Raw genomic sequence first — 72,089 nt, 5'->3', positions numbered from 1 at the left:
TATCAGGTAGGCAGTAACAATGTTTAGATGCGTGATTGCCTGTCAAGAGTCACTATAAGGCTTCATAATGCAGTAGTATTGGAATGACTCATAATAGTAAGGACTTATCTGAAGTGCAAGCCCGAATTCTCTTTCTGGAGAGGGGGCGCCCCTTCGCCTATTCAGTTGGGGCGGGCACGCGCGTGTTCTCTTGCGTCATCTTATGCTAGCTGTCCTATGGAGAGAAGATTTAAAGAAGTGGGGGCCGCCCGGTATGCCCCACCTTGGCTACGCCTCTGTCTAAGTAGCTATGCCGCTGTAACTATGCACGCCAGTGTTGTCGCTTTCAACAGTGGCGAGCACAAGTGCATTTACTGCCGCGTTCTCTAAGCAACGGCTCTGGCCCTGCCTTCCACGGTTAGCCGAAAGTGCACGAGGCCGATGTGCCACTGCGTCCCTTCGCAGATAACACGCGTCCACCGTTTGACTGCCTCTGTGGCCACTGAATATCTGCCTAAGATAGGCAATGATTCACCGTGCCGCAACGACTAAAGCACCAAGAAAAAAATTCGGCAGATCCCGCGTACCGTGGAAGTCGATGTTATGCGAAGCATGCGGCGGGAAGGTGACTGTGGCGTAATTTTTTGTACTAAGCGAAACGTTATAAAATGACGCTAAAGATTTGTATAAATCTTATACGCACACATATATGTTGAAGAGCCGCATATGTGTTATACAACCACTTGTTTACAGTTGGGGGGTAACGCTGCAAGGGCAACATAATATTACTGAAGAAATTTTTGAGAGTTCTTGAACAAGGTCATCATCACCGTGCTGAGTGCGTACCAACATCTGGTCATGACTTGTTATCGGATCCGGTCATGATCACAGTGACGAGGGGTCCATGTGTAGTGAAGTATGAGGTATTGTACAGCTGTTCGGATTGGCCGTTGCCTCGGTCATTTCGTTGACAAATTGTCTGTCGATAGAGCCGGCGACATGTCGGAAGGTCAGAACCTGAAGTCACCCTTCGCGTTGGTGACGTATAGGCAGTCGCGGCTGGTACGTAGGCCTGGATAATGCTGCGTAGACAAACATCAAGGTATGGCGCTTGTCATATTCGTAGACAGCGTGGGCGTATATGCCCTACGTAGCCTAGTCTACAATGCGGTTGTCAATCAATCTGGCATCATCCTTGGTCAGCATGAGGCCATCGCCCAGCCTCGTATGAAATGAAGAGCACAGTGCGTCGTTCTGGCGGACAAAGTGCACTTTACGGTGCGGTAATGTGAATATCATAAGTAACTTTCCTTAATGTAGTCCTCCGGGATCGAGCAATGCTTTCAATATAGCTTGCTGAATCAAAGGAACGCAAATGTAATGTTTATTAGACTGCTATAAAAGCGGTGCCATCACTGGAACCACAGACGTTAATCTGATATGACGCCTGTATGGTAGGAGTACACATCGTATGAGTATCATGAGGTGTTTATTGCTTTCGTGTAAAATTAGATAGCAAGCACCACGACCACAAGTGAGGTTGCATCCGTATTACGCCTGCATAGGCCGTTTTCCAAACCTGTTTCTTGACCTGGCGTGGTTCTGTGGTAGAATACCTGATTCCCACGCAGAATGCTTGGGTTCGATTCCTGCTGGGATTCTAATTTTCATTATTTCCATTCGTCGGGTCAACGCTGCCGATGTATGTTTTTCTTAACGCTCTCACATTTACGCTAGCAATGTCCGATTTCGCCGTTCCTGGGTAGATATAAACTGTCAGTCACCTGTGGCGCATATCCGTACACCGCGGCCCGTGGTAAATGAGTATGTGCCACACGTGTCTAGCGGAAAGGGTTTGACGACGTACGCGACAGGATTTTCTCGTTATTCATGTCATGACCCGACAGTAATATTCGTCAAATCCTCTTACCCTCCCATGCCAATTTTGGTCAACACCAAGCTAAGGAGGCGATCATGAGAGCACCCAGACGTAGACGGCTAGATAGATAGATAGATAGATAGATAGATAGATACGTAGATAGAAACGCTCAAAGTGCCAAAGGTTCGCTAAGAAATGCTTCGCATTTATTAACCGTTGTTCGGCCAGAAATAATCGTAAGTACCTGCGACCGCATTTCGCAAAAATTGATACCGTGAAGTACTAGTTCTTTTTCCCAGATGCGAGGACAGCTCGAACGACCTACCAGGCAACATTCTAAAGCGCGATTCAGTGTGCGTGCTTGCCGACAAATTAGACCGTTCTGCGTTTGTGTGCTAGGAAAGGTGTAGTACTTCAGCCCATGCTTCGAGGATTCAGCGTATGTTGCCCGGTGTGCTTTTAATTTACTCGTCAGTGCCACACGTTACTGTTCCCTCTATTCATGCCTCTATTTTTCTGTTTGTGCCTCGCACATGAACCCATCACGGCCGCAGTATGATTAAACGAAATAAAAAACAAAAATTATTTCCCCGCGCGACGCCACGCTCAAGCCATCCCCGCAATGCTGGCAAGTCCTCACAGGTGACGTTTGGAGGGATTTTTAACTTGAGCATGAGTGACAAAATCTAGTGTGTGTCCAAACAACACTAAAACCGCAATGTTCCCATTTATCACCTAAAGTTTTCCTGTTGCGATATCTCCGGTTTCTGAAGTATCCTTCTAATACTTATAACTCTAACAACATATAACTTATGTCAAGCGCTGACGTGAAATGATCACGTTATATTCCGCGACCACACACACCTATCCAGCATGTATTATGTAATCGCTTTCTTTATTCCTACTGCCCCGCACAGCGGCATCGCAATCTCTCAGTAAAAAAAATAGGCGAGCAAACCTAACATGATCAGCTTTTTATATTACCGGTATCATCTCTAATTTATTGCCATATCATAGTTTCTAAGCAAATAGGGAAGATGATTGTGATGACAGTAGTAGTGAGCAGTGCACCTAGCTGTTAAAAGTACAAAACCCGAGCATCTGTTACACAAATCAGCGTTGAAATAAACCCTTAGATTATAGTTGTTCTTGTTGTTGTTTCTTTTTCTCTTACAGACCATGACGAGCAGAAGCTGAAGGAGGTGGTTGCCTGTGTGAAGCAAAAAGCCACCGATGAGGTTCATCTTTTTATGTGATCTCTCTGTAAAACAGCGAAGCGGCTCACAGAGGGTTTTTAAAAAATATATTAAATCTGGAGTTTTACGCTCCAAAACGACGATATGAATTTAGGGCACGCCGTAGTGCTCTAAATATACGTACACAGGTGTAGTTTAATTTCGCCCTTCTGAAAATGAGGCCGCCGTGCTCGGGATTCCAACCAGTGTCCACACGCTTAGCGGACAAAAAAACCTTAGCCGCTAACTTACCACTGCGGGTACACAGATGTTAAAGTATTCATGCGCGTCGCCCCAAAAGAAGTCTTGAAGCATGGCGTTCCCGGAATACGTGGTAGCCGTATCAATATTAGTGTCATAACTATTATTTTAGATTTGAGGCCTGATTTAAATAATCTATAAGCGCCAATCACTAATGTTTTATAATTCACATCATCCTCTACTTCTTTTCAACTAAACATAATATGTTAAAGTTGCTGCAGCACTAGCAAGAACTTTCGTGCTTAGCGCGGTATAATGAGAGTCCAACGTAAAGTTGACGCTTATAACATTGAAACTTGCTTGCAAAGTATCGCACTCTCAACGCCGCAACCTATCATGCCCCACGCATTGCTGTAGCAGTTCTTGTAGGCGTCGTTTTGTTTGACCGCCTAAATTATGACCAGACGCTTAAATCATTCCTCAACAACAGGCGCATTACATTCATGACAAAATAGGACGCCATGTTTGCATGAAACTTTGCAGCTTAAGCAGAAATATTGTTCATTCAGTGAGGCGCACAATAACACTCACCTTTGTGTGATATTGAAGGGCGAAAACTTTACCATAAAACTACATCGACAAAAGCGAGTGCAGACAGGAAAGACGCTCAACTTGCAACCGAGTTGCATGCCTACCAAACTCAGTTGCAAGTTGAGCGTGTTTCATGTCTATACTCGCTTTCGTCGAGGTAGATTCATCGCCAACTTTTCGCTCTTCAATACTACACATGTCTCACTAGCTAGCTTAACAGTTCACGCTTCCACAACAGTAACCTCGTTTCCCCACATCTACTATAACGTCTGCCACTATGACGGAAGTTATTCCATCATAATGGTGAATTTTGGTAATGGCGGATGACCTAATTTTCAATAGGTTAAGCAGTCTCCTCTATAAATAAGTCTTCTTTTTGCTGCGAAAAAAACTTCGTGGCTACCGCTTTTTCGCGTGCCCTGACAACAGTCATTAACAAAGCGGCATTTTTCTCCACAGATTTTTAAGAAACTGGAAGCGGCACGCAAGGCTCTTCAGTGCCCCGACATTGAATGCGGCGTGCGTAAACTCTGCCGCATGCATAATGGAGCAGTGGTAAGTGGCTGAGGCGCGAAATAGATGGTTTGAAGAAGGACCTTGTTTAGTCTTCGATTCATTTGTTCTTCAATGTTCAATTGTTCTGCGCATTATCAAAAAATATGAGTGACGAACGTGCGAATCTTTCGTGTTGGCTGGAATTATATGTCATTCATCGTTGCTTTTGTAAAACTTGCTCGTCCGAAGCGTTGCTTCAGAAACACAGGTTCACGTACTCTGCATCAGAACAGAAGAGACGGCTAACACTCGAAACAAAGCTGGCAGTTTTTGAACACATTCTAGGAACTTGTTGAAACCTTTCAATGAAAATTTAGGTACATACAACGAAGGGCGTCCGGTGCTTTAAAAACTTGAACGCACCTGTATTGCACCTGGATTCAGCATATATCAAATGAACTGAGAGTGGCCACATCTTGAGGAGAAGCAAAATTTTTCGCGCAAATCAGGGCCATAGAAACGATTATTTTATACTTCCTTAAAGACTGCAAGTCGGGATATTTCCTTGGTTAAGTGTGGGTTACAGAGGTTAAATATAACTTCCGGAAGTAATCATTTGAAGATGACCTTCATGACTAATACGGTCAAATTTAAATCGACGGTACGATGCATAGTATTGCCACTATTTAAGCGCGGGCATTTACGATATGGTTGGTATCAATAAATGGACATTTTGTATTGCCCGGAGAAGCGCGCATCCGTAATAACCATCTCATCTACTGTCAGTGGAATGGGTCCAGTGTTTGCAGGATGGATTTCATTGTTGCCCAACTTGATCACTTGTCAGAAGCAACCACCGGATACTTGCTCAGAAAGCAGCCTTCAAGGCGGCTTCACTGGTCGACGGGCTCAGTGTCCTATTCGACGATACTAGCAGACATGGTCCAATGCCTTCATCGACACATAAGGAGACCATGTTCTGTGCATGACTGGCATATCGCTGCATTGCTCTCCGGGCAAAAATCTGAGAATGCCTACATTTATGGAGCAGTTGCAAATAATGCGTAATCAGATGCCATAAAAACGAGGTCGGCGCTTGCGCCAACAAATATATCATCACTTCATTTTTTTTTCTTAAGGCGGCGCGCTACCGTAAATGAGCTACCATATCTATGAGCTTGTTTGGAAGTTTCACTTACATATCTACATATATTTAACTTTCAAATTCTACAATTCGTAGGCCTGACAAAATAAGACGTGTTGGTACAGAAAGGAGCGATAGTTTTTCATTGATGGCCCCGGCTTGGATAAGTTCCGCACAAGGCAGCAGATGCCCCATTGATTTTTATCGTCTCTGTTGAATTTCCAAGCATGCCCTGCCATGGGCGTGGTTTTAGCGCGGTGCCACAAGAAACGAGGAGTGGATCTCGGCGCCGAGTAATCTCGATTTGAAACAAAGAAACGTCATACGTCGTCTGGTGTCACCATAGGAACTCACCACAAACACCAATTTGGCTACACTAACCTGACTGCAAAACAATACACTTATTACCCTATTACACCTCACGCCAACTCCCATGCCTTACCCGGCCCAAAGAGCCATCCATTGTCGAAAACGGTTCTATTCATTGATTCATCTGCAATTGTGTTGACGTATCTTCAGTTATGAGTCTCCAATGGACGCGCACGGCAGCGTTCAGCGTAGGTAATGAATGTATATAGGTCACTAAACATTATGAAAGATATCCAGCGATGGCTTCCTCTCAATAACAGAAGCAAACATCGAATTCAGTGTTTTTGCTTCAGTGCTTTCGCACTCTGAAACTTAACTGAACTTGACATTTTATTCCGCAACAAGAAAAAAAGTTAGCAGGAGTACAGGCAAGAGCTGTGACAACAGCTTACGGGCTTTGACCCCCTATTACACAGGGCAGCGAAACAGCCGAGAGAAACCTACGAGTTAGGGAACGTTGCTATGGAAAGGCGGATTATGCAGCAGGCGTAAAGAGAGAAAAGGGCAGTCTCCATATGAGATTGTTATACAAGCACTAAACGCAGTTCTTTTTGTGATGTGCAAGGTGTGGCAACGGGTTATCTTCGTTTATTATGCGGTGGAGATGTGTAGACAATTGAAATGTAATCGTTGAGGCATCTCATGGGTGCCATGTTTGATGCACATTTATTCTAAGATTGTATATTACGGCCATATGTCGCCACCATAGTCACATGACATGCATAACAATTTATTGTTTTTTTCTCATTGCAGACTGCAGAAGTCACCAGGCGGTTCTACTCCGTAAGTTTCAAAGTCCCTAGTTTGCTAAAAACCCACGTTGAAACAAGGCTGATATCACTGTGTTGTCGTACAATGTAATACATTAACTTCATTACAATATGAAATTATTTGCTCATGCAACAGTAAAACAGAATGCACCAAACCGGCGTACCTTAGTGGGGGAATATGTGGTAGTACTCCTAGATAGGCAGAGTCGTTATCGGTAAGTGAAGCCAAATCTGAAACGAGTTTCACGTGACGAAGATGCATGGGCCTACAGGGTACGTATGAACCCGTTAAATATTTAACTGACCTGTCACACAGTTTACTAAGTAGTAACGGGCATCGCGCGTTCACTGCTTAGACATTTGTACAAGATATTTGCAGTGTTTCAATAAATTCTGCCCCTAAATGCTGCGCCGCTGCCGTTCGTGGCCGTTCAAACCTTTCGTCCAGGCCTGCCAACACGAAGACACTGTTCAAGTAACACTTAGTGCCTGGTTACGCCCACGGCAGCGCCATGGGATCCATCAGTCGTGCTCGCATGGTCAGGTCACATCGACACTTAAGGGCGAAATTACGTGGCATTTACTTCAGGGCGTGCAATAGGGTAAACGGGTTGTCTTGGTTTAAGCTTTATATCTCGGGAACTGTTTCATATATTGTTGTAAAAAATTGCGTCCTCAATAAGAAAGCTTGTGGCCTTCACTCTGTGCATTTTTGAGCCTGTAGCTTTTCTTACTTTTTTCTGGTTGAGTACCTAATTTTAGTCTGGCGTGCCAAATTAAATGTACCTGTTCTCAGAAACGAAAAGCAGCATGACCATAAACTTTCGCAAACTTCATCCACATGTTATTGGTAATAATTTCTACCTATAGGACAGAGGTCGGCAAACTCACTCATGACTCGACACACTCAGACTCATTTAGACTCGGATAGGGCCGTGAGTCTGAGTCTGAGCGAGTCCACGCGAGTAATATTTTGGTGAGTCTGAGTACAAGTTTGTCTGGTTGAGGAATCTTTTGGTGAGTCTGAGTCCGAGTGAGTTCATTTGAAGAAAATAATGGTGAATCTGAGTCCGACTGAGGCCTCAGCTCAAAATGTATCGCTTGAGTGAGTCTGAGTGAGCGCCACTTTTTATTGCCGACCTATCGTCCTATCTATTCATCTCCGCCATTACTATTAGCCTTATATAAGCTTACGTTTATACTCAAGTCTATTCACACATAGCCCTAAGCAGTAGCGTTCATCCGCACCTCAGTATTGATCAGAGACGTGAAATGGGGGTGGGGTGTCATGACCTCAGCCCGCAAACTCTTTCACGAGTTCTTGATCAAGATATCTCGTGTGAGTCATGTATTTCATAAAAATGTCGATTGAAACTACTCATAACTCGCATATAAAGGTGCAACATCAAAAAGCATATCGTAGCGCACCGCTTATGTGAGATATTGGCGTCAAAGAACACTTACACCATGATCGAAAAAGCGGATTTTACACTAACCGACCCATGAGTCCACTCCCTCAGGCTCATTCAGACTCAGGTCAAGCCGGGAGTCTGCGTCTGAGTGAGTCCGGCTCAGCAACAATTTAGTGTGTCTGAGTCGAAGTGAGTCTGGTTGAGGAAATTTTCGTGAGTCTGAGTCCGAGTGATCCCCTCAGCGCAAAATATATTGCTTGAGCGAGTCTGAATGAGCTCCATTTTTTTTCCGACCTATGCTATAGGAACGCGCTCCTACATTTATCTCACAAGAAAAAAATATTGTCGTCACTTGTCACGTGCCGTGAGAGACTTTCAAATTATTCTTTCTTTTTCAAAATCACAATTTAAAAAAAAGTTTTTCAATGCTTTAGGTTCAGACTATTTGAAGGGATTTAGGTATTATCTGAGAAAATCTCAGCGCGATCAGTTGGATAGTTTTCAAAAAAGGTACATCAAATTTGGAAAAGTTTCACAAAATGCATCGTAAGAAAACCACGCTTTTCTATTTAAAAACACGCGCGGAACGTGCTCACAGCGTACAGCAATGACTACGCTACAAAAGCATTTTGGTAAGAAAATTTGAAATTAATACGTACCAAAATTGTATGAAGTGAACATATTTAAAGGGACTGTCTACCGCTCCGAAAAAAATTTTCTGATTGTGTTGCAAAATGAGAAGATCGTTCGTCATATCGGTGGCAACCAGCATGCTTTTATCCCATTAGAAAGGAATTATATTCTTAATTTGATGTTGAAAATCGCGAACGAATGACTGATACGTCACCAAACAGCGATGTGGTTCAATGTACTGCTAGGACAAGAAATCCTCGCAGGTAGACTCATTTTGCTTAAAACCTCGCATGTATAACTTGAAATTGTATTTTACGCACTTGAGGTAGCTTTCGGTTGCGTCAGAGAGTAATCTTATGCTTTTTTTTTTGCTAACGCGTCCAAAAAGGCACCTGGTGGCGCTTCTTAAAGCGCCGCCTCCAATTTCGTCTGCTTCAATTCATGCGCTATGCCATGCGGTCCTCCGTGCTGGTCGTACCCGTGCCGCTGTATTGTTAGGATGTCTCACATGTGCTGTGCCATGAAGGCGTGCACTTATCGTCTCTTTTTGATGAATCAACTTTGCTTGGATTCCGGAAGCAGTGCTAAAATTAACGCATATACTGCGATTACAGCACAACAAGTGTTCTGTAATCGTGTAATAAGGCTTCATTTAATCGCTAGCGCGCTGAAAACGGCTGTTACATTCCTTACATTAGTGTTCAGCGAAAATAAAGTAATCCAACAGAAATCGCATGTGCTTTCGGTTTTAATTTTTGCCGGCAGTACTATCATCATCGTGTCCACCAGTCAGTGTTGTGGGCATGTTTCACACCAATGGAAGAAGACCGAACGCAAATCGAAAAATTCTGTTTTAAAAATTTTTACTCATTTTCCAGAAAAACAGCTGCAAGCATGGACACTTCAGACTGTATGGTTTCGATGGCGGTACGAAACAGAAAAGCGATGAAGGACGGTAGACAGTCCCTTTAACTGATCTAGGCTTACTTATTCTTTTAAAAAATACACACATGCAGAAACAATGATGGAAAAATCCCGCACATTCGTCAGGAGGCACAATCTCTGGCGCCATATTTAAATCACTTGGAGCGCTCCTATACGCTCTCCAATGAAAGGTCTTGCTCCTCAGAGTGTGCATTATCTTTTAGTAATGAAATAAAACATCGTGTTAGGGGCGAAGCTCCTTAAAGCGGCACCCGTTCGTCCCTCGTAGTTGTCGTAGTCGTAGTGCGTAACCAGTCGTAACGCTAGTACCAGATCTTGACCTCCAAGGTGGTGCCGGTGGGAGATTTTTCCTGCGCGTTGTTGAACAATAAAAAATTCGCAGCGTGCGCCTTAACTAAAAGCCGAATTCTTCTGTCTCTCATTCCCCATTAGCAGCCATTGGCATGTTCCAGTAGGAAACGCTAGTAGAAGTAGAAGTGTAAGTGTTAGCTAAAAGCCGACTTCTTCTGTCTCTCATACCCATTAGCAGCCATTGTTTACCTCCAAGGTAGTGCCTGGTGAGATTTCTCCTGTTCGTGATTAAACAATAAAAATTTTGTTCAAAACGCCGTTTATTGATGAAATAAACCAACGAAAGACGCCAGATGTTTTCTAAAAGCAAAACGAAAGAACGCCAGATGTTTCTAAAGCAAAACGAAAAGACGCCAGCTGCTTAACGAAAGACGCCAGATGTTTTCTAAAGCAATGGTTTTCCAAACAATGAAACTTCACAGCGTACATGTAAAATTAAAGTGAGCTGCAAGTCGTCATAACTCATCGAACCTTTAGTATAAACGCGCCGGATCTCACGTCGGTGATGATGTACTGGGCAGAATTCACGGAAGATTCACGGTTTACCGATGAACCTCCGCAGCTTCGCTCACTCATCATCATTCACTCCGTGGATATGCTGTGATTTTTTTTGGTCGCTCTACGCTACCATACGTCCTTCATTATTCTTCATTGCCGTTAAAATATTGTAATCATTGTCGAATGTTACCAGCCATACACACATTGTCATGCACTAATTATTTAATCGTTCTAATAACCAGATGCGTTTACGGAAGGTGTACGAGTCTTGACCTAACACAAAAGGTGGCGCTAGCAGATCGCGACGTTCCGGCGCTAGCTTCGGCTTAGTCGGTTACCTGCTATACACCTACTCGTTGTCTTAACCGATGTGTAGTCGCATGATAAAGTGTTGCCTTGTACTACTGTCATGTGTACACCTTGCTTGGCAATACATACACACCATCTTAACATTAAAATCGCAACCACTAAAAAACTGGAGAAAAATAATTAAAGCAGTTCTTTATGGCGCGCCGGGGCTCGTTCCAATATCTCACAGGCTCCTAAGAACGACGGCTCTCATTAACCGCAGCAAAATATTGAAAATTCCTTCACTATTCCACGCATCGCTGTATCCTACCATTGCACTCATTCAAGCCTGAACCTCTGCATCTTGTAGTGTCCACCCGAAACTTGTAGAGAAGTTGCATGTAAAGATCACGATGTTTAGAACGCTCATATTTTCAATAGGCCTATAGAACGTGAAGAAACATAATTATTCAACAATGGAGACACGTTTCATCAAACAACATTGGCTTGTCGCTCTTCTTTCATTCTTCCAGGATGAAGTCAAGGCGATCATTCGTGGCCATTTTGACAGCTGCCGTGACCAGGTGTAAGGCGTGCATCCATGTCCATCTGTCAACCGCGAACTGCGCACTCATATTCCAGAATAAAATATTTTGCACAGACCTACTCGCACAGAGACCATGTCGCAGGAATTTGCTTTCGCTCACTCCGCGCGATTTCTCTCCCTGTATTCCGCGCTTCTTTTTGAGATTCTTCGCGGCAAGCGGCACTCTTATATGCGCAGTAGCTTACGATAGACGCAACGCGTCAGGAAAACTGTGCTTTTATATTGATCTCAGCATGGCTATACATTAAAGCACTGACAGTGACATACGAGGGTGAAAACTTCAAAGGAACCATGCACGCCAAATTACGCATGTCGCTTTTATCAGCGGTTCCCTTTCTATAGGTCCTGAAGACCTCTGTGGCTCCAGTGAAATCGGCGAGAGCAAAGTGTTTGATATTTGAATTTGTTTAGTGTCTTTCCGTGCCAATTGCAGCATCATGCTTCAAAAATTTCTGCTGCCAAAACTGAATTATCGCTTGGCTTACGGTCATCATCTTGTTTGCTTTGAAACATAAAATATACTGTGCACGCTTGTGATGCATTCACTGCGAGGAATTTACAAATCGTGATGTGTTTAATACAATAATACTTGTATAAGCCCCGAAAAAGACATCAATCTGTCCATTAATATAAATTCTTGTGCCACTGTCACACGTGTAGCGCTGTCCAACGCTGTACATTTCAATTCTGCATCAGGGCAAAACGATTCAATCCTCTGTGGCAAAAGACAGAATTTCCCTGCACTGACAACTCCTACGTTTGTTATAGCTTTCACCTGCTAGCGTTATTCTGTTTTCAAATTGGGTGTGTGCGCATTCCTCATACCACCTCGTTCCATTCGGCGTTTCTGCATGACCCTCGTCGCTCTCCTCCTCGTGTGGTGCCACTCTCCGTGGCATCCCTGAAACTTCGAGCGGCGTGTTTTCATACGTAACGATGCATAGCACGTAGCTTTTTAGAAGCGAAGCTCCTTAGGCCCGTACCCCTCCGCGCCGTCGAAGCTCCCTTCTCTTAAGCATCGCTTTAGGTTGCAGTGGCCGGTTATTAAAGAGGAAATGTTTAGGCCTTGAGTGTTTCTCTTCTAGCGCACCAGAAATTCGAGGTTCAAAGAAATAAGCTCTCTGCACAACTGGTTATAATGGTCGTCTTCACTTTCACCACCTTTATCGTGAATTGTGCAATGACAACCATCATTCTAGCGCACTACGGGCGCTTTGTCGAAGGTAGTAGCAGGCGCTCTCCCCACCCGGCGCCGGCGCAAAAATGCAATGAAACGCATAGCACTCTGAACAACGCGCGCGGCGTTTCGTCGCCGCTGTCGAAGCTCCAGGCCGCATCACCGCTCGCACCCCTCTACCACCTGTCTCCCTCACCCTGCGCTGCGCGCGCCGCACTCACTCGCTCACTCGTTTCCGCCACCGAGCACAGCAGACGCTCTCCCCACCCGCTCCCCACCCTACCGCCTTCATGAAAGCCAGCAGCGAGATCAGGTGGAGTGAAATACGAAAGGGTACGCCAACGTCTTTCGCCTGCTTTAATTTTGCATATTCAAGTTCAATACCGTGAGTTCAAGACTAATGTAAGTTCAAGACGCATGCAAACTTACGTTTGCATGCCTCTATTTCCAAAATCTTTTTGCATTCATCTAAGGGTGATACAAAGAACACGTTGCAATGTTAAATAAACTGCGGGGCTAAAATTTCGATGCAGGGCCTTCTTAAAGCATGAGCGAACGCGAAATGCCACTCGCTCCTCAATACTCGGCAGTGCCATCTTTATTGTTGCTGTTACTGTCGTGCTTTCACAATACTCAACGTCCAGTGAAAAGTAGTCATCCTGAAGATGATCGCTTTCAGCACCACTGCCAAAAACAATCTGAAGAATTTCCTCCTTTGAGAGGCCTCCACTACTCCGCGTCGCCATGTTTACAATGAGGGAAGCGTGTATGAACACGGAGAACTTGTAATCATGAAATGCTTTTAGCTCCCGTTGTCGGTTATCCTCGTACTTAGAACGATACATCCGGGAACTCACAAGATCCTCCGGGGATTGTTGCGAGACTAAAATGAGACATTGGTCCATTCATAGCAAAAGATTACATAACTTGGCTTTCATACCCTAGCTACTCTGCAAACAAATTACGCAATATATTGTTTCAGAGCTTTTATTGGTGTTCATTCAGATTATCACTGATGCTGTATGTTGTACGCTGAAATGTTACTTACAATTTACTATAGCGACGTTCGATAGGCAGATAGGGCACCATACGTTTGCTCTTTTAAACGCCGGCGCCAAGCCAGAGCTCTTTTAAACTCCAGCGGCGAGCGAGTAAACGGCGCGCTGTCAGAGCACCTTGTAGTATAAATTTGAAGGTATGTGATTGCGGTTGGTTGGTGCACCGTGCACGATAACCTTCCAATAACCATACCATACTGTTAGTCGTTTTTGGTCGTGAACTGACCAAAAAACTGAAAGGATCAATGTATCCATGTGTGTGAATGTATGTGTGTGAGAGAGAGAAAAAGAAATTTTGGTGCACAGCCTTCGAAAAAGTAACTGTTGGTATTCCCCAATGAGGGCACTTCCTGGATGGCTGCCTGTGTGAAATACTGGACAAAGGGCCTACAAAACTTCCCCAGTGCGCTGATCGTCGTATTTTGTGATGGTTGAAGTATTTGGGCAAACGTTCAAGACTTCAAGGAAGAGGGTACGTTATTGACTGTTTAGTTCAACATGTTAAACATGCTAAAAAGTACACTGATGGTTGATCTGGACCGGCGTACTTGATTCGTTCACGTGAGCTAAAAGCATGCCAAGTCAGTCAGCAAGTGCGCTGATTCTTCATCTGGGTAGTTATAGAGCATTCCCTTCCACTATTGTAGAATCGTGTTAAGCTTCTTAACAAGTAGATTGACTGTTCATCTGGAGTGGTGCACAGATTTCCACTCATGTGTGACAGCCTCACGTTCAGCATCTTTACGACAACACTGATCGTTCATCTGGAGGGGTGTACAGTATTGCATTCACGTCTCGTAGAAGCGCGTTCAGAATGTCATAATACGGTGACTGTTCATCTTAAGTGGTGTACAGGTTTCCATTCACCTGTGACACGCTCACGGTAAGCGTTTTAGGAACTACACTGATTGTTCATCTGAAGTGGTGTACAGGATTTCCTTCACGTGTAGGAGAATAACATTAAGCACCTTAACAAGTACACTGATCATTCATCTGGAGTGGTGTACAGCATTCCCTTCACGTATCATATAACCGCGTTCACAATCTAACAATACAGTAACTGTTCATCTGGAGTGGTGGACGCGTTTCCATTCACGAGTGACAGAATAACGCTAAGCATCTTATCAAGGACACTGATTGTTCATGTGGAGTGATGTACAGTATTCCCTTCACGTGTCATAGAAACGCGTTCAGAATGTAGCAATAAAGTGACTGTTCATCTGTAGTGGTGTACAGGTTTCCGTTCACGTGTTCCACGCCCACGGTAAGCATGTTCACGACTTCACTGGTTGTTCATCTGGAGTGGTGTACAGGATTCCCTTCACATGTGGGACAACAGCATTAAGCATCTTAACAAGCACACTGACTGTTCATCTGGAGTGGTGTACAGGATTCCATTCGCATGTAATAGAATCAGATTCAAATGATACAATACAGAAACTGTTCATCTCGAGTATTGGACAGGTTTTCATTCACGAGTGACAGAATAATGCTAAGCGCCTTATCAGAGACACGGATTGTTCATCTGGAGTGGTGTACAGTATTCCCTTCACGTTTCATAGAAACGCATTCAGTATGTAACAATATAGTGACTGTTCATCTGGAGTGGTGTACAGGTTTCCATTCACGTGTTCCACGCCCACGGTAAGCGTGTTAATAACTGCACTGGTTGTTCATCTGGAGTGGTGTATGCCATTGAATCATGTTATGCATGTAACAAGTCCAATGATTGTTCATATGAAATGGTGCGCAGGATTCTCCACATGTGTCATAAAATATTGTTAGGAATACACTAAGTACAATGACTGTTCAACAGGAGTGGTGTAGAGGATTCCATTCATATGTGACGGAATCACGGTAAAGGTGTCAACAAGTACACTAATTGTTCAACTCGGGCGGGGGGGTCAAATTCCCTTCAGGTGTGTAGAATCATGCTGAGCATGTAAGAAGCACAGTGACTGCTCATATAGAGTGTTTTACAGGATTCTCTTCACGTGTGATAGATCCACATTATGCATGTTTACAAGGGAACACGTTGGTCATCTGGAGTGGGGGGCGGGATTCCCTTCAGGTGTGCTAGAATCATGTTAAGTATGTAAAATAACACTGGTTATTCGCGTGTAGTAGTGCACAGGATTCTGTCCGCGTGTCGTAGAATATAGTTAAGAATGAACCAAATACACTGATTATTCATCTGGAGTGGTGTACAGGATTCTATTCACGCGTAAGAGAATCACGTTAAACTGTCAAAAGTACACTGATTTTTCATCTGGAGTGGTGTACAAGATTCCTTTCACGTGTCATAGAATCATGCGAAGCATGTAACAAAAAAATCGGCGTCCAATTTTATGCATGCATGTTACATGTTCACCTAGAGCAGTGTACATGATTGAAAAGGAAAGTAAGAAGTACAATGAGTGTTCATCAGGATTCCATTAACATGTCATAGAATAACATTTAAAATGTTGACAAGGACACTGATTCTTCTTCTGGAGTCGTGTACAAGATTCCCTTCACGTGGGCTAGAATCACTTTATGTATGTTTACATGGAAACTGGTCTGGAGTGCTGGGCATAATTCCCTTCAGGTGCGTAGAATCATGTTAAGCATGTAGCGAAAACACTGGTTGTTCATCAGGAATGGTGTAGAGGATCCTTTTCACGTTTCGTATATTAATGTTAAGAATGTACCAAGAACACTCATCGTTCTTCTGGAGTGGTGCACAGGATTCCATTCACGTGTGATAGAATCATGGTAAACAGCTAACAATTACACGACTGTTTATCTGTAGCGGCGTGCAAGATTCCCTTCACATGTCATAGAATCATGTCAAGCATACTGATTGTTCAACTGGATCGGTGTACAGGATTCACTTCCCAGTGGTAGAATTATGTTAAGCATACTGACACGGACACTGGCTGCTAATTATTCTCAATTAAATTGTAATTAAACACATATTAATTCTGAAGTCAATCATGCCTTCTTTTTTCATAAATAGAATCAAATCTCAGGCTCGAAGTATAATACGAATTTGTTTTCGATTATGCCAATTTTGAGCAAAGAAAAGCTAAACTTTAGACGTGGCTGCTAGATATACAAAAATAAATCAGCTGCTAGATTGAGCTTGTCCGTGTGTCTCCTTTCTTCGTCCCCGTTTGTTTTCCTGCAAGCACTACAGTCAAAACGTACATATATCCGAGGTATCTTGGAATGGGGGCAGCCAGCGATCATTCATGAAAGAAGACATAGCAAGGAAACTACGACTGAAGGTCGTCAGCGAGATAAGAATTGCCCTTAACACTTTTGGAACAGAGCCTCCATCACGTGCGGAAAAGGTTAACATCGTGCAAGTTCCGCTGCGCAGCCAGCACAGTTCTGAGGTCTGCGTCGTGCAAGCCATCGTAGTACCAGTTATCTGCCACGATGTTTCTACGCCATCCGACGACAACAGACAGCTGCGACTTGAAGGAAAATTCATCACTGATGAACGATGCTTCTTTGGAGCAGATGCAGAACCCGGACTGTCTTTACTCATCGAGTCAGATCATATATGGCAGATACTAACCGGCGAATTAGTGCGAAGTACAGATACGGAAGGACTGGTCGCTATGAATTCATTCTTCGGATGGACTCTCCAAGGACCAAGCCGATATACAGCACTCATGGAGCGTCATACAAATGTGATGGTCTGCGTGCTACGAGTAGATGCTCCTTCCGATGAAGAGGCAACCTCACAGATTTTACAGTCATTTTGCCAACTCGAAGCGATCGTCATTACTGACCAGTGTGACTCCCCCCCGGAGCAGACCCCCGAGCGATTTCGAAAGACAATCAGCAAAGGCCATGGAAGGTATACTGTTGCACTACCATGGAAATAATAACGTAAAATTTGCTCGGAGACAATCGTAATACAGCTCTCACTCGACTGCACAAGCTAGTCAGAAGGTTATTTCTACACGACGGCCAACATCAGCGTTATGACACGGTCATAAGGCAGTATCCTTTGCTCAAACGCGCAGAGTTAGTACCTGAAAGCATTCCTGATGACCGAGCAGCCTACTATATGCCTCATAAAGAAGTAATTACAGAGGAGTCATTGACTACAAAGTTGCGAGTCGTGTCTGACGCGTCGTCTCACGAACGGGGTGTGCCATCCCTCAATGAGTGTCTGGACCAAGGAGAGAACCGAAATCCTGAACTGCTTCAGATTCTGATACGTTTTCCCGGGTACTCCATCGCTATTAACTCGAATATCGAAAAGGCGTTCCTTCAAATCGAGATACAGGAGCCTGACAGAGATGCATTCCGTTTCCTGTGTTTCGATAAGGTTCCCGTTAGCCCAAGCCATGATATTGTGGAATGCCGTATGACATGGGTGCCCTTTGGGTCGATTTCAAGTCCGTTCCTTCTGACGGCGACTATTCATCATCACTTTGACAATGTACCAGAGGAAGACAAGATTTTAGCCTCTGACCTGAAGAAATCCTTTTATGTCGATGACCTGCTAATCGGGGCAGACACTTTCGACGAAGGTTAAGACATTTAGCGGCAATCGAAAAAAATCATGAGAGATGCCGGCATAAACCTGCGTAAGTGGAAAACAAATGACAAGTGGCTGCAAGAAGTGTTCGATTGAAACGAAGAGCAGATAGATGGGTCACAGAAGACATTTGTTTTAGGCATGCAATGGGACACAACGAATGATCTCTTGGAAGTCTCGCCAAGTTCTCTGCTCCAGTACGTCAATCAAGCCAAAGGTGACACGAAACGCACATGATTTAGAATTGCTTCGAGAGTTTTCGATCCCCTTGGAATATAATCTCCGTTCACAGGGACCGCAAAGCTGTTGTTCCAACTATTGTGGAGTTTAAAGAGCCCTTGGGATGAAGACCTGCCTGAAGAGATAAAGACACGAAGAAACGGACCAGCAAGTCGTGGCCGACACGATGAAACGGCTCATATGGGATGTCGAGTGATTGAAGACGGCCAGCAGGCGGGATTGTCGACTTCTTCCGGCGCTGACAAAGGTCGCACGAGGTCGCGCAACGGCGTACCAACCTACACATTCCTGGCCAGTGGAAGCGACGGCGTGCATGATCGTTGGTGCGGGATAATCGGAGGTGCCCCGCTGTCGGCACATCATGAAGTTGGGCCAGGACAGTCGAACGAAGGTGCGCCGGAATCACAAGCAAGAGGTCAGGACCGTCAGGTATGAAACTGCGACGAAGCAAGGTGCCATCGCATAGCACGAAGAGACGAAGGGAGGAATCAGGAGTCGGTGAGTTGAGGTGGTCAATGATCCTGTGGAGAGTCGAGTCACGGCGTTGCTTGGCAGCGATGTTGAAGAGGTCAGTTATTGCGAGCACAGATAGAATGGTATCGTTCGCCAAAGGTTCCGGCGGGTCTACGAGATATCGGGACAGGCAGTCGGCCTCCTGATGCAAGCGGCCAGTCTTTTAGACGACACTGTACGCGTACTCTTGAAGTCGTAATCCCCAACGACCAAGGCGACGAGTGGAATCCTTGAGAGAAGACAGCCAGCAGAGGGCGTGGTGATTACTGACAACGGTGAAGGGTCTGCCTACAGGTAAAGACGAAATTTGCCGACTGCCCGAACAAGAGCGAGGCACTCTCTTTCTGCTATTGAATAATTCGGTTCAGCTGCGGAAAGAAGGCGGCTGGCGTATGCAGTAATGCAATCATGCCCACGTTGATTTTGGCTGAACACAGCGCCGATGCCATGACCACTGCCGTCGGCACATACTTCGGTGGGTGCAGTCATCGAAATGAGCCAACAAAGGGGGCTATGTGAGTAGGTCGACGAGATGAGAAAAGGCCGACGCTTGGGCAGGACCCCTAGAGAAGGGGACGTCCCTTTGGAGAAGGCATGTGAGGGGCTGCGCAATCGCTGCAAAATCATTAACAAAGCAGCGAAATACTAACATAGACCAAAAAACGAGCGAACGTCCTTGGAAGAACGTGGAGTGGGGAAGTGCGTAACGGCGCGTATTTTTGCAGGGTCAGGCCGTATGCAGCGTCAACAAGATCGCCAAGCACGGTAATCTCGCGGCGGCCAAAGCGGCATATTCAAGAGTTGAGCTGAAGACTTGCAAAATAGCCGACAAGCGTTGTAGGTGGCTTGAGAACGTAGGTGAGAAAACGACGACATCGTCGAGGTAACAGAGGCATGTGGACCATTTGAAATCCCGAAGTAGGGAGTCCATCATGCGCTCAAATGTTGCGGTCGTGTTACACAACCCAAAGTGCATCACCTAAAACTGGTAGCACCCATCCGGTGTAGTAAAGGCCGTCTTGTCCCGATCATTTTCATTGACAGCAATTTGCCAGTAGTCTGAGCGAAGGTCTATGGAAGAAAAGTACCGTGCGCCATGAAAGGAGTCAAAGGCATCGTCTATTCGCGGCAAAGGATAGACGTCTTTCTTGGTGATCTTGTTAAGGTGCCGGTAGCCGACGCAGAACCGCCAGGTGTTGTCTTTCTTCTTTACAAGTACCACAAGGGACGCCGAAGGACTCGAAGATGGCTCGATGATGTCCTTAGCAAGCATCTTGTCGACTACCGTTTGAATGACGCCGCGCTCGGTAGCAGAGACAGGGTAAGGACGTCGATGAATGGGTATTGCGTCCCCGGTATCAATACAATGGGTGACTAGAGATGTTTGGCCAAGCTGTGGCGCAGCGAAATCGAAAACGTCGCGGTATGACGCCAACAAAAGGGGTAGTTCTTGCTTTCAGAAGGGGAAAGGTCCGGGGCAATCATGTCGTCGAGCGGGTCATCAAGTGTTGTGCTAGCAGCAGGGCTTCCTGAAGCCGGTTGTGGAGTATCAATGGCCAGGGTGACTGGGTCGTGTGCGTCTAAAGGTGATATAGTGCCCAGCGTGATACCTTCGGGAAGCATCTGTGCGCTACCTTCAAAGTTGAGTACAGGTATGCATGCTCGGTTCGCAGAAACAGTCACAAGGGAGTGAGGCAGAGCTACACGATGCGTCAGAAGAACGTCCAAGGAAGGGGTAATCAGGTAGTCGCCATCACGTACAGGAGTGTCTGGGGTAAATGAGACGTAAGTAGCTGTATCTGGGCGCAAGCGAACCAACTGGACAGCACATAAACGTAGTGGCGACGCGATGATGTGGTCAGGCATAGCAGGAAGCTCCAACTGTAAAAGGCCAGAAGAACAGTCGATAAGGGCAGAGTGCGTGCTCAGAAAGTCGTGGCCGAGAATGAGGTCATGGGGACACTCGTCCATAACAGCAAAGAGAACTGAGGTCTTGTGCTCGTCGAAGCTCACACGCGCAGTACACATTCCAAGAACGCAAGGTGTACCGCCATCGGCTACACGAACAACAGGTGATGAAGCGGGCGTAAGGACCTTGCCGAGGCGGCGAGAAAGGTGAACGCTCATTGCTGATTATTGGGCGTCAGTGTCGATGAGCGCCGAAACAGGCATGCCATCTACTTCTACGTCCAAAAGGTTTTGTCGGGTACCCATAGTCAACAGAGGATTTCCGGGTCGTTAGGCCAATACCGCATCACCTCCGGGAGCTGCACTGGTCAGTTTTCCGAGGAGGGACGGCGAGGGCACGGCGAAGGTGAGCGACAGGGCAAAGGTGACCGAGAACGTCACTGGTTCTGCGGGGACGGCGAACGGTCGTAACGTGGGGCCGAGGTTTGGACGTTGAGGTTCGTAGGGTCTTCGCGGGCGTAAAAAGTTGAGGATCGAGTGTGCTCTGCACGGTACATTGCACGAGGAGACGATGGCCGACGACAGCGACAATGGCGAGAAATGTGGCCTACCCGTTGCAGTTGAAGCATATCGGCCTGTCATCTCGCGTGCGCCACTGGTTCGGATCACGGAACCTGGAATATGCCGGTTGTGGCGGTAGGATGGAACAGTGCTGACCGCGGGACAACTTAGGGAACACATGAGCTGCATGCCTGCGCTCGCCAGTTCTTCGCGCACTACTGCCTGGATTAACGACACTGTCGGGCGGGTCTCCTCGTAAGAACGGGCCTGCGGTGCGGATGGGGATACTGCCTCTATCTCTCGCCGCACAAGGCGCAGGAAGTTTTTGGTAAAGGGTGGCGGCTGGAGCTGGACGTTTTCGTACGACGACGTGGCGGCGGTGTTAGGGAGCAGAACAAATTGCTGCGTGACTCGACGACTCTTCGCTTCTTCAAAGCGTCGGCACTCCCTGTTGATGTCGTCGGTGGTGGAGCAGTCCTTGTAGACTAGTAAGCGAAATGCGTCATCGGCGATGCCTTTGAGAATGTGGCTGACTATGTTTGTTTCGGGCATTTGGTCGTCAACTTGCCGGCACAAGGCTAACACATCTTGGATGTACACCATGTACGGCTCCGTCGAGGTTTCTGCACGGCACGAAAGTCCTTTCTGGGCGGCTCATTGTCGTGCGATAGGCTTTCCAAAAAGATCTTTCATTTTTTGTTTCGCACACATCCCAACTGGTCAGCTCCTCCTCGTGCGTGTCGAACCACACAGTGGCCGTTCCCTTGAGGTAGTAACTGACGTTTGCCAGCATCAAATTTGGGTCCCACCGGTTGGTCTTGCTGGCGCGCTCGTGGTAGGCCAGCCATTTTTCGGCATGCACGTTGTCAGTTCCGCAGAAGGTACCAGGGTCTCGGGGATGGGTAACAACATTGTGGCTGAGTTCAGTTGGCGTAGCGGGCACTCGATAAACGGGCCTGCCTGTCGACACGATGGATTGCCCAAGGAGACGCCCGCTGCGATGTTCCGTGGTGTGCTTCAAATATACCCAGCGCCTCCACCAAAGATGCTACGGGGGAGACGACAGAAGAAGGCTGTATTTACAGTACTGACACAATCACAGTGATCGGGGTAACAACGAAGATGGCGAAAAACAGCAACGAACCAGTCCTCCTATCCTCGTCCTCTAGGAAAGCGGCACATAACAATATCTAATATTCATTACATCAGATTTCAGCGCAAGAGCCTGAGCCACTATGTCAGACCCTGATTACTATTTCTAGATTGCTGTTATCCACATACAGGAGATGTCGGCCTAGCTATAAATAAGACACTCTCTTGAGAGCGCCACGTTAAGAGAATATTAATATTTATCTGTGGTCACAAGGTCACAAACAATATGGATAAAATAGTTGAGATAGCGGAAAAGTTCTGCAGAGATCTGTACAGCAGCCGAGGCAGTCAGGATGATAACGTAAAATGCAGTAATAGCCCAGAGGAATTTGACATCCCACCAGTATTGACAGGAGAAGTAAACAGAGCCCTAAAGGGAATGCAAAGAGGCAAAGCCGCTGGTGAGGATCAGGTAGCATCAGACCTGTTGAAAGACGGTGGAGAGATTATGTTAGAAAAACTGGCCACCCTGTATACGAAGTGTCTCTCGACGAGGAGGATGCCAGAATCTTGGAAGAATGCCATCATCTTGATTCATAAGAAAGGGGACGTCAAGAAGCTGAAAAATTACAGGCCCATCAGCTTACTGTCCGTTGTCTACTAGCTGTTTACAAAAGTAATTGCTAACAGAATTATTACGACATTAGAGTTCAATCAACCAAGGGACCAGGCAGGATTTCGTACAGGCTTCTATGGACCATATTCATACTATCAATCAGGTGAAAGAGAAATGCGCGGAATACAACCAACCCCTATACATAGCCTTCGTAGATTACGAGAAGGCATTTGATTCGGTGGAGACATCAGCGGTCATGCAGGCACTGCGGAATCAGGGCATCGACGAAGCCTATATAAAGATAATGGAAGAAATCTACAGCGGATCCACAGCCACTATAGTCCTCCATAAAGAAAGCGACAGAATCTTAATAAAGAAAGGCGTACGGCAGGAAGACACGATCTCTCCAATGCTATTCACCGCGTGTTTACAGGAGGTTTTCAGGGCCCTAGATTGGGAAGAATTAGGAATAAGAGTTAATCGAAAGTATCTCAGTAACCTGCGATTCGCTGATGCCATTGCATTGATGAGTAACGTGGGAGACAAATTACAGCTCATGATCACTGAAGTCGGTACGGAAAGTAGAAGTGTAGGTCTGAAAATTAATATGCATAAAATTAATGTGGAACAATCTGGGCAGAGAACAGCGCTTGCGATAGGTGGCGAGACACGGGAAGTTTTAAAGGATTACGTCTACTTAGGACAGGTAGTAACCGCGGAGCCGAATCATGAGAATGAAATACTAGAACAATAAGGAGGGGATGGGGCTCATTCGACAAGCATTATCAGATCATGAATGGTAGTCTACCACTATCACTCAAGAGGAAGGTATAAACAATTGCATCCTACCGCTACTTACCTACGGAGCAGAAACCTGGAGACTTACAAAGAAGGTTCAACTTAAATTGAGGACGACGCAGCGAGCGATGGAAAGGAAAATGTTACGTGTAACCTTAAGAGGCAGGAAGAGAGCAGAGTGAATCAGGGAACAAATATGGGTTAAGGATATCATAGTTGAAATCAAGAAGAAGAAATGGATATGGGCCGGGCACGTAGCACCTCGGCAGGATAACCGGTGGTCATTAAGGGTAACTGATTGGATTCCAAGAGATGGCAAACGCGTGAGGGGGAGACAGGTATAACGTGGCAGCAGAAAGCACAGGACCAGGTTGATTGGCGAAACATGGGAGAGGCCTTTGCTTTGCAGTGGGCGTAGACAGGCTGATTATTATTATTATTATTTTTTTTATTTTTATTATTATTATTATTTTTATTATTATTATTATTATTAATATTATTATTATTATTATTATTATTATTATTATTATTATTATTATTATTATTATTATTATTATTATTATTATTATTATTATTATTATTTATCTGTGGCTGACGGCACTGCGAAGAAAGCGTAAGGGCCATCACTGGAATTATTGCACGTGTGCTGTACACGTTCATCGAGGCTCCCTAAGGGATGAAGTGCTCTGCAACAAAAAACGAACGTGCTTACCCAGCGTTCACTCGTTCAACGCATGCTGTTACGGCTACAGCTCTTAAAGACTAAAAGCAATTTTGGACGTTTCACTGAGAAGTTTTGCCCAGCGATATATAATTTCTTCAGTAAATTGGCATTTCGAGACTATATCGAATAGTTAAGGAAAATAGGCATTAAGGTGACACGCGCAATGCGGCCCAGCCGTCCGCTTCGAAGTGGAGAAAGGAACACATAAGTGTAACTGTACCGAGATCTCTTTTTCTGTCCGCGGAAGTTCGGAAAGGTTTGGATTTCGACGTTTCGGATACCGCTGTTCAATGTCGTCCGCTCAGCGCTGGCCCTCGCGGTTTTGTAGCAGCGCCGAAGCTGCTAGTTGCGTATTCCAATGGGATCACACGATGGTGGTTCGCACTTCAGCACTAGTTATGGTCGACCCAAGACAGGGGTTCGGTCGTCTTTCCAAAAGAGTTACATTCCCCGTGAAAAACGGGTTGCCGTGTGGTGACTAAGGTGAACGTTCTGAAGTGTGAACCTTCTGCGCTTAAGAGCACTTTTTCCTACTTTAAAAGTGTCACACAGATACGATACAGATTATGTGCAACGCCTCTCCATCAGCGGAAGAACAAGCTTGTGTGGTGCGGTTTCGCATTGTTGTATTGTACATATCAAAGCGCACAATTCGTCCATGCAATACAGCAGTATAATGGGTCATGCGATCACTTTATTTGCCAATTGCAATTACCTATTGCCAGTTGCAGTCACCGATCGACAAGACCAGGGTTGTGAAGAATTTCGTGACAGAGCAACGCGCATGATGCGCGTCCATTGATGTGCTCACTGGAGCGGATCTTCGGGTTGCGGAAAACGTGTGGGCCAGCTGACAGCTGGCTTGGAAAGGAAGGCGCTGCTGTGCAGAACAGCAGCCGTCATTTTTGTCCGCGTTGACATGGCTTGTTGCTAGAGACATAAGGTTCTTTCCGAAATAATTGTGACGTTTGTAATCATCAGGAACAATCTTGAATTTGTGTCTCCGATTGTCCCAAAGCCCCAGAAGAGAGAGGTAGACCTCGCTAGCACCGACAACTTGATATGAAGTGACATAATTCACCTGAACACTGTGCACTGCAAAATTGAGATCGAAATTGGCTACTCACATTTCTATACCGACGCAATTAATTCGTTGCTTACACTATTGGCAAATGCACATTTTGTAGCCGCCCTACAATACTATGCAAATGTGTCTGCAGCAAGTTCAAGAGACTATAACTGCCTTAATGGGGCAGTTCCATTACACGACCGTGTTATACAGGAGAAGGCTCGCTTCCCGAAAGAAAACTTCGTGAGCCTGGCTTTGCACCAACTTCTGTGTCAAGTAATTTCATTTCCGCATTGAGCCGCTCCGACATGATCTGCTATTCCGTAGGTGGACATGGCCACAGCGCCCTCAGTAAGCACAGCTGTAAATGAATGTTGGGGCTGAAAAAACTTCCACTGACGTACACATACGCAGCCATCTCAAGACTACGGAATTATATAGCTTCTATACTCAAAGAAAGCGTCCAAACACGGACACAAGAAAAAAGTCAAGACCACAATCAGATCTTTCTGGTGTCGAGTTCTTTTTTGTGTCCGTGTTTGCACTCCCTGTTTAGAACGAATACTATAATGAAAACACTGGGCTACAAGCGGTGGTTGCGTCGTGACAGTAGCAGCAGGAACTGGACGGGCGCGGGCAGCGTTGCAGCAAAAACACGGGCTAGCACGGGCTGGCAGTTCCAGCTCGTGCCTCGCGCAGGGCTGGCGATATGGCTGCAACGCTGGACATTCCTCTTCACTACAATACTTACGAATTAGCTCAGCTCTGTTATTCTAGGCCTTCCCACAGTACGAAAGCTCTTTAGCGCATTCAAAAGATCTTGCACTGCACGAACGTCAAAGCCGATGTAATATCCTCTGCGCTGCGGTTCATCACATTCAAGCGGTCTTCCATGACTGCTTGAGGCTTGACGGGCCTGCTCCTGCTCTGCGTACAGGTCAGGGGGATCTGTGAGTCAGGTGGATGAGTACAGATCAGGAGGAGGCTCTGGATCAGTGTACTATGAGCACGGATGTGGAGATAGTGGCCGTGGTCATCGTTTGGAGAAATAGCCACAAGATGTTTGAGAACTGCCCATTAAGCACGGAGTGAGAACCTTGCTTGGCCAAAGCAATATAACGAGTGCTTACTGATAATTGAATAAAATAGATGCCGCAGAGCGTCTTTTTTGTTTTATTACACAGCAGTTTTTATTTTTGCTTCATGAATATTATCCTCACATTTATCTCTGTATAACCAATGCACCCCTTGTATTTGTATCCGTGTCATCGTTCCTTTCAGATGAAATGGAGTCCACGAACATGATGGGATGCCCGGCATCGTCGTCACAATTAAAGCGAGCTTCCGTTATACTAAGCTTGCCACTAAGTTGTGTTTCCGTTGAAAGAAAGTGCACCTAGAGTGAGAAGCTAACCTTTAAGGTACATTTCCTTTATGTCAGGTGTGGCATCGGCAATCTCTAAGTACTGACCCATTACTACCGTATTGCACGCTGGTGGCCTGAGCACTAAAACACGCAGCGTTGTGGGCCTCTTGGAATGACATTATGGCGCTTTTAGCGCATGAAGGACGAGGACACAGAGAAACGTGGAACACACGGGCGCTTCAATAATAAAAAATTAAAACCTAAAGCTAGACATCTTTTCAAGCTAAGACGCATCTCATAAAAGGCCCTTTGCAGGTCATCGTAACTGAAGGAGGCACTTTATACACTTTTTCCGGGCAGCCCACATTCGTGACTGTGACGTACGCGATGGATTCAATACCAAAACGCGTAGACGCAATTCTCAGACACGTAATTACATTATGCTATCACTACCTACAAAGTGTAAGGATTCCGAAACAAGTTTTCTCCTCTAATAACATTCATAGCTTATAATATGTATTGGCGACTAAGGTGTACTGGCAATAAGAGAGGCGCGACGTTATGCTATCCATGTAGAAAAGTCTATAGAGACCATGTAAAATATTCTTATGAAGGATGTCGCTAAAATATATGCGTATCATACCATTAATGTAGCCATCCGGCGCAGGCTACGCTCCTTAAGCCTCCAACGAATTAAGCCAATGTTCCATTGAACATTGTGTACCCTATATGGTTAAGAACAGGTCGGCTGTAGAAACGATGTTTTTGTATGTCTCTTAATTTGAAAAATAAGCTGACATTTTTAACGGCAGAGGATGCACAAAGCACCATACTACGTGTGTCATCTGTGCAGAAACATATTCCACAGTTATATTGCGTACATTGAAATAATTGCTTATTTCAGCACGGTTGATGCTGAAATTAGCAGCAGAATTTATTTACTTTTCGGCATTCGGAGGAGATTTACGTTGCTCGTTTGTCGGTTATCTCTAAGCATCTTGTACGGGAACATTCAACTATATATAGTCGCAGTATCGTCAGCGTCAAGAAGAGAGCACGAAAGGGATGGGCAGCATTTTGGATACGGTGCCGCTTCACCTGCATTTTTTACGCAGCGTGTATTATTGATGATGATTGCGGGACACCTATAAAAAAATATAACATTAAAATTATGCATGTATCCCGGTACACTTCGCGATAGTGAGATCCCTGAAGTAGTCAAGTACTGTCAAATGAGTTCTCGTTAATTTTGTCTATATGACACACAGGGAAATTCACATATAACATCACAATGCTGTAGGGTCATTTAACTGCCCGAAGAACAATAAGATGGACTCAAAATATCTCAGCAGGACTGAGATATTTACGCCCGAATGCAGTAGCAGCGTGAACAAGCAAGAGAAACATCTTTTTAGGAGGTCGTGTCGAACCAACAAATGTGCGGTGGCAATATTCCACTCGCACATTCTATTATCCTCAATCATTAATGCTTCATAACTTCACTCTTTCAGATCTCAAGGGAGTTTTAGCAGTGGCCATATAGGTAAAGCCAGTAAAAATATGAAATGGCTTCTGAGTTTGAAATTAGAGGCGAAGTTTATTGTGAAACCAAGGAGTTGTGCAAGCCATGAAGCGGAAAGTACGTAACAGTATCAGCAGTCAAACGCTTGGCTGCCTAAATTTAGGACGCGTCCAAGATTCCTAAAATTTGAGGCGTAAAGGCACAGCATGTCTGCACTCAAGCTGCAATTCTTCAAGATGCCACGTATATTCAGTATCAAGGTGTGCATTTACGTAGGAGTTCCTCCTAGGCTGTGAGTGTGAGAGGCAAGAGCGCTACACAGTTTCTCCGCTGCGCGCTGCATCTACTGGTTGGCACATATGGCCACTGCGTGCCTGCTGGCAGAAGCAGAAAAGTTACGGTATTTTGGGAGCAGTGATGAATAGCTGGTACTCAAGCAAGGGCATATGTTAGAATTGTTCATGCAGAAATATGTGCTTTAAAAATAGCCAGTACGTTATTTAAAGGTCTGTGGTAGTGTAGAGTGAGTTAGTGAAGGTTCGCTGCTGCTGTTTGTCGGGTTCTGATGAGCTCAATCGAACTAACGACTGCTGCTCTTTGTAGGCAGCATGCATTTGCTCCAATGAAATCCATTATCTCGCGCGCTGACGTATGGCAAGGCGACCAGCAGCATATTTCTACTGAGGGACCTCAATTTCAAAAACTAAAAAACACAAAAGCAGGATTGAATGTTTCTGCTCATGGGGCCTTTCGCTATCGACCGTGGTATTGACGTAATGAATATGTCATTTTGATTCTGATGCGGGTTTCATCGCCGCCCTGTAGTGGCCGCGTTTCCCTGGTGGCGCTACACTTACGTATACCAACCGCGAAGCCTTTACTGCACCGTTCAATGCTATAGGTTCTTGTACTTAAAATTAGGTGCACGGTAAAGAACACCCCATGGTTAAACTTTCCTGAGCCCTCCAATACGGCGTCCCCAAAAATGACATTGTGGTTTTGGGACGTAAAAGCCCATTATTATTATTATTATCACTGCACCGTTTAAAATATAGCCCCTATGTTTCGTTTCTAATGAAGAATGAACCCCATAAAACAGTCAACATTTTCCTTTCGCATGACAGTCTGCGTTATCTGATTCTTCATCCACCTCGGTTAATATTTGATTTGTGAGGATCATTTTCGCTTTTCATTTCACTAACATTGCGTTAACAAAACAAACCGAAATTTACTATCGTGTAAGCCCAAGAAACGAGAATATGTATTCGGGTTCTTTCAATGCTAATGTCTTTATATTTACATAACAAATCAAATATCATATTTATAGTTGTGCTTGAGTATAGATTTCAATAGCCTTGAATTGTCCGCAGCACTAGTTCGGTGGCCGTGGTAGTAAGTAGGTAAAGACCTTTTTTTTTTATTTGCAATACTGTCGGTGGCTACAAGACGATGCGGCAAAACAGTCAGCTTTCTTACGGTTACAACCGCTGCCATTTATTCTTATGGTAAGAAATGGACGGACAAACGGACATACAAACGGAGCGCGAATGACATTTCGCGCAATTAGCTGCAGTCACAGTGCACACAAAGTAAACCATTCCCTCAATGTTCACTGCGTGTGAAACCTCTAGAGTAATCATTCTTGCGAAAAAACTTGAATGCCTAATAGCGATAGATAAGTACTCACTTCGTTATCTTCATATTACCCCATTTGCAGAATAGCTCCACGCAGGGGCTCTGAGCTCGCTGGGTTTCGCCACTTGGCACTGTCAGCCCCCTGTATTGGCAGTTCTCTGCAATGAAGTTTTATTGTAAGCTTTTTTTTTACATTATTTCCGAGGCATCCCAATTTATCATGTACAGACGGGTGCTGAATCACGGACATGAGCGATGAACTATAATGCCACGCCCACTTCTTGTTTTATTTTGAATTATTCGGGTTTGACCAGCAAGGACGTTTATCAACGATCGACGCTGTCCGCAAAGCAGTGTTCGAGAAGCTTCTCGATTGTAGTAGATCGTTTTATTACGATTGCGCGCCGCCCGTGAATGTTCTAGCTTTGTCGAGAGATTATGCTGCCACCAGCGATATTACTGGAAAGTTCGATAGCGCCTGTATAAAAGCCGACGCGCTTGACCGCTTGTCAGTTGATCGACGGTCGATGCTCTGTTCGCCGCTATCAGTTTATTGCTGTAGCTGGAGTTTGCACAGCAAGAGTCACCATCAGTGACCGAACCTATCCTGCGAGCTTTCTTATCCTGCAGCACTGTTCCAGGGACGTGATACTTGGGATGGACTTCCTAAGTGAACACGGTGCCCTAATAGACCTGAGATCTGAGTCAATAACACTAGCCTCAAAAAAAAGCGCTGCCGCCACACACGACGCCAGGAAAGCCCGTATTGAATGTGATATAAGAGCACGTCACCATTCCGCCTCTCTCCAGCATCATCATTTCCGTCGGCACCGAAGAACACGCAGACCTTGAAGGTGTCATCGAGGGCGATCAGCACCTACTTCTCAACCGTCAGATTCGCGTCGCAAGAGGCATAGCCGAGCTGCGTGATGGCAAAGCAAAGGTAGTGCTGACAAATTTCAGCCATGAATGTAGGCACCTCAACATTGGTACGACGGTTGCCTACATCCACGAATTCGTGGAATCCAGCAATGCTCTCGCCCTCTTCGATGCTACCGAACCTGCTTCGACGAATCGACGAAACCAACCAGATTTCGACGTCAACCCGAGCCTCCCGAAGCACGAGCAAGACCAGCTAAAAACCCTGCTGCTACAATTCAAGGACTGCTTCTCGTCGTCGTCAAGAATTCGACAGACCCCAGTCGCGAAACATCGCATCATAACAGAAGAAAGTGCCCGACCAATCCGTCAGAGCCCGTACCGAGTTTCGACGCGAGAACGCGAGGCCGTCAAGAAACAGGCCGACGAAATGCTACGCGACGACATCATCCAGCCGTCCAAGAGTCCGTGGGCGTCACCTGTGGTGTTAGTGAGGAAGAAGGATGGAACCCTACGTTTTTGCGTCAACTATCGTCGCCTGAACAAGGTCACGAAGAAGGACGTGTACCCTCTCCCACGAATAGACGACGCCCTAGATCGACTCCACAACGCCAAGTACTTTTCGTCGATGGACCTCAAGACCGGCTACTGGCAAATCGAAGTCGACGAGAGAGACCGAGAAAAGACTGCCTTCATAACACAAGACGGCCTGTTCGAGTTCAAGGTCATGCCCTTTGGTCTTTGCTCGGCGCCCGCGACTTTCCGACGCGTTATGGATACAGTACTGGCCGGCTTGAAGTGGCAGACGTGCCTTGTGTACTTGGACGACGTCGTCGTGTTTTCCTCAAACTTCGACGAACACATTCGACGCCTTGAAGCTGTACTTCAAGCACTCAAGACCTCCGGACTCACTCTGAAGCCTGAAAAGTGCCGCTTCGCGTGCGAGGAGCTCTTGTTTTTGGGTCACGTGATCAGCAAGAATGGTGTTCGCCCGGACCCGCGGAAAACAGCTGTCGTCGCTGACTTCCCGCCACCCACCGATAAGAAGGCCGTGCGCCGTTTTCTCGGCTTGTGCGCCTACTACAGACGCTTCGTCAAGGAATTTTCACGAATAGCCCAGCCACTAACGCACCTGACGAAGACCGACGTGCCATTCAAGTGGGAAACGGCGGAAATCGAGGCATTTCAAGAACTTAAAGGACGCCTTCAGATGCCTCCAATACTAGCGCATTTCGACGAAGACGCCGAAACGGAAATCCACACCGACGCAAGCAGCCTAGGACTCGGCGCCGTCCTCGTGCAGAAGACTGACGGGCTGGAGAGGGTCATCAGTTATGCTAGCCGTTCGCTATCAAAGGCAGAAATCAACTATTCCACAACGGAAAAGGAGTGCCTGGCCATCATCTGGGCTACATCGAAGTTTCGCCCCTACCTCTACGGCCGGCCCTTCAAAGTTGTGAGCGAACACCACGCATTGTGTTGGCTAGCTAACTTGAAGGACCCTTCCGGTCGCCTCGCACGGTGGAGCCTACGACTGCAAGAATTCGACATTCACGTCGTTTACAAGTCCGGAAGAAAACACTCTGACGCCGGCTGCCTGTCTCGTGCCCCCGTGGACCCGCCGCCGGAAGACGACCAGGATGATGACTACTTCTTCGGAAGCATAAGTGCCGACGACTTCGCTGAACAACAACGATCCGACCCGGAACTCAGAGGCCTTATGCAATACCTCGAGGGCAAGAACGCCGTCGTTCCGAAAGTGTTCAAGCGAGCACTGGCGTCGTTTTTCTTACGCAACGGCGTTCTCCAAAAGAAGAACTTCTCGCCACATCGAGCCAAGTACCTTGTCGTGGTGCCTCCAGAATTGCGGTCAAAAGTCCTCGAAGCCCTGCACGACGACCCGACAGCAGGACACCTCGGTGTTTCCCGAACGCTGGCAAGAGTACAGGAAAAGTACTACTGGCCGCGCCTTGCCACCGACGTCACTCGCTACGTAAGAACATGCCGAGACTGTCAGCGACGCAAGACACCGCCAACAAGACCAGCGGGCTTTCTTCAGCCGATCGAGCCACCTCGGCGACCGTTCCAGCAGATCGGGATGGACCTCCTGGGGCCGTTCCCAACGTCGACTAGCGGTAATAAGTGGATCGTCGTATCTACCGACTACCTGGCCCGCTACGCCGAAACAAGGGCCCTACCTAGAGGCAGTACTGCCGAGGTAGCGAAGTTCTTTGTTGAAGACATCGTTCTGCGTCATGGTGCCCCAGAGGTCCTCATCACCGACAGAGGTACGGCGTGTACAGCGGAGCTAACTCAGGCGATCTTGAGGTACAGCCAGACAAGCCACCGCCGGACCACTGCCTACCACCCTCAAACCAATGGCCTCACCGAGCGGCTAAATAAGACAATCGCCGACATGCTGGCCATGTACGTTGACGTCGAGCACAAGACGTGGGATGCCATCCTTCCGTACGTGACCTTCGCATACAACACCGCTGTGCAAGAAACGATGCAGATGACGCCGTACAAGTTGGTCTACGGACGGAACCCGGCAACGACGCTCGACGCCATGTTACCAAACGTGACCGACGAGGAAAACATCGACGTGACCACCTACTTACAACGTGCCGAAGAAGCTCGACAGCTCGCCCGCCTGCGCATCAAGGACCAGCAGTACACCAACAGCCGTCGGTACAATCTTCGATGAGGCTTCGTGGAATACCAGCCCGGCGACCGTGTTTGGGTCTGGACGCCGATACGCCGACGTGGGCTTAGCGAAAAACTCCTTCGGCGATATTTTGGGCCATACAAGGTTCTTCGACGCCTCGGCGCTCTTGACTACGAGGTCATCCCGGACGGCATTACGAACTTCTAGCGACGCCGCGCATGACCTGAAGTCGTCCATGTCGTGCGCCTTAAGCCTTTTTTCGCGCGTTAGCGAACCTGGGCACTCTACTTTTCCTTTGTTATTGTAACTTATTTATGTATGCACTTGTTTTTTTCTCTCTTCTTTGTTCTTTCACAAGCATCGGGACGATGCTTTATTCAGAGGGGGGCAATGCCACGCCCACTTCTTGTTTTATTTTGAATTATTCGGGTTTGACCAGCAAGGACGTTTATCAACGATCGACGCTGTCCGCAAAGCAGTGTTCAAGAAGCTTCTCGATTGTAGTAGATCGTTTCATTAGGATTGCGCGCCGCCCGTGAATGTTCTAGCTTTGTCGAGAGATAATGCCGCCACCAGCGATATTACTGGAAAGTTCGATAGCGCCTGTATAAAATCCGACGCTCTTGACCGCTTGTCAGTTGATCGACGGTCGACGCTCTGTTCGCCGCTATCAGTTTATTGCTGTAGCTGGAGTTTCATTTTCCCGGCCACAAGTTCGGCCTAATAAAGAGTTTCATCTCGGACGTGCTGACTGCTGCCTTCGTCGACGTCACGACCACGTGACAATAAAATAAATTTTGCTGCCTTGAGACAACCATGTCTTCTTATCCTTTTGTACAGTGCATGTACGGGTGGACGTAAAAAAAGGAAGGGCAGCCGACATCGCACACCAAATGGATGAGACGTTAAGACCGAAAGTGTTAAGCACAGGAGCGAGTACAAAAAAAAAACGATCACGACGGCAAACCAACTAGCCTACCAGTACATCTCAGAAATGTGTTGCTTTAGGCTAATTTGCTGCCATTTAAATACGGTGTATTAAGACCGCACGTCATCATGGTTTCTTAGGTTCGCCACATTTATCATTTCCACCATATTAATTATTTCTAGGTTAAATATGGAGGCAGGCCGACTTCGTGTTTGTTTAAGTGCACACTGCTTCAACATGTCGCACTCCCGTGTCATTAGCAGATATGCATATATATATATGCATACGCATATCTAAATATGGTAACAGCAGATATGCCAATTGCAGAAATGCCACGACAAACAGCCCACAGTTTTAGGGGTGAAGCTCCTTAAGGCGGCACCCGTTTGTCCGTCGTAGTAGTGCGTAACCAGTCGTAACGCTAGTACCAGATCTTGACCTCCAATGTGGTCAGATCCAGCTTTCTCGGACATCGGCGTTTAGTTCGCGTGTCTTCCACCACGTGCCGCATGGCTTTTATCTTTTTGAATCTCGCGCGATGTCAAGAGTTGCGTCGTGGCTAGAAATAAAGGAAAGAAACAAAAGAAAAAGAGTTCAGAACACACAGCATCACCTCTTGGCTTGGCCTGCCGCCGTTCTCCGTTGTGTCGGCGACGAAGATAAGACCGGCGAGTTGTGGCGTTAAAATGGCTAGTCATATCCCGTTTCTATGGCAACGACTCGTTTAACGCTGCAGAATAAGAAAACGGCGCTCGACAACACCGGAGGTATCGAAAGTGCAGCCAAACGGGTTCATTTATTCCCTTTTTTTTAACAGCAGGTGTGCAATGGCCGCCGTTTGTCCGGTTTGCGGCGTAGACACCGTGTCGGGGTCGCGTCGGCGCGGCCACGTCAAGCGAAATTAAGAATAGCTGTACTTAGTTAAGGTAATGTAACCGTTGACAAGCCTTATTAAGCTATGTTGAGCATGGTAAAACCTAATTAGTTTCACATAACTAAGCAAATGAAATCACAGCTTAATAAATCCTAGTTCAGCCGAGCTGGGATTTTCGTGTGCAGAGTCATGCCGAGTGCGGTAATACGTGCCGAGCTTAGTCTAATTAACACTAATTAAGAGTGAGTGTAACTATCGGAAAATAAGCTAATTAGCTAATTAGGCTTAGGTTGACTTGGGATGCAAGCTAATCGGGACCAAGCCTCGAATATGCAAGTAAATATATCTAATAAAAGTAATCAACTATATTTAAGGCTAGATTGACTTGGGATGCAAGCTATATGTGACCAATCCTGGAATATTCAAGTGAGGTCAGTTAAGCTCATTGAGGTCAATAGGGTACCTGGTGCTGTGATTGCCAAGCGATCCCCAATGGAACCCGCCCAATACGTAGTCAATACTCGTGAATTACAGTGTGATCACGTGAACATTTGTGTGTGGGCGTGACAATTGGTGCTGTGATCTTCAAGCGAATCCCAATGGAACCCGAGTTACACGTAGCCAATACTCGTGAATTACAATGTGATCACGTGAACACTTTTGTGTATGGGCTTGTGATTTTATGTGTGGCTAGTCAAGCCAGGTCCAGCCGAGGGCCCACGAGCTCTGCTCTGCCCCAGTTTTGCGCGACTCAGCGCAAGCGGCGCAACTATGTTGCTGGATCGAAAAGCTCAGCCGATGGCAGATATCGAGTGGTTGGCGTACATTTAACAGTCTAATGACAGCATTTCGCAATATGGAGCCCTAAGTTTCTTAGTTTGCAGCGTGTGGTCACTTGCCTTCCCCGTGTTTTTAAGCTGTTTACTTCCAGTTAGGTTTCTCTGGCTACAGAGAAGGTGGTGATACTTCTTACAATAATTGTTGTGGTTTTACGCCCCAAGAACACGATGTGATTGTGAGTGACGCTGTAGTGGAGGGTCGCCGATGGTTCGACATCGTGATGTTCTTTATCTTGCATTACATCTAAGCTCACGGGCTTCTAGCATGTTGCGTCCATCGAAATTCTCACGCCGCCTCCGAGATTCGCTTCCGTCACTTAACACGCTGTTGCAATATATGACTCCAAGTGGAAAGTAATCAATTTATAAGATGTTGGCTCGCGGCACGTAGAAATCGGCTCATATCACAAATAATCACGCGCGTGTACTACCGCTACACTCTAAGAAAACAAAAATGTGTCTTTTGACCATTTTGGCTTGCCACGTATATGGCCCTTTTTTAAAGGGTCACGTCAGCTCTCTATGGAGATCAGCATACACTCTTTGCAGAGTCGCGTGACCCACAAGAGAGTCACCGTGCCACTTTAAAGAGAGTCACATACGTGGCAAGTCAGGAGTCCCCGACGGGAGTCGCACACACTCTGTTTTCTTGGAGTGTACGGATCTGCTGCTCACCGGCTCCGTCCAACGAAGTGCGCAAGGAAACAAGAAACACTACCTAAATTTTGTGATTTCTTTAATAAACTAAAATGCTATTACCTGGGGTTTCTCGTGCTAAAACCAGGATACGATTACATGCACGCCGTAGAGGAGGGCGACGCAAATTTCGACCCTCTGGTGTTCTTTGACGTGCCCTCCCACAGCTCAACACAACGGCCCAGAAAAGTAGGCAGTGGGAAAGGAGGGGGGCTGCCCCCCCTTCCTGGAATTCCAATGGTTGTGAGAGAAAAATGGGTGTTTTTCAAGGCCTTCAGCAAGTGGGCCCACCCTCCCCCCTAAAAATATTTCTGGTTACGAGCCTGCACGGGCCTCTATGATTTCTCATCCAGCAAAATGCGACCGCCACGGCCGAAATCAAAACCGTAATATTCGGGTCAGCAACGGAGCACCGTAATCACAATACCAACGTGGCAGAGAATTAACCGGAGTTTCTTTCCTGGATTTCTCTTCCCTTTTCCTGTCCGAACGTTTTTCGCTAGATACATCTGCTCTCGCTAAACCGAGTTTCTGGGCAGGTTCGTCGCCGAAGGCCAATGCATGTTTTGTTTTGCGACAGCTTTGTTCAGTCTGAATGCATGGTTTGTAGCGGCGCCTTTGCGTTCCTTCGCCGCTGAGGCTGACGGTTGTGGGGATAGCTTGTCACCCATGTTTGCACCGCGTTAAAGCACCCGTAAAATAGGTTTTGTATTTGTTGCTTCACTGAGTCTTTTATAAATGTGCACCAATACGTATCATCTCATAATAATGTAAAATCTATTACGCCAAAGATCATTTAGGTGCCTTTTACTGTTATTATTATCACGTGTCTTCTATGACAACGTGCGGCGACCTTCAATGATGAGAGCTGCTTCGTGAAAAACATGTCGGTGGGGCCTGGCTATCGATAGGGGCGAGTAGCATGAGCACTTCTTGTCCTTTCCTATCTGTTCGCTTGCATTATGCCCATTACTGCAGGTAGAAAATTTGGTCACGCGCTCACGGCAGCATACGCGCTAACATGCTTTGGCAAAGTAATCAAACCATCCTTAATGATTTGTTAGCTGGAGGCACCTGAAAGCATCTCTGGTACAACAAGTTCATACAGTCGGAGCCCATCTAAAGGATTGATAAACCACACTAAAGAAATGTTCCACCCGACAGATATGTTCAATCTTATGATCCTCATTATAAAGAACTGCCGAAATATTGTCACCTAGTCGTGATGGTGAAGTACGCAAAACACAAGGTGGTACATATGAAAATTCTTCATTGGGCGAATTTGTGCCCAGGTAATGAGAAGTCGAAGTACTAGCAATGTGCGCTGTAGACCGATATAGTGGCGATCACATTCGTAGGTCGTCGGAAATATGGTCATCAGCAAGAAACGTGGAACGGTGCGGCAAGAAACGTCGAACGTACCAACCCAACCGTTATCATGTGCGTACGTCAGCCGCAGCACAGTTCCTTTATTTGTTCAAGATACCACAGGGCAAGACTAACAGCCCAATATGCCGGAACCGAGCCCATCCGTAAAATAGTCTATACACCACACCTGTAGGCAATCAGTGAATTTGTCCGCGTGTTTCACTGAAAAAAAAAGCCACGCATATCCACGAAGTGAATGATGATGAGTGGGCGAAGCACTGGGGAGCACTGATTTTGGGCTAGTTGGTTTTCCATCACCGATACTTAAGCGCGCACAGACAAGGACTGCGCTTGTGTTGTCGTCACCTCCCTTTGTCCTTGTCTGTGCGCGCTTAAGTATCGGTGAAGCACTGCGGATCGTTCGGTAACCCTGAATCTCCCGTAACATTGCCCACTCGCGCATGTAAATGACTGACAACGCGTGACAACATATAAAATGTTTATTGGTCATAAATATTATGTCGTGTTGAGTTGTGGATTCCATTTTCCCTTCATTACTGCTTTGTGGTCCGTGAAATGCAGAGTCGATGGTTTTTCAATCGGATCTAGCCTGCTGTTGGCAATGACAAGCTCTATGCACATCCCCCTGGTTGCAGCTCGCTGTACGCGTCGACGTTGCCTTTCGCGGGCGAGCGCGCATTCACGGTCCACGGCAGAAAGATTATGTGTGGAACGCGCCTATATATACCCATTTTCACTGCAGCGCCCGCCCGTGTATTTTTAAAGACGATAGTCTTTCTTGGGGAACTTAAACACAGAAATTTTGACATGTCTTTCTGTCTGTCTTTCTGTTTGTCGGCACGTCCCTCGCTTCAGCCACTCGGCCAAAGTTGAACCACTTGCACAAGGGCCAGCCATCGTGAACGGCTCACTAGGTTCATACTTGTCTACATGGTTGATCAAAAAGCAAACATTACGCATATCTGAGGCGCAACATCATTAGGTAAGTATTAGGTGGTGCGTTCCTTTAATAGAAAATACATAGATACGTAATTCTAGAGACCCTAGTTTCTTAAGCTGCGCTGAAATTGCGACTGCACCGAAACTTAGCTTCCTCCGTGCCCTCTGCGCGAGCTCATTGTTGTGTTTCGGTTTCAGTTCAGTATTGCACTGTACGAGCGCCATGGGGTGCCGCTCTGGCATTCCTGCTTTACCCAGGCGACGTGAATATAAAAGAGTGTGTGGAGAGTACTCGTTGAGTGCGGACGTTTCGTCTGCTTCGGCGCTTCGCGCCAAACCGCGTGTTCGGGCTGGCTGGCGTCCCCGCCGGTCGCGTTAGTCACCGCCGGTCTTGCCTGCTGCTGCGCCGGGACTACCAGCCCGCAACACAGCATTCACGTTTCCCGACGTATTGCCAGATGGCGTTCATATCTCACGCAGCGCCTCTTTATCGTCTTTACACGACATTTGCAGCGAAGCACGCAGATACGCGGCCAATTTTTTTTTCACAGATGTTTCTTTTTTTCGGTTGCGGTTCACAAATGTTTGTTTTTTGTCGGTTTCGTTTTCGTGGACCGTGTCGGACGCGGACAACGACAAGGCCAGGCCCTAAGGAGCTTTGCCTCTCATATCGGTCATTCCTTGTCCTTTACTTGCTCATTCTTTCTCTGCATAGCGGCGATTACATCTTACTTAGCTTATTGGCTGCCGTAAAAACAACGTTAACGCCGTGTCTACTTCCTACTTTCGTTAGCCTATCAGATACGCAATGAATGTACGGAATACCTACGGCATATTTCTTCCCATGGCTTTCGGCAACCACGCTCGGACGTAACATAACGGACTTCTTTAAACGTTCCGCAGCAGTGGCTGCTGCATCGTGAGGATAACGTTCCTACACTTAAAAGACGCCTAACTTGGCCATTAAAGCTATCATAAATTTTGTGCTCACACGACTGAGTCCGAGCGGTACCTGCAGCCACTCGCCAGAGCAATCGGAGGCCGGAAAAGGATACGCGTCACCGCCTCTTCTGTAGCAAACACACGAGACGCGGGAGTCACGTGATCAGATCCCGGGCGGACTCCGAGTACAAAGTGAGAGCTCTCAGAGATGCAGCGTGGTGCTCTGAAAGAACCAGCCGAACGTAGTCAGAGCATTCGATTTCGACCAGCTGAACGCGACGCACGTCTCCAGAGCGCACGAAAACGACCAGTCGAATGTACCAACAATCAAATGGTGCCAAAACAACGGCATAATGAAAACGATAAGCACACGGTAAGACTGCAACATGATGACGACACACACAGAGCGCTTGTTCCTCTTGTTCGGTCTTCTTGTTCCAGTCTTACCGCGCGCTTACCGTTTTCATTATGTCGCTATACCAACTAGCTCGGACCCAGCCTCTGATTCAGTACAAAACAACGGCTTCATTATGAGGCACGCCATAGTGGAAGGCTCCGGATAATCAGGGTGTCGGAACGAAAAACATTTCGTTTCGGTTTTAGTTTCGTTCCACCGCAAGAAGTTCCGTTCCGTTTCTGTTCCGGAACGAAAAAAAATGTTCCGTAACGGTTCATAACGGTTTTTTTTATGCAAAATTTTGAAGTTAAGGTAATCATAAAGAACATTAGATTTGTGATGTAGTTACTTGCCCTCCTATTAGAAAAGTGGGACAAGGATAAAATACGTTCTTCAGAGAGCGGAAATAACTGTACCACGAATTCCTACCAACTAGCACAAACCAGTATTCATTTCAAAGTCATAAGATCTACTTTCTCAAAAGACAAATACGAATTCTTTTAATGGGCGCTTTGTGTCAAGGGAGTGACCACGATCTCGGAAGCAGCACGTCATTGAGTGTACTCTCTGATGTGCGAGACCTCAGTTCTGATAAAAAGATCGCCAGGCTTGCGCGGATTAGGCAGCACAGTCACAACGAAAGCTGGAAGAGCGTACTTTGTGGAGCCCGTTGGAGAGTCTCCTGGGGCAATAATACAAGTACACATGTAAGGTACCTACTCCGCCATAAAGCATCCCAATTTTTCTGAAGTAGACAAGTCCCCACTATGCCATTTTTTAGACATTCTTCGGAGTCTCGTGGTACACCCTACACATCTGAGAGCCATTATGTGAAATTTGTGCTGTGACTGATGATGATAAAGAATTATGGCTGAGCACTTGGCAGGGGGTGGGAAGCAGTGTTGCGGAATGGGTGCCTCCATTCCATTTCAATTCCATTGCGGGGAATTAGAACTTGCCGCAATTCCATTCCTTTCATTTCCACGGAATGAGAAAAACTTAACCCATTCGCACTCTGGGAATGACCGGACAGTTCAATTCCAATCCTGTAACTCATCAACGTAGGAGAGGCATCTTGATAGTTTTATCGAGTTAAGAATGAATGCCCCATAAAGCTGATGTCATCAGATGCATTAAAAACTACAAAAGTACGCAAAATACGTTAACAAGGTAGAGGGATAGTAGCTTGGTGACATATCTAGTGCAGTACAACCACCCATACTAATTCCCATAGGGGCAGTTCTCGCGCTACCTATAGTATTTGGATGGTCAGCATGTTTGAACAAACGGTGGTGTTTTAATATTGCTTATGCTTAAATACGTTAATGCTAAAATGACGACATAGCGTATTTTTATGCTGACAAAAGTAGTACTCAAGAAGACTAAGCAGTTTTGCCACGCGTCTGGAGCGGTCGTGAATATGGTGAAAACTAAAATTTGGTTAATGGGGAATAAGATCCTCTAGATCTGCTGGTATTAGTTGGAACAGTGCACCGCTCGGGCACCCCGTGCCTTTGTATCGAATACGGAACACTGGACCGTACGGCTCGTCAGCACTCACACTTATCAAGCGCGCCTCGCAAGCATGGATGGGGTGAGGAGAAGTTTCTGTGTTCGCCTGTGCGCAGATATGCAATGTCTTCCTTGTCGCAAAGGGTATTTACGTGTGTCAGGTACTGAACTACTCGTGAGATAAAGATCAAGCTGTGCATAGAGTAGTCGCCACTTTCGTGCGGGGCCATCAATGGGAACCAACGCGCAGGGATAACTTGTTTCTCACTTCTGTATCTGCTGGGATAATGCATTTGTTTGTACACTAACTTACGCCTCGGTTTCCAGTAGGCGCGTTGCTTATAATTGTACCGTACTTGTAATCAGCCAAGCAATTTTAAAAATACTGCTTTATCGTTAATTTAGAGGCTCTGACTTACTAATGTTTGAAGTTTGAAAAACAGCACGTAGACGAAAACGTGCTCTATTTTCGGAAAAAGACGTAATTCTATTCCCACTCCATTCCGTACGACAGACGCTTAATTCCATTTCCATTTCATTCGTCCAAGGGTTGTCCCCATTCCATTCTGGGGTCGCGAAAATGGGGAATGATTCTGGAGTCATTCCAATTCTGGTGGGGCAACTCCGCAATACTGGTGGGAAGCATTAAACAACACACTCTTTGCGCTATTAGCATTGTGTGATGACTGGTTGTTATTTTACTCTTCTGCCACGCTATATTACATATATTAACACGATTCCTCGCCCGACATGACGCCTGTATAGAGTATTTTTGCGAAGGAGTTACAAGCACCAGCGTGGCACTGTGGTGGAAGACCCGACTGCCACGCAGAGGGCGCGGGTTGAAATCCCATCCGATCCTAGAAATTTGTTTCTCATTTCTTTTTTTTTTTTCTTATATGACGCGATAGCGGTCACGCACACCGGCGGCGGCGGACAACTATGGCGCCGAAATCAGCTGTTGTGATCTCATAACAGCTTTCGCTGTAACAAACTTCGGCGCCGACAATGCCCTCTCTACGCTGCCCTGCGTGACAGGCACGCAAAAGTCCACTTGCGTTAATATAAACACCTCTGGTTGCCACTGTTTTTGTTTTTCGCAGAATTTCAACATATCTTTGCTTTGGAATTCCTGCCTGAGGTACGCGCTAATACTGTACCCTGAGATATGCTCACAATGCATGAGCTCAGTTGCTCTGAATTGCGAAGTTTTCTCGTGAACCGAAAAACGATACAAAAAATTTCGGTTTCACTTCGGAACGAAATAATAGATAAAGTTTCGGTTACGTTTTCGTTCCGGTCGAAAATATCGTTTTTTTCGTTTTCGTTGTCGGTTTTCGTTCCGTTCCGACACCCTGCGGATAATACAAGGGCTTCTGGCATTTTGACCTCCTTCGAAAATGCTAGAGCCGCAACAGGGATAAAACCCGTGTCCTTCGGGTCACCAGCCTATCACCGTAACCCACTGTACCCCCGTGAAAACAGGAGCAATACTGTAAAAAAAAAAGAAAAAGAAAGGAAAAAAAAAGTATTTCCCGGATTCGAACCTTCGACGCGACGTCCACGCGCGACACATGATGCTACTGCTTTACCGATTCGGCCACAACGCCAAACGAGCCAGCGGCGATAAAAATGGTCTTATCAAGATACTACGATGAAAGATGCAAGCCAAAGACACGACCGCGTTGTAGAAAACCTCAATTTGGAACGTGTTTTTATTCACGCCAAACCATGATCGCAGGCTCAAATGAAAGCTGTGTCTTCATACTACTTAGATCTCTGGGAACTTTGCAGGTTTCAATCTAGTTTGTTCAGACGGCTCGTTTTTGTCCTGAAAAACAAGGCGAAATTTCAGTGGCTTCCATAGGATCCCATTGTTTAAGCTTTTCTCGTCGTGGGAACAAAATGTAATGCCCCGATGGCAAAAGTGCTGCATTTGTGAGGTACAGTACAACTTCCAGAACGTGCCTTCTTGGGAACTTTTGGAAGTTGCGCCTCTACGATTTTTTATCGCCGAAAAATGACCCTGTCCCATTGAAAACGGGCGAGCTTCCAGCAGTGGCCGCTTGGAGCGCTGATCATAAAATGTCCCTGAAAGCTGGATATGTGCCGGTGGGAGATTTTTCCTGTGCGTTGTTGAACAATAAAAAATTCGCAGCGTGCGCGTTAACTAAAAGCCGAATTCTTCTGTCTCTCATTCCCCATTAGCAGCCATTGGCATGTTCCAGTAGGAAACGTTAGTAGAAGTAGAAGTGTAAGTGTTAGCTAAAAGCCGACTTCTTCTGTGTCTCATTCCCATTAGCAGCCATTGTTTACCTCCAAGGTAGTGCCTGGTGAGATTTCTCGTGTGCGTGATTAAACAATAAAAAGTTTGTTCAAAACGCCGTTGATTAATGAAATAAACCAACGAAAGGCGCCAGATGTTTCTAGAGCAAAACGAAAAGACGCCAGCTGCTTAACGAAAGACGCCAGATGTTTTCTAAAGCAATGGTTTTCTAAACAATGAAAATTCACAGCGTACTGGTAAAATTAAAGTGAGCTGCAAGTCGTCATAACTCATCGAACCTTTAGTATAAACGCGCCCGATGTCACGTCGGTGATGATGTACTGGGCAGAATTCACGGAAGATTCACGGTTTACCGATGAACCTCCGCAGATTCGCCCACTCATCATCATTCACTCCGTGGATATGCTGTGATTTTTTTTCTTCCTGATTTTTTTCCAGCTCCAAATGCCAACAGGCACTGTAATATACGACCGACACTAACTTCAGCCATAATCTACATAAAATGGTTTCACGAGCACAAAATGCAAAACAACTGTTTTTATCATTTCATCCCTGATCTGAGCACGAACTACTTTGAAACGACATGTCTTTCGTGCTGTAAGCAGCTGTATTTATTGATTGACGTCAGCATTTACATCGTACTTCTCTCACTTCTATGCCTTAGGTTGATATTAATGGCTCTTCAGAGGCATCAAACCGACTTGGAGAGACGGCACCTATACAGCAGGGCCTCTCAATCTGCCAGATAAACGCAACGGTTGTCACCGTAGCATAGCTGGATAGCAGAAGATGTAGAGGAAAAAATTAGGGGTGTGCGAATAGTTAAATTTTACCTCGAATCGAATTTGAATCGAATAGTGCCGAATAGTGGCAAAAAATACCGAATATCGAATCAAATATCGAATAGTATATTTACACCAACCGTGTACCACCAGTCACGGCAAGACAAAAGAAACATCAGGGACGCTACGGCGTGGTCTTTATGGGCGCGCAAGCGTGTGGGTAGACGAGCCACCATTCCAGGCGTCAGCGCCACTCCTAACCTCCTAGCGGCTAAAGGAGGGGGATATGGTGGCCAGTTTTTCTTTTTCTCCCCATGGTCGCGCAATACGGTTCATCTGACAACGGTAGTGTTCGTTTAAGCGCCATGGGTGCTCTGGGCCCGAAAGCCTTCGGGCGCCCGTTCACAGCAGCGTTTTAACTGCGCGCCGGAAAGATGGGAGTATCTGAGCGTGTGTTGCAGTGCGGCAGTGGCGACTGCACAGAGTGAAAAAATTTTCACATGTGAAACCAATCACCGAGGGTGTAGCGAGCCAAAGCTGGGACGTCTGACGGCGCTTGGGCCATGAGCTGCCGAACTACGCAAGGAGCCCCTGTCTTCAATTCGGAAGCGAAGTTGTGAAGGGCTTGACAGTTTTCTCATGTGTGTTTTATGTGCGCAGATGACATAATCGCCTGTAAAATAAACATGCGCTCGCTTTTGAACCAGGTTATCGGTGAAAGTTTTAAGGAAAGGCCTACAGTAACTACGTTAGCGTTAGGTTTAGCAACCCCACCCTTACCAAGTTGCACCAATGGCATTTGTCGCGTTTTAGATATTCGCCCTGTCGAAATATTCCAAACTTCAAATACCAGCTTTTCGAAAGTCGAATAGAGTTATTCGATTAGGTATTATTCGATTCGAACTCGAAACTCGAATATTCGCACACCCCTAGAAAAAATGCGTGGGGCATCGCCGAGGATAAACTCGGTGCGGTCGATCGCTTACGTTTTTAACTGCCAGTTGTGGCCAAACGGCCACAACTGGCAGTTGCAGGGCCGCTCGTAAACAACAGCTTGAGAACAATTGCCTGTGCCAGATTCTTCATACTAGTAAGAACCTGCTCTCTGAACCGGCGCTGTCAATATTCAGATGCAAAAGCCATGTCGTGTCATGGGAAGAAGTCATGTACGGCCGTCCGCCATCATCTGGATATTCGGCATGCGCCGTGAGCAGTGAAAAAAAATTCCCGCCATATCAACAAAGTGAATGATGATGAGTGGGCGAAGCCCAAGAGGTAAATCTGGTAAACCGTGAATCCTCAGTACATCTTGAGGTTGGTGGAGCATCGGCGCCACCAACTTCTGATCGGTGGCTTGTTCTTGTTGCCGGAACTGGCGTCTCGCTTCGGCTTCTCGAGCTCTCATTTTAAGCTTCGCTTTTAAGAGCTGAACGCGATAGCGATATCCGGCCCCATCCTCATCGTGCTCTGTTTCGCTTGTCATTATGTTCAGTCGCCCGGCCTCACACACACGCGCACACACACACTCGACATACCTATAGCAAAGGTAAAGGTTCCCGCCTTCTTTAACAACACTTTTATAACAACAGTGCACCTATTACGTGTAAGAGAATACGCGCACTAATGCGTATGCCCTTTGTAATGGGTGGCATGCTTTAAACCAACAGCAATTACGCGCGTGGAGGCATTTGCTGGGCGGCGTCTTGAGGCATGGTAGATGGCAGAGTACGGGAACGAAGCGCCAGGCGCATTGAATGGGAGCAGAGCACTCTCCACCAAATTGTTAAGGTGTTTATTAGACAGCACTCAACGACAATGAGTAATGGCGACAGGCACGGCAAGGCACGAACTCCCTGCGCGAGCGGCGTTCTTTCACAAGCAACCAAAGAGGACGACCCACTAGAAGGCGCTGGAGAGGGCAACCCATTACCATGTCCCAAGGCTTCTCTACACGTGTTACTTCTTCGAAGTGGTGATGCAGCCACTAAGTGTTTGTAAAGAAATACGCGCAGTAATGTGTGTCCCTATTGTAATGGGTGGCCGGCTTTAACGACCAACTCGTTATGCAGTCCACATGGTGTGACGCCCGATGGCAATATAGGCTTCCACCCCGTTTTACTGCGATATTACATTTCGTACTGTGACACCTGTACACAGGACGCGTATTAAAATTAAAAGTTAATTTTTAGTGCAGTGCCAAGTAATGGAGTAAAAAAAGAGGGAGTGGCTCTGTGGTAGAACAGCTGCTTGCCTCGCAGACGGCTTGGGTTCGATTCTCACTCGAACCGAAGATTTTTTATTATTTATTTTACGTTATTTTTGTTATTTATATTATACAAGATGCAACGGAGGACAAGCCTCGACCTTAAGGAGCCTCGCCCCTAAGAGTCACAGTCTCGCCGCGAGGACGAATCAATCAATGCGATAGCTAGAAAGCCGAACGTTATACGCAGTAAGGCTAGCATTTAACTCCTGTGTCATCCAACCCGGGGTAAGTCAACAAAACACCGGCGCAACGAAAGTCGGCGCAGCAGCGAGCGACGCCATATTGGTGCTGTTTATCTCTACATCGCATACCAAGCGGTGAGAACCGCACGTTAAAAAATACGAGCCGTCTCTTGATCCCTGTAAAGACAAAGACACATCGCCATGGCCTGTCGCGCCACAAAAGCTGGCCGGAGCGTTTCTTCTCCGCTTGAGCCGCGTTCTTAGGCTCCGCTCGCACGCTTTCACTCGCACAGACAACATACGACGCGCTGCGCGATGTTATCGATTTGACCTTTAAACCGAACCTCACGGTGGCGCCGACGCCGACGGCGACAGCAACAATGCGCCGGGAGTGTCTATATACATTTGCTCTCGCGGTAAAAAGAGAAATACACGACTTCAGGAAATCCATCAGGCAGCGCTCAAATCCAATCCGCCAATTTTCATGCAGACGCTCCCGTTGCTCAAGGCGAGATTGCAGATGCAAACTTAGACGCTGCCTCCCTATAAGGCATAGAGTTTCCTAAAATTAACTAGAGGGGACTCTGGCGCTGCGATCGTTCAGCTACCATGGGAATGATGGGTAGTACACAAATTTGCCTAGTCTTCGTGCTTGCGGCTTCAAACGTACTTGTGGCTTTGTTTATTGCTGTGTTTTGGCGTTCGTTTCGGATAAAAGAATAGACCGTTGTGAACTTCGTGACCAGGTTGCGCAGGACTGATAAGGCCTCGACAGAAATGTCATGTGTCAAGAAAAACTTGAAAATAGAGATTGCGCAATCCAAGGAACATTTTTTAAATAACACACTCACTAACTTTCTAAAGAACTCACCTCGTAAGTTTTGGCTGTTTTTCAAGGAAGCGAATGAGGGAATTGATCTTATAGTAGATGGAAAAGAAGCAATCACAGAAAAGTCAGATATAGCTGGAAGACTCAATCAATTTTTCCAATCGGTTTTCTGTAAGGACCAGGGCGACAACGAAGAATATGAATCGGGTGCTACAGTGACACTTCAGGAAGACGACATATATATTACCCGAGAAGGAATCTTCAATCAACTACTTCTTTTAGATACAAAAAAGTCATGTGGACCTGACGGTATACCGAATCAATTTTTGCGGCGGTTTGCGGAGTGGCTGTCGTACTACCTAGAGATTATTTTTAAGAAATCATTAAAAAGCCACACGTTACCTCAAGATTGGCGTAGAGCAATTGTTGTACCAATTTTTAAAGGTGGTGATAGAACAACCTTGAACAATTACAGGCCTGTCTCACTTACGTCAGTGTGTTGCAAATTAATTGAACATATAGTGGCAAAATATATTCGACAATTTGTAGAACAAAATGAAATATTATGCCCCTTTCAGCATGGATTTCGCAGTGGCCTTTCAACTGTCACACAACTGATCGAAACAATTCATGACTTGTGTATTGCTGTAGATGCCTGTATGCAAATCGATGTTATATGTATAGATTTTTCAAAGGCGTTCGACAGAGTTTCACACCGTAAACTACTGTTCAAGCTTCGCAACGTCGGTATCGGTGAGAATGTTCTCAATTGGATCGGAGCTTATCTGCGCAATCGCCAACAAGCAGTTAGAGTGGGAGATGCTATGTCGGAAAATCGGGAGGTGTATTCGGGAGTGCCTCAGGGGTCTGTATTGGGGCCCCTACTCTTCCTGTTATACATAGATGATATTTCATCAGTTGTCCAAGCACCAGTAAAAATTAAGCTATTTGCAGATGACTGCCTAATTTATTGTCCGGTATCATGCAGAGAAGATCAACTTAAAATCAATCAGTGCTTACAAACCTTAAACTTATGGTGTTCTAAATGGGGTATGGAAATCAACATGAAGAAATCCACTTACACACACATTACAAAAAAGAAGGAAGTGCTTTCGTTTGCGTATAACATAGGTGATAATATGCTGGTGAAAGTATGTAGTTTTAAATACTTGGGTATAACTATAACAGATAAATTGAACTGGCGTACTCATATCGAAAACATTTGTCAGTCAGCATATCAAAAGTTGTGCTTCCTACGAAGGAAATTAGGCCGAACCTCGAAAGATATCAAGCTGCTTGCCTACAAAACGTATGTCCGTCCGAAGTTGGAATACGCTAGCGCTGTGTGGAGTCCACATCAAAGGTTTTAAAAAATAAACTAGAACGCATTCAGAGAATGTCAGCTCGCTTTATCTGCTCGAAATATCGAAGAAGGGACTGTGTAACTGAAATGTTGAAAGTATGTAAATTAGAAACGCTAGAATTAAGAAGGCGGAAACAGAGAGTGAAAATGCTTTTCCAGATTTTACATGCAGGGGTGAAAATAAACAGGGATGATTATTTGACGTGCTCTTACAAAAAGTTTCCAAGAACAACACGCAGTACATTCATACAACCAATACACGTTCGAACAGATTTATTCCAATTTTCCTTCTTTCCTGATGCTATTAAAATGTGGAATGAATTACCGAATGATGTGGTGCAAAAAAGTACTTTGAGTGAATTTGAGGTTGCTCTTGACAGGTATTTTGTTGAAAATGTATAGATTATTAGTGTTCATGTGTGTTTCCTTACAAATGCTCCATAAGTCATAAATACTATGTTGCAAATGTTATAAGTGAAAACCATGTAACTGTGTGTCTCATACAAGTGTGCTATATGTTACGGAAATTATCTTACAAATGCTGTTCAAATATTATGTAATCTTGTGCAACCCTCCCTGTAATGACCCTCAAGTGAGGGTTAACAGTATGATAATAAATAAATAATAAATAAATAAATAAATAAATAAAGTGGCGAAGTGAAACTGCTGACTTTTGCTGAACTTTGTTTTTCGACAAAGCGGTGCAGCCGACGCGGAGCCAAACGGAGCCGAAAGTACGAAGTTTAGACAAATTTGTGTACTACCCATCATTCCCATCCTGGCTGAAGCGTCATGCGTTGCAGCTCCCATAGACACTAGCGCCAGAGTTCCCTCTAGTAAGTATTGTAGGAAACTCTATGCTATAAGGCACATGGCTCGAGCCCTCCATCTTACATTGATGTTCTAGCTGTCACAAAAACAGCAGGAAAAGTTGTGCTGACACTGTCATAGGAATTCAGCATAATTTTTTCGCTCTGAAACTCGGGTGCAAGTGTAGTTGCCCATGCATCATGATGCTTGCGCAGCCTGTGGCAGACGGGTTAGATGTATCAACTTAGCCGTACTTCAAAGAAAATTGTCAGCGCAGGAAAATGCACTTCTTTACTCACTTCGTTTTCTTTGTTCCTATTTTCGATAGCGAAGCTTTCAGTATTACACAAACCTTCATGAAGCATAGAGCGTTTAGTAGTTACCAATAATGGAATGAGGCGTGGCACACGCACAAAAAAAGAACGCCAGGCCTGCGCAGAACACGCACCACAGTCACAGCGAAAGCTGGTAGAGTGTCCTTTCGAGAGCCCGTTGTAAACTCTGTTGGGGCAACTAATACACGTATGTACACTTGCAAGGTACCCACTACGCCATAAATCATCATACTTTTTGTGACGTAGCGAAGCGCTCACTATGCCATCATTCGTCATTATGCAGAGCAGTGTTGCACCGGCTACACATCTGCAAGGCATTATGCGGACTTTGTTGATGCAGTAGCTGATAACAATGAAGAATTCTGGCTGAGCTCTTTGTAATAGGTTCGCAGCATTAAACAACCTATTCTTTACGCTTTTCGCATTGTGCGACGCCTGATTCTTATTTTACTCCTCTACCGCGCTATATTGCATATATTAACGCGATTGATTGACAGACATGGCGCCTGTATAGGATATTTTTGCGAAGAAGTTCCATGCACCAACATGGCTCTGTGGTAGAATATTAGGCCGCTACTAAGAGGGCTGGGTGTAAATCCCATCAATCGTGGATTTTTTTTTCACTTCATGTTTTTTTTATTTTGCGCGACAGCGGTTACGGACACCGGCGGCGGCGGTGGTGGCGGCGGAAAACTACGCCGACAAAATCGGCTGTTATGACCCCATAACAGCTTCCGCTGTAAACCAGCACACCATCATTTACTGCACCAAGCATGCTCCCGTGCTCGCTACAGAACTTAGAGCATAGGAAAGACATCTGAAAAAAAGTATCCTCATGCGCGTTTTGTTCTCTTTACTGCACTGAAGGATTAATAATAACTATATAATGTCAACATGCCCTACCTCACAAATCAGCCTTTCGCAATGCTCCCATGTCATTCGCACCATCTAAATCAATTTCTAATAAAGAATAAATGCTTAAGAATAACCTTACCTGCACGAGATTATTCATCATTGTACTGGTAAATACATCGCGACAGTAATTAGGAAGCGAAATAGGATCGGGAAGGGGCGCCAAAGTAACAGCGCTCCTCCTCCCTTCTTTTTTCTTCATAATTATGGTCGCACTGCACCTACTTACGTTGGTAATAGCTTTATTGAGTGCCCGGCAGTGTTCAGCGCGGCTGGGCCGAGGTCTTCCACCTGGGAACGTCGAGCTGTTGCCTCGTAGCCACCTCGAAGGACTGGTGGAGGGCCCAGAGTTGATCGTCGCGGCTGGAGCTACGCAGTGCGGCCGACCACCTCGATGAGAGTGTCTCGGGATTTATTTAGGCCGTACACTCCATACGGCATATTGCAAATCATTTCTGTGGAATCCCGCAAGGTGGCGGAAGGGCTAAGAAACGGAAAATAGACAACCACCTGTTTGTAGCACAAAGCCACCAGGAAATCCATACGGATTTCTCAGAAATAAAGCCTCTTAGTCGCCGAAAAATTCATCCTGCTCCGGGGCTCGAACCCGTGACCAACGCCATTCCGGGGCGTTTATTTCTGTTTATTTCTGAGAAACCCGTATGGATTTCCTTGTGGCTTTGTGCTACAAACGGATGGTTGTGTATTTTCCCTCTCTTAACCCTTCCGCCACCTTGCGGGATTCTGCAGAAACGATTTGAAATATGTGTCCCGTTGCTTCGAGTTGTCGATGAATTCGCCCTCGCGCTGCCAATTGATAGCTTCCTGGTTAGCTCAGTTGGTAGAGCGACCACCCCGGAAAGGCGTTGGTCCCGGGTTCGAGCCCCGGACCAGGACGAATTTTTTGGCGGCTAAGAGGCTTTGTTTCTGAAAAATCCGTATGGATTTCCTTGTGGCTTTGTACTACAAACAGGTGGTTGTCTATTTTCCCTTTCTCACACTCCATACGATGGGCTTAACTGTGGCTGAGTCTGTCTTGCAGACCCTGCACGTCTTGGTGCTGTACATTTCAGGCTAAATTTTGGTGTACTGCAGCTGGTTCGGGTACGTGTTTGTAATGGCCTTCGTGCGCCTGTCTGAGCTCCGCATAGTTTGCTACTAGACGGAGAGACAGTCACGAGTCGTGCCAGGCTCTCCTCCTTCATGCCACTTCTCCTGTTCAAGACTCACTTTAACAAATTCATAGCATTGGAAGTCGTCTGTACAAGCTTTTTGACCGTCTCACCCTTTGCGCCGTTGGATTCAACGAGCATGTGTAGAACATTGATTCATTTGACAATGGGGATGTTTCCACCGTCACTCGTGTTCAGCCTTATTTCTTCGTAGTCTCTTTTTTGCTTGGATCCGTTGGATGGCCGTCCCTTATTGGTAGGGCGGTGCAGCAGGAGATCTAATTCCTCTATATTGAAAACTAATGCTCTCAAAACAATGAAGTGCAATCTTATTCTGTGAACCCGGGCTAAGTGAAAGGATGTCACTGAGCTCGGGAGCGCAAGCACTTCGAACCAGCCCAGCAACAAAATGTGTTGCTGGGTTGGGTGGCTTATAATATTAAATACTGGATAGCACATATTCGACACAGGACAGAACAGGAACACTGTGGCACAGAACAAGTCCTCATTACGCTATCACGGTCCGCATGGTGAGATTTCTCAGCTGGTTTTGCAAATTTCGCAGGAAATACCGAGGCTTAAGGCTTTCCAATATGGCCCGTCTGACGTTACTTGTATAACTTACGAGATGAGCGTTTATTTTCTGTAAGAATTACTAGGCAATTTCAATACTCCTAGTTACACACTGTACTTCATACTTCTGGTAACACAGATATGTGACCAGACAGCATGCAAGCATACTTATTCATATGCATGTAAGCACACTCAAAGAGGCCGCTGCATATCTCCAAGGGTACAGAAATGCGAAACACTTATCTACACGCCAAACTTCGCAGCACTATTAATTCAGTCAAAAATACAGCAAGCCGTAGAATTGGCCAATATTATTTTACTTTGACGGCCCTCAGTATTCACAATATTAGTGTGCGTTGTTAATGCCAGTATTTCTGTTGTATATTACCAATGGCTATAGAAAGGATCAGAATACTGATGATGTGATGGTGTTTTCCGGCCCACCGACCATGTGCACTGAAGAGCACCGTATAAATGAGTCCTTTAGTCACCCCTGACCAATGGATTACAATTGTTAAGCGTAACATGCCTATGCAAAGGGCCTTAGTAATCGCTATGTAAGTGTAAAAGACATACATTGAGTAAAGCCATGACAATGGCAAGTGAGGTGAACTACAGGCTCTTGAAAGTGAAAGTTCCCAAGCAGTAGCCAACACAGACTCTCACTATAAGAGGAGGCGGTGAGGATCTTACTGCAACCGTACCTTTTACAATAGTAAGCGGCTGTGCCACGGATTGCTCGGGTGAATGACGTGCAATAAATTCAATAAAAGATTTCTTACATCGTGATAATAGTCTCAGAGCTATCTCATCATTCTATTTTACGCACAATAGCAGCAAGGTTGTAGCCCGACATCTCCCTTAGTAATTAAATGTGTATCAAGACGTGGTTTAACGTACATATCTGTTTTCGACTTGTCTCACCAATACTTTGTAGCTAGCCCATGCGTTCTAGCGCAATGTTGCGTGAATTAAAAGGGTTCACCTAGTCCTTGTTTAAATATGTATATCGCAGTAAGATCACTACACATAACTATATCGGTGATATGAAATTTCTGCGTGAGTCGCAGCGGCTCTAGCAAATGGCAGCCACAAATAACATTTCACTATGACTACAACACACTTTTCAGATTCTTTGAATTCATTACACAGAATAGCTTTCGGCAGAGTAGAGAAACACCTACCCAGCTTTTCGCAGAAGTAACACACGCGCGATCAGCAACTGCAGCAGTGTAAAGACTCTAGCGATGTAAGGTTCAAGGGCTAGTTTACATATCTGAGCGTGCAGCGACCTTTTAAACACCGAAATGATAATCACCCTGCACTCTCTTGGAAAAATTTACATACATTTTCTCTTGAACAATGGATGAAGATGAACCACGAGGTCGTTTGCTGTCATTGCCCGCTCCATCCATGGGTGTTTTCTACGCTCAGTTGCAATTGCTAAAATGGTACCTAGTGTTAAGCTGTTTATTGGACGGCACTCGGCGACAATGCACTATGGCGACAGTCAAGGCAAAGGCACAGGCTCCGAGCGCGAGCGGCGTTTAGAAGAGGACGACCCACTAGGAGCCGCTGGAGAGCGCAACCGTTAAACAGTACCAATTACTTCGCCCCACCTAGTTATAATTGTGTTATTTTTATAGTACTTTTTTTATTTATGTATTGTTCGCCTAAGTATTATTTTACTTATTATTGCGATTGCAAATATATTGCCACACGCGTTTACTAACTTTATTTTCCTGTTTGAGAAGCTTCGCGTTTGTTTGAAATCATTCCGTTAAGATTACGCGCACAACGCGAATAGCCAAGTTTATCCTAGAGCTTGTAGAAGCACCAGCGGTAACGCTGGAAAGCAAGATACATGATGTAGAAAAGCCGGCGCGTTCCAGTGATGATCAGTTTATCGACGGTCGACGCTCTGTTCGCCGCTGTCAGTGTACAGTGTGATTGCTGTAGGTTGACTTTCCGTTTCCCGGCCGCAAGTTCGGCCAAATAAAGTTTAGTCTAACACGCCGACTGCTGTCTTCGTCGACGTCACGACCCCGTGACAATATGGACAGTCTGAACGGGTTTTGCCGTCAGCGTCGTCTTTCGTATGAAATCCAAATCGATGACATCGCCCTCTCATTGCATACTCTACGCGCGAGTGCTAGGGACGGACGCGGCTGAAACGGAGATGAAACAAGCCGGCCATCTCCGTAGCACAAAGGGCGCATGCGATAACATCACACTTGAACGGGGCTTGCCAACGATGGCTCATCAGGCAGAGAATAAACGTCCCGCCCGTCTTTCGTCGAGTGAAGGAGCAGTGAAGGCGCGCTAGGGCGCGAGAAGGGGGGGGGGGGTTGCTGCGTCACTTGAGCAGCAGCTTCAGACTTTGATTCTAAGAGCGCTCATATCTCGGCAGATCATATCTCGACCAACATCAGTAGACGGCTCGTATACCGTCGTGCCTGCTGTGCCCTCGCCCCTTACTTCGCGCTGCTACGATAAACAGCACGACGCTGAGGCAAAAACCAGTCAAAAAAACTGCACGAGTAGCTGTATTCGCTAAGATCATCGTTTTGTAGAGTTACGCGAGATTCGGATCCGAAAGAATTAGCTGCTATAGCCTTACTTCGTATAGCATTCAAATTTGTTGCTACAGCATTCATTGCGTTGCTCTTGCGGCGAAATTGTTATTTTTTTTTTGGAAGAGGACAGGGGTAAAACGGTAATAAAGGACTACTGGCACAGGGCTCCTCATTTGTTTTTCCCTTGACTATTTCCCATGTTTCGCATAACTAAGAAAAGAAATTCTGTATTTTAGCAATTTTTTTTAAGCTGCGCGCTACTAGAACAATTTTAATGCTCGCCGTGGTAGCTTATGAGGCTGAGGTGTTGCACCACTATGCTAAAAAGTCAGGTGATTCCCGAACCCGGCAGTCACATTTTGATGTGGGTGAACGGCATTAACACCCGTTTGCTTGGATTTAGGCGCACATTAAAGAATCACTGTTCGTCGAAATTATTCCGGACTCTCCGACAACGGCGTGCCTCACAATCATATAGTGGTTTTGGAAAGTGTTATTCTAGTAATTACTATAATTAGAACTACTTCACATTACGACAGGATGAGACTAAATTTATTAGGCAGTCGAACTTTACCGTCCCCCGTTCTTAAAATGAAGTGGGTAGTACTGTTGCGCCGACATTGCAACAACGACGCACAACGTACCTAGTCAACCAATTAAAAGCATTATTCTACAAGTGTCGTTGCTAATTTATTCAAGCGAGATACGTGCAGAGTTGTCAAATGTGCCTGATTCCAGGATTAGAATGGCACTCCTCCAGTGCAATCAACATATGCTCTGCCGTTCATGCCAACAGACTTTCAGTCAGAGATACACAGTTTTATCATCTCTCTACTTACCTTGTTTAGGTGTTATTCCTCGCGTTATGACCATGTCAGCAGTGAGAACATCAGGCCTTTTATCAACGCACCGCGTATGTGGGCAGCAGAGCGGGTAAGGCTCATTCGGATGATCAGTCACAGTCATGCAGTTTTGACCGGCATCCTGCAACACTGGGCACCTAACAAAACAAAAAGGTGTGCTAGATAACACTAAGCTGTGCCTGCAATATAGCTTATAGCTACAGGAGGTGTTATCTATGAATGTACGCATGGTCGCCCTGATTAACGCACATATTCAATGTGACAAACTAGGGTTCAATGTGGTTTCGCTGTTACCCGCCAGGGCAGCTTGGTAGTTAAGGTGTCACGTCGCACTTGAATGCGTGTGTTCGATTTCTGGCCGCGGCGACCGCGTTTTGATGAGGCGAGAGCGCCCGGGTGCTCAGACCAAGGTGCACGTTAAGGACACCCAGGTGGCCATGATTAAACTACAGTCCCCAACTACGGCGTGTTTCATAACCATTCCATCGTTTTGGGGAATAAAACTCCATAAATTCGTTTCTGGTATTCTTATCAGAAGAGTGACTTATGAGAGAGTACGACTGCTTAATGTTGACAGGTTTATCGTTAAATGATCATATACGTACGTATTCCTGTGCGTGCGTGCGTGCGTGCGTGTGAGTGTGTGTGTGTGACCACAATTATATGACGCCAACAGACAGTACAAGTTAATTTTTCAGGATTACCACACCGCCGCGCTCATCGCCGTGCTCAGGCGCATCTTGCCACACAGGGCCGTCATCAAGAAGGGAGCCGACAGATGGATACACGTTATAGGTTTCAAAACAGGAGAAAGTGCCTCAGATCGGGCTGGCCGACGTTTCGATAGGGGACCTATCTTTGTCAAAGGCGCCTTGTCATCCCTAGCGTGTTAGTTTTAAGGGGTTAGTGATGACGTCATGTCCAGCGGTGGCGCGTCTGTTGCTGTTGGACATGACGTCATCACTAACCCCTTAAAACTAACACGCCAGGGATGACAAGGCGCCTTTGACAAAGATAGGTCTCCTATCGAAACGTCGGCCAGCCTGATCTTAGGCACTTTCTCCTGTTTTGAAACCTATAACACAGGGCCGTGAGTAATTCGCCTGGCCAAATCTCTATACAAGACGTCAGAATTTAATAGCAGTAAATGCCTTGATTTGGAAGTAGCAAAATCGAACACCTTATATTTGGTTTAAAACATTAGAGTTTTCAGTAACTCGTGTATAACAATGAGAAAGGGAAAATTATGCTCAAATGATTCGATATATTTCTTTGTTAAATGCAACAGTGCTGCTCACAGATGGGTTCCGTAGATGTCCAGAGCGACAATGTATTTGCTGACGTGTGCTGATAGAGAAACTCGCTAAATGAAGCTCTCCCTAAAACATAACATCCAAGGCACCACAATCCAGTCGTAATTACAGCAGTGAAGTGGATTGTATAATACATATCTTTACGGATGCAAAACACACCGTAACATAGTTTTCTTGGCGCATGTAATAGGAACGCTGTATGCTCTTTTAGGAAAAAAGTTATTAGATACACCACTGCTTCTCACATCGGGTACGTACAATTGTATTTTCCATTCTCCGTTTCGACAAATTTGTCTTCGGCAAGGGTGAGTGAGGTTTACCATTTCATTATTTTTTGCCTGTTGGCCGTCGTATTCACAGTCACCTGCAAAATTAGGCAATAGTTACTGCTTTTCAGCTCTTGCTAATACGTTAGTATTTCAAGGTTCGGCACTGGTAATGTACAAGTTGCAAGGACGGAACGACACACCGAGACATGTCGCTCTACGTGTTTGAATGTCTCATGTCTCAAGCTATTATTTCACGTTCACTACGAGCATTCCATCACTGATTACAACTTCGCTAAGCCCCTTAAACTGTGGGGTTGCATGCACTATCAGTATTTGTGACTGCCAAAAAATATTTTACCAACGAGGTATCGACAGCTACTGCAGAAAGACCTATTGAAGTTTTTATCTATAGTGTCCACTTTAATAATATTATCTGGGGTTTAACGTCCCAAAACCACGATATGAATATGAGAGACGCCGTAGTGGAGGGCTCCGGAAATTTTGACCACCTGGTGTTCTTTAACGCGCACCTAAATCTAAGTACACGGGCATCAATCATTATCGCCTCCGTCGAAAATGCAGCCGCCGCGGCCGGGATTCGATCCCGCCACCTTATAGTGTCCACTTTATAAAGAGAAACTTTCTCTTAAGGAGACTGTTCATTTGTTTAAGTACAGACTGATGGCGTAAGCTGTACATCCACCACGCTTATGCTCACATATTTTATCACTTATACAGGCTGTCGGGAAAGTTGACCTTCTGTTATAACAGTCAAAATTAGCGCAGATAACGACGGACATGAAATACAAGGCAGGCAAAGACAGGCTCTAAGACAAGGACAGGGTTTGTTCTTGTGTGGCTCGTCTTTTTTGGCCGTCTTTAATTGTCCTAATTTGACATTCATAATTTATAAAACTCAATTAATACGCTATAATACATTTGAAAGCCCGGTTTATGGCGTGCCTGAAATACGCGCGTGAACTGTGCATCCCGCGCACACCTGATAAAAAGATGTTTGAATTCTATAGGTGGTGCCACCTCAAGAGCCTGCATGAAAACTCAAAATGGCAGCGAGGTAGAAGCTATCATTTCCTAAAATAGTGGGTAACGCTTAAATAATAAGATGCTGCATTCTGTGTATAAAAGTGACAATGCCAGTTAATTTCTTCGTCGCCAAACACATTGTGTCCTGGCATACTTGCTGCCTAACCGTCATCTGCTGAAAATAAATTATGCCTAGCAAAACCCAGAACATGGACCTGGGCATCATTGTGCAATGATGGTGCTTGAGCGCTGCTATAGACGAAGACACAAGAAAGGCGCATTGTACATACCGCCGCTAGAAAAAATACACTTATTTTAATTTCTTCATCTACCTGAACAAAAGTATCTTCGGAGCACCTCACCGCTCACGTGCATCACTTTATATACAAAGTACAAGAAAACGCCAGGCCTGCGATGGACACGCAGTACAGTCACAGCGAAAACAGAAGTAGCGGCCTTTCTAGAGCCCGTTGTAAAGTCGATCGAGGCGGCCACTACAACTCCAGTTTCTAGGCGCCTACTATGCAATGAATTATAATAAATTTTCGAAGTAGGGAAGTCTCTGCTATGCCAATGTTCATCGTCTTCATTATTCTCTTTGCGGAGAAGCGAGGTATCCACTACGCATCTTTAGGGCATTATGTGCACTTTGTTGATGTTGTGGCTGACGGCGATGAATTGCGGCGGAGCCTTTCGTAACGGGCGGGAAGCTTTAACCCACCCATTCGTAATGCAGTTCGCATTGTGTGACGCCTGGTGTTACTTTACTCTTCTATCACACCATATTACACCTGTCAAGGTGTCTCCTTGCCCGATATAAGGCCTCTATAGGTTATTTTTGCGAAGGAGTTCCAAGTACAGGCGCGGATCTGTGGCAGAATACTCAACTACCACGCAAAGTGCCTGGGTTCAAATACCGCTCGAAGCCTTTCTTTCTTTTTTTTCACAGCGAAGCTGTTTAAGCTAGCTTTAATTTGTGCGGCCTATCAGAAAACTATCATCATGTACGGGTATGTGCCACAGAAATTGTGTAAATCCCACTGCCCACCACTGGTTCACTAAGAGAGAGAGAAAGATAAAGAAATCTATTGAAGAAGAGAGATAGAGAGAGAAAACTAGAGAGAAATAATGGGAACAAACACATAAAAAGATAGAAAGACGAAGAAAGATATAGAAAGAGAAGGAAAGAGAAAATCACACCATCTCCCGCTAAAGGGGATCATGAGGCGATGCGAAGCAGTGTTTCGGCATGTAGAGCCCGCGTTGCAGAGGTGGAGTGGTAAGGGGGAAAGGGGAGAGGGAATGTTGAGAGGGGGAGGGGAGAGGGAAAGGGGAGGAGAGATGGGAGGGGAGAGGAGGAGTGGAGAGGGGATGTGAAAGGGAAATGAGAGGGGGAAAGGTAAGGGGAGAGGTGATGTGGAGAGAGAAAGGGGAGAGGGGAAGTGGAGATGGTCTGCGCATGCGCAGTAAGGGTGGTCACGCCGCACACCACCACCACCACCACCGGATTGAACTCCGCTATAAGATGCTTCACATCTAAAAAAGCACAGAAAAGAGAGAGAAAGAATCACAGAGGGAAATAGATAGAAAAAATACAAAGATTTAGATAGAAATAAAGAGAAACAAAGAAAGAGAGAAAAGCAGAGATAAAGATAGAGTCATTCTATGAGAGGTGCGAATGCTAGGTTCTGTAGTTTCGACATCCGTGTCGTGACTAACCTACGTAAAGCCCATCAACAACCTAGAAGCAACCAGATTAGACTTCAGAATCGTCCAGTTTCACTTTTTCAAACCTTGCGCGACTAATTGCAAGCTTGGCCGCTTTATTTTTATCTTGTGCGATAGCTGTTACGGATACCGGCGACGGTGGACAACTGCGCCACCGAAATCGGCGGTTGTGACCTCATAACAGCTTTAGCTGTAAAACGGAGTTTTGTTGGTTTGCCGTCTCCTTCCGTAAGTAGTCGATAGCCTTGCATAAGCGAAACACAACAGCGTAGGGTAAACACAGAAAAGCTAAGGCCGGACGCCCCGTTGAACGCGTCATATCAATTGCAAGAAAGGCTTGTCGGTGGATCTTTTGCTTTTTTATTGAGACTAGACATACAATGCCTGGCTTGAAAGGACTAAAGGCACATTAACTCTGTCTAAGCAAGGTCCATTCACCCATACATAAGCGTAGGAGTAGCGGCATAAAAATAGCAAAAGTGGCGAAGTCAATAATCAAGAATAGCAAAAACAATACCACAAAAACTAATATACTTGCACAAGAATAACAAACATAATTCTAAAAGAGAGACCATATCGCTTACAGTCGCCTTAAATTATGTCGGTCAAGCACGTAGCAATGAAGCAGCAATATTCCATAACGAGAAAAAGCACAAAACGGAAAAAAAGTTGTATACATTTTTTTTGAAGTCCGTTAACAGACGCGAAAGTACATGATGATGCAGGTGCTATACTTAATTTAATACTTGTATTCCTCCGTGGCTATGGGAGCCTAGAGCCGTAGGTTAGGAAAACCACCATTACGCAACATCATTTGGAAAGTGGCTAGCACTATAATAACAAGTTAAGGGATAAAACGACAAAGTGGTAATAACTACAATTTGTCTAAAGTGAGAGACGTACATTGTATATATGGACCTCAATGAGGCTTGCAACAGAGGAGTAGCATCGTGTGAAAGATGGCGCATGTGCATGGCCATTCAAGAATCGGCAAGCCAACCAACCGAACAGTGTTCTTCGCATTATTATTGTGCTCCTCGAGCCCACATTTGAGGTTACGACCCATTTTGGTTACATAAAACCTGCCCCACAGATATCACACTCCGAAAATTTAACTAGTCTTTTATACTCCTTTTTTGTCGCACTAATGTTTGTGAGTGCCACTCGGATTGGTCATGTTGCGGAGAATTTCCATTTTATTTCTTGCTGAGCAGAAAATCGTACTTTATCTGAGCGCTTGGCGTCATCATTTCGAAGTCTGAACGTTTCGCACTGTACAAGTCCCAATAATAAGGCAACCCAGACGTCCCGGTTACCTCGATAGCATGTCCAGCCGATGAAACGAGAAAAAACACAGAAAAGTATGATGTTAGACCGAGGCTCCAAATAAACGTGGCATTTATAAATACGCAGCGTCTGTGCAAAAATTTTGAGTTTTGTACATGCAATTTTTAAGCTACAAATGCAATGACATGCCAGAGAAAAAAACGGACATACAGCACATATCGGGTGCGTCTTGTATCTCCCATATGTGATTTAACTAGATGCCCTACAGTCTTCCAAAATGTTTCTGTTCAAAGATAATATTCTCTCTTCAAAGTACGCACCGTTTATGATTGTTACTTCAAAGTGTTCGCCGTCACTGCAACAGATCACTATCAAAGTCAAGAAAGCACTGAGCAAGCCTTTAGCAGCAGGCATTTTACGGACAATCATCCGACTTCCACAAATACGCGACAAAGGAGCATTCGCATCGCATTTTATTGTGCGCCTTTCGCAGGCGTTGACTTCGTAGCTTCGGGGCATAGCTTGTTGACATTGTCCCTTAAGTTTTCTTTTTGTTTCAGCTGCAAAGTCCTCTTAACTGTTCATACTGTTCTGCGTAAAAGAGATTCAGTGCGTTTTTATTTTTCGCTTTTTTTTTTGTCGCGTCCCTCGTGACTTTGCCAAGTATTCGTGGTATTGGCATTAAAGAGGAGATTTAGAAGTCTAAATGTATGCACTGATCGAGGCGAATAACGAATGTTAAAATAAATAACGATTGCAGTTTGCATTGCTCTTCGCTTCCGTATCAGTACTGACGAACTTGTTCAGCGTGGTACTCATTGCCCAGAACTTCAGAACTCACTCACGTCTATTGTGAGCTAAGTCACTGACTCTTCTTTGTCAAGTGGACATGTCATGATCATTTGTACAACTTCCTCATCTGTATATATCATCATCAGCGTGTGTCAGCTCGACTCGAATAAAGCAGTTGCTCACGGCTATTCATATATGCCACGACACCCAAAAATGTATTTTCAATTCTTGAAGCCTCGAAGCTGCGTCGAATTCCGGAAGTCGACGTTGAAGGATCCAGGACGGTGTCTTTGCCCGTCAACGTGAGGAAGGTGCACGGGCAACGCGCCTTTACATCGAGCGCACGTGAACTTGCTCCCCCCACCCCATCGCCATGCCACACACAAACCCGCCTATCCACAAGTACACCTTGACCTGAAGCCACCAAGATGGGCCCATTCTCTTGGCCAGAGACGCTATAAGCCATGCTCCCTTCCGGAAATGCAGAAATAACGTCATTTCCTTACCCCATTCACAAAACCTACCACTATGCCCATTTGGCTTGAGCAGCTGATGTCGTTAGTGCGCCGGATGTAAAGTCAACCACGGAAGCTCAGTTGAGCGCACCTGGGCCAGTGTACAGGAGTGTTCCAGTCAAGTTCAGTGAACTTTCATCCGGACTTCCCGACGTAAACTCACGGTTTCAAGTGAACTTGCATATCTGTGTACGGGGGTTAGTCCTGTATGTACGAGTCCAATGCATGCGACATCCACAACCACCAAATACAGGGAAATCATTGCACCTACAGTGCGATTATTGCACTTCTGTAGATCAGAGATTGCCGTTGCGTCCTCCTTCCAACGACGGATTGATTCACAGAGTTTCTAGGCATACTCCTCATTACAGATGTGAAAGCAAGGACACTCCTCATTTGCATATTAGGAGCAGACCTAACTCTCACAGGATAAGGCTTGCGAGCAGACTAGGTGCTAACCTACGTTGACAATCTTTTTTAGTGAACAAAAATACAGGGAAGGTGGTAACGACGCTGGTCCGTGTCTGTTGCCCTGTCCCATGTGTATTACTTCGCGCAGAAAATATCATTATCCCTAGATGATTCGCGTCACTGGCTGTTTTAATGCGCACAGCCGCGATGTCCTAACAAGAACATGCCGGAACGTCCTATTTTGAGGGCAACGGTTGCCGCTGAATGCGCTGCTGAAATAACGTTCGTCACAGGGACACCCAACGAACGACCGACTTTCAAGGCTTTCGTTAGTACCTGACGGAGTCATCTGTAGTCGTTAAAATATTACTCAGAAATATGTGTCTTTGCCCACCAAAGTGAAGCATTTTTTATCTCAGCGCAACCTTCGGCGAAACAGTCATTCTAGATTTTGGCACAGAGAGTAGCTTTTAAGAATGAAATGTTTTAGCTCCCATTGGCGGTGGTCCTCAAACGACCTTGAACGAAAAGCCAGTACTCTTTCATGGCACTCGAACAAGAACAAACGTGGATTGTTGCGAGCTCAAAGCGAGATCATCCGGAGAACCAGCCAAAAGTTAAGCATATGCGGTATCTGACCTCCAGCTGTTTGCACAGGATCGCATTACTTACGGTAGTGACTGCCCGAACAAGTAACAAAAAAAACTGGGGGTTACCATAATCCTTGACTTGGGTGTGTGGTAGTGGTAGTCACGTGGCGTTCGTGTCCCCTAATGCATTGCTTGGGTCAACTTTGCGTCAACTGAAGCAGATCTCAGAGGCCACGTAAGAAGTCCGTGGTTCAGATGTGTTCCGCCAGGTGCCGCACGATTCCACCTGCTCAAAGAAAACCGTCTGCTCTTTCTGTGAACTCAATGAGTTAATTTTTAATAATTATCATGAGAGTAAATCTGCCCTTATCTTAAGTAAACTTAGGCTCCGATATCATGTATCTAATGTGGCTCTCGAGCCACAACCATCATTTGCTTACCTGCTTTATTTTTAGAGTATTTTTTATAACTATTTGGAAAACAGGAAGCCTGTTCTCGACCGGGAGTGCTTTGAAAAGAAACAAGTCACTCGGTGCTCCGTCTTCCAAGTGCTTAATGATATTCTTTCAAATGTCACTGTAGCTGTACACTTAAGTTTTATTTGTTTTTCTAATAGCGACGTTCCAAAGGCCGATACAGGGCACCATTTGATTGTTATCGTTTAGCCACGAGAGACGGTTTCCTTTCCACTTTTGAGCGCCAGTGGTACATCCGTTTCGGGACATGGATTTTGCGCCTCCCCCTTCAAGAGATGGTGTTCAGCCGAGACTAGTCTTGCAACGAGGTTGTTTAAAACATGCTCCTTCCGGCTCGGTAAGCTTTCAGGCGTGCGTCGCGTCATTGACACATCTTAAGAATATGGCTGGTATCACATCCAACCAGTCTCCTTGGCCGGGTAGCCATTTCATGCTCACATCTTGTCTCAATCACAGAAGAGCCAGCCATTTTTGTCTGTCTCAGATAGAAAGCTAACGCAGTTTCATTGTCGTCCTATAACCGCATTTGAACCAGCGCTAAGAATGCTACGCCAACAATACCATACTATATTTCCTACATGTACACGCCCCTTCTTTGATGAGAACACTGCCCTCCTAATAGTGAAGCAAGAATATTATAAAACCCGCGAACGCATAAACTACAATGCCTATTAAATGGTTTAGCTGCCGCGGTACTGATACTCCGAAGCTTAGCTTCCATTTGCACTGTCACACGTTCAAACGAGTGATGATTGCCTCATGAATATTTCAGGTCAGTCACGTTTCCAGTTACTTCTGAACTTGAATGATGCACCTGCATCCACCTTTATAGGGAAACTTATTCTACGCTTGAGCAAGCAAGGGCTTCTTTACAGCGTGCCTCTCGGCTTCCATGCCAGTCGTGAGCAGGCATACAGCTCCGTAGAATACATAAAAGTTCTGCGTACAAGTTACAGACAGTGTAAACAACCGCTAACAACTACGAATCAACATATTTTCTAACTTGTTTGAACCGCATCTAAGGTATGTAATGTGGTCCCGTACGAAGGGCCGACTGCCAAAGACGGCACTTTCTTAAACTTTCGGGCTGATTCCCTTGGTGTTTCGTGCGAATACCCGCGCGTTCTCGTTGAGTTTCCCGGGTGTCTTGTTTCAGGTGCCAGAATAAACACGCTGGCATTTGGCTCAAGGTCCGTTATGGACCGCCGATAAAAGCATTCATACTTAATAAATTCGTACCTACCTCTTCCACTTCTTCCAACGCGCGCTGTGGACCTTTGGAGGATATTAATGCTCCGCGCCCAGTCGGCATGTGACTTTTTCAGTCGTCCACGCTGAAAAACGTCACAGTTTCGCCGCAAGGGCGAAGCAATTAATGCGATAGCAACCCTTGATGGACGCGCTGCTAGGCTGCACAAACATCAACCTCCCGGCAGCAACTACCGCGCGAGCAGAGAGCGGAAGGAAAAGGTTCTCCCTGCGCAAAAATTAGAAGAAGCGAACGAGCTGGCCGACGATTTTTAAATGCGCCTGTTGCGCTCCTCCCGCCATCTCGCTGTTAATGAAAAAACGCTTGTAAGCTCCTGCCGTCTCTGAGTCTGAGGGTGTGTATATAACGCTCGCCGTTAGCTACCTGAAGGATCTGCGCATTGTGGCGCAGTGGTTAGCGCGACGAGCTGTGCAGCGAGCGGTCGCTGGTTCGATTGGGCGCTTCGGAAGCACTTTTCTGTATTATTTTTCTTTGGAATATATATATATATATATATATTTATACGGTGCATGACGGCGGCGACTGCAAAAACCAGCCGAGACTGTCCATACAATTTCTATCGCAATAAAACATGGTCAGGGTCCAATGGAAATATATTGTCCAATGGAAAATCTAGAAGGAAAATCTTTAGTGTCGCTGACGTGCTTACCTCTCATATAAGTGTCCCTGAAGTGAAAGTTATGTTTCGCTGATTCGTCCACGACTTCGCGAAGAATTACGCTTGGCCAAAGAGCTTAGGCCTTGACGATAGCTCCGCTATTCTAGGACCGTATGGTAGTTCTACTCTAGACATGGCATTATACTGAAGCTGTTGAATGTTCTCACCGTATACTTTGAACCGGCCTAAACAACCTTAAGCCTCATACTGATCCACTGCTGATACCACGGACTAGTAGACAGAATCTTCCAACACAACATCCTTCATAGGGAACGATACCACACGCGACACACGAAAAAACACAAGGTCAGGAAACACCACACAACCCTCACTCAAGGCAGCGGCGAGAAAGTGCCAGCTCCTGTGGCACAAATCCAAATATGGCACCTGACGAAGGGCATCGACGCGCTAGATACTTTGGTGCGAGTTTGAAGACATGAACCACATATGGGACAAAAGCCATGATTAATTACGTCCAAGCACTCCTAAGCCTCCCGCTCCATCGCGGAACGGCGGTTGAAACAGTGGTCAAATCGGACGCTCCCTGCACAAGCTACTTGGATGGCTCTCGCTCGGAATTTGCGGCCAAGTGACGCAAATAAAAGAGCTATCAAGGACTGCCACAAGTTTCTAAGTAGAAGACACGGGAAGTAGGCGACAAAACGTTCAAGGCGGCGCCTAAGCCTGACCCCTCTGTCAAAATGAGGAGCAAGAAAACCGCGCCTTGTGAGGCAGCTATCCTTTAATAACTCAAACAAGCTGCTTCGCTTAAATTGTGATGCAGACGGTTTGTTCTACCTACGGTAAAAGCGCTTATATAAATTTGAAATGTCGTTTCAGGGGTACTTTAAGGTTTATTTGGTGCTCTTTGGAGATAAGTAGTTCTTGCGCTCTGAAAAACCATCAGTCGAAATAGTGTAACCATGTAAAAAAATAAACAGCTACCATACACGGTGTCTTGTATATAGCGAGCAGCCAACCGAATATGGAAAGCTATGCTTTCTCCTCTTATAAAAATGACAATTTCGAGCTATTTAACAGTCGCAGAGAGGATGTTTAGGTTGTCTTTGTTGGTTCCTCACGTAATTTCCTAAAGCGTGTCCATGAACAGCATCCGATGCCTTATTGCGTGAACACTTAAAGGCCGATTCGTCGAAAGTGTGAAGTCTCCAACGACTCGAGCACTCCCGTAGAAAGCGTTTGCAATCCTCCTCCTTGCCACCGCCACAAGAGGGGAGAGCTGCCGGAAACGATGAGTTTTACTCTGGCAATTCCAATCTGCGTTTTCGCGTAAGAGCCAGATGCGGCCGAATAGTGCCAGCGTAGTGCCGTGTTTTCAGTGTGTACATGTGACGTGAATCTAAAAGTGCCTAAAACAGTCGCTCTAAAAGACTGTATCAAAACAGACAGAGATTATCAAAATAGACATGAACGCTTTGTCAGTATGATTTCTGCTTGTAGTTTCGATTTACTGATGTTTCACAGCCAACTATAGTCTATAGTCATCCATTGTGGTAACACGTATTGTGGAAGAAGAGCCCTAGGTACCGAAAAAGTTGGAATATAGAGCACCCGGATGTTACCGATGCATCCATGTGAGAAAACCCGCGCATGTCAACTTCTCTTGGAGTTCAAGGATGTTCAATTCAACAGCGTTCATTGTGACTTACGCAAAAGACATATCACATTTGATGTGTTTTGACACGGTCGATGTAGATTCAATAGAGCTACTAGATGGCGTGCGAGGAATGTCAGATTGCCATTTTATCGCAGAATTTCTTCATACACATTGAGAAAGGCTCACGCGCTGGGGTTCAGGTGGCGAAAGGCAAGGAAAATCATCGTATCGTTTATGACAGAACATGAGCGATGTGTGAAAGTTCAGTGTACTTACAGAATATATGCAAATCTACAATGAAAATATGTGAATATGAGTGATCTCTAGAGATGCACAAACCACGGATTCAAACCACGGATGCATCGAAAGCTTGAATGCGAGAGGTTGGTCTTCTTAAGACGGCGCCGGCTACTGCTTTTCGCATAGCTGCAAAGAACACCTATCTGCAAGCTTGCGAAATCTGACCACACCGCGAAGGCGCTCTTGACTGAGTTCAGCGTGTCGTGTAGTTCTCTGTGTGTAGTCTTTTGTACCACAATCCGTGTTAAATTCATACATGGTTGCAAACTTCGCGGTTTCGTTTCGTTTTCCATGTGTGGGTTTTAAAGCTATAAAAACAGTCTGCTTATGAGAGATGCTGAAGAAAAGGCCTCTGGATGAATTCTACCACCCTGGATTCCTTGAGCGCACGGATTATCACGTGACACATGCGCAACATAGGAATCCTTGAATTTCGCCTCGATGAAACCTTGGCCACAGCGGCTGGCTTTCGATCCTACATTCTCGGTCTTGCTGTCTCCTAGCTTTCTTCATATGTATTCAAACGGGGGTGCTTGTTTCAATACATATGCAAACACGTGTATCGAACGTGATAGACGTGTTTGTGGACGATGTTCGCACATCTGCCCTTATCGACCCGGGGGCTGCCGTATCCTTTATGGATGCAAAACTTAGCCGCTTACTCCGAAAAGTGACGACGCCACTTTCTGGGATGTCCCTCCGTACAGCCAGCTCCCAGAGTAGTCATCATACAGCAGTATGCACTCCTCGCGTAGTCAGTCAAGGTGCTCTGTACAACCTCGAATTCGTCATAATTTCTGCATTCTCTCACGACATCATTCAGGGGTGGGATGTTCTCTCCCGCCACAACACCGTCATTCGTTGCGCGCCCGCCGAAATCGAACTCTCCCCGTACTCAGATTTGACACCGGTCGACAGTCACCAGCATCGAGCAATATCCTCGTCACAGATGATACCAAGTGCCTCCAAACTCGTCAACGGCTGTGTCACTCTACGGCGCCAGTATCTCCGACACCATTGCACTCATTTCGCCATCTCACCGCATTTCACTAGGAAAAGCTTGCTGGTACGTTTCACGACCGTGCACGCAACTCAGGGCAGCACCGCTATTTTTCTTGCCAACCGATCCCCGTACATTGTTACGTTGGTGCGAGGGGAATAAGGTGCGTATTTGGGCCGGTTGGTACATGTTCAACGATACGAGAAACAGCGCGACACACGGGACAGTGAAAGAGACGGACCAAGCGCTGACTTACAACCAAGGTTTTGTTCCGTACATGGGGGTATATATAGCACACGCACCGTGAAAGGAAGGAGAGGAGAACAGTGACGTGGAACATTGTTCGCGAATTCTATGAAAGCTTCTGAAAAAAATAAAACCATCATCCACTAGACAGATAGGCAATTTCCCTGGTGAGGAGTGCTAACGAAGGCACGCTCACGCACATATCACCTTTTTTGTCAATGCAAAATGCCTCATAAATCTCACGTGCTCGTTGATCCCTGTATCGCCGAAGTATCTTACATTGATCGAACATTGCATGACAGCCGCAAACGGAGCTGTGCGCAGCTAGGTGGGATTGCGATGTTCCACAGGGAACATCGCAATCTAATGCGGGGTTCTGTGGGCAGCCCTCATGCGGTCGCTGCTACATCGGCCAAACTGGTCGGTGTGTTAATGACCGCCTCAGGGAACATCGCAATCTAATGCGGGGTTCTGTGGGCAGCCACTTAGCTGCGCACAGCTCCGTTTGCGGCTGTCATGCAATGTTCGATCAATGTAAGATACTTCGGCGATACAGGGATCAACGAGCACGTGAGATTTATGAGGCATTTTGCATTGACAAAAAAGGTGATATGTGCGTGAGCGTGCCTTCGTTAGCGCTCCTCACCAGGGAAATTGCCTATCTGTCTAGTGGATGATGTTTTATTTTTTTCAGAAGCTTTCATAGAATTCGTGAACAAAGTTCCACGTCACTGTTCTCCTCTCCTTCCTTTCACGGTGCGTGTGCTATATATACCCCCATGTACGGAATAAAACCTTGGTTGTAAGTCGGCGCTTGGTCCGTCTCTTTCGCTGTCCCGTGTGTCGCGCTGTTTCTCGTAGCGAGGGGAATGTCTCAGCAGAGTGCAACCCCTCTAGGACGCACAAGTTCTGGACGCACCCGATGACACGAGCTGTCCCACTTCCCGTACAGTTAGTGCTGTTTCCACTTCCAATTCGTCACCCGCTGATGTATTTAGTTCCTCTATCGCTGACAACCTTACGTCGGTTCAATGTTCCCACCTTGTGTGCCTGTTAGAAGAATTTCGTTTTTCTTTCGATATCGGGAAAACTTCTCTCGGCCGCACGTCCACTGTTACGCATCGCATCGACACTGGCGCCCAACTACCACTGCGGCAACGTCCATATCGGGTAAATAATGAGCAAGTCGACGATGTGCTTTGATGCGGTGTTATTCGACCCTAGGGACAGTCCATTGGCGTCTCCTGTTTTCGTGGCGAAGGATGGTTCTGTGCGGTTCAACATATTCACTCGCAAGGATCTTTATCCACTGCCGCGAATCAACGACGCGATTGAGAGCCTCC

General features: G+C 45.9%; 2 protein-coding genes across 2 annotated transcripts in view; one reads left to right on the top strand and one right to left on the bottom strand.

Annotated features, from left to right (window-relative positions):
* Window positions 1-11,460, top strand: part of LOC119399554 (uncharacterized) — a 12,043-nt gene extending 583 nt beyond the window's left edge. Inside the window, exons 2-5 of the mRNA XM_037666364.2 lie at window positions 3,035-3,096; window positions 4,345-4,440; window positions 6,647-6,676; window positions 11,324-11,460. Of these exons, the coding sequence (XP_037522292.1) occupies window positions 3,035-3,096; window positions 4,345-4,440; window positions 6,647-6,676; window positions 11,324-11,380 (245 nt within the window). The 3' untranslated portion in view covers window positions 11,381-11,460. The remainder of the gene's footprint in view (window positions 1-3,034; window positions 3,097-4,344; window positions 4,441-6,646; window positions 6,677-11,323) is intronic.
* Window positions 11,461-27,941: 16,481 nt separating this feature from the next.
* On the bottom strand, window positions 27,942-63,297 carry LOC119399553 (uncharacterized). Its single transcript, XM_037666361.1, has 5 exons — window positions 63,191-63,297; window positions 58,801-58,906; window positions 57,206-57,366; window positions 30,269-30,374; window positions 27,942-28,204 (listed from the first exon to the last, which is right to left on the bottom strand). The coding sequence occupies exons 1-5, from the start codon at window positions 63,282-63,284 to the stop codon at window positions 28,072-28,074; spliced, it is 600 nt and encodes a 199-aa protein (XP_037522289.1). The 5' UTR covers window positions 63,285-63,297; the 3' UTR covers window positions 27,942-28,071.
* Window positions 63,298-72,089: the final 8,792 nt, after the last annotated feature.

Source organism: Rhipicephalus sanguineus, chromosome 7 (genome assembly GCF_013339695.2).
Source record: "Rhipicephalus sanguineus isolate Rsan-2018 chromosome 7, BIME_Rsan_1.4, whole genome shotgun sequence".
Taxonomy (NCBI): domain Eukaryota; kingdom Metazoa; phylum Arthropoda; class Arachnida; order Ixodida; family Ixodidae; genus Rhipicephalus; species Rhipicephalus sanguineus.
The sequence above is the reverse complement of the archived record's forward strand: the minus strand, read 5'-3'. Positions and strand labels throughout refer to the sequence as shown.

What these genes read in the sequence shown, in the direction of transcription:
- LOC119399553 (XM_037666361.1), bottom strand. Translation starts at nt 63,284, where the DNA reads ATGCCTGCTGCTAAAGGCTTGCTCAGTGCTTTCTTGACTTTGATAGTG. An exon ending in AGGAATAACACCTAAACAAG is followed by an intron (nt 30,375 to 57,205) that starts GTAAGTAGAGAG and finishes ACTTCATTGCAG; the next exon opens with AGAACTGCCAATACAGGGGG. An exon ending in GGTAATATGAAGATAACGAA is followed by an intron (nt 28,205 to 30,268) that starts GTGAGTACTTAT and finishes ATTTTTTTATAG; the next exon opens with GTGTCCCGCAATCATCATCA.